This window comes from Seriola dumerili, unplaced genomic scaffold (genome assembly GCF_002260705.1).
Source record: "Seriola dumerili isolate Sdu_G_001 unplaced genomic scaffold, Sdu_1.0 BDQW01000110.1, whole genome shotgun sequence".
NCBI lineage: Eukaryota > Metazoa > Chordata > Actinopteri > Carangiformes > Carangidae > Seriola > Seriola dumerili.
The window spans coordinates 3,995,388-4,067,476 of record NW_019174365.1 but is presented as its reverse complement, the minus strand read 5'-3'; the positions used below and the strand labels follow the sequence as shown (position 1 = coordinate 4,067,476).

Here is a 72,089-nt window from a genome sequence, read left to right as displayed (position 1 = left end):
GATGAATGTGTGAGTGTGTGAACATACTACAGATAGGTTATAAACCTTTATACAGTGTGAATTAAAAGCCTCAAATGTATTAGTCCAATGATGAAGACTGAATTCTGAAATCTCTAGTTAATTTGAATTTATTTTTTCTTGATGAAACTCTAACCCAGTGTGTCATCAAACATCCAAAGTGATTAAAGATAATGGAGTCAAAACATCAAAAGTCTGTCCTAGTTTTGAGAGTTCATTACATTAAAATCCTTTTTACCTTCAAAACTCCACAAAAACACTTGAGGGTGCAGGAAGAGGTTATAGGTTTAGGTGTTTTTGAAGTGCTTCAAAGTGAGTTAGATGTCAGACGTGTGCGTGAGCTGCCTACTACATGATGCTCTTTGTAACCTGACAGTCAGAGTGACCTGCCGGTGAACTCACTGCCTCAAGTCACACTTTGGTTGTAGCTGAGTTACACTTAGGGTGTTTTGTAGTTCATGTTTTCTAAAGTAGACAGTTAACAATCGCTCAAAGCAAGTGTGTGCTTTTGAGTGATAATAGATTGTCCTGTAACTGGATGGTCACAGGTTCGATTTTCACAGCAACATTTTAGAACCCATCAACAGCAGAAACAGTAACCAGGAGCAGTAATTGCCCCTGAAGGAAGTACAGACACTCCATCATCACTGCTGTCACAACACAGCTGAGAGATTACCCAGAAATAAGGAGGAGTTACAGAAACTGTCTGTGTGTGTTGAGTGCTGTGTCCTTTCTACTTCTACACAAATACCAGAGCATCAGAAAGGGATTTAAGACAGTTTTAATCACTTTATTGTCAAGTGTTATGCAGGCAAAGCATTTTTTCTGCTTGAAGTTGTCCTTTTTTTTCTTTTTATTGACATAACACGTTTGTACAAACCAGTTTTAAAAATATCAATAAACTGAAGCCTTTGAGGCTAACCTGGCAAAAAACCCATTATCAAATGTCATGGAGACAAACAAACATCTTTAGAAAAAGATTTACAAATGAGATGTCACTACAAAATATCAAAGAAAAAAAAGTTGGTTGTCACACAAAATATTACCAAAAACATCTAAATTCGTTTGGTATCAACCTTTTGAACTTTAAACAATAGTAACTTTTTTGCTTTCTTCTTCTTTTGTTATTTATTTTTCTCCAAAAACATGTTATGGTGCAAAGAGAAGATAAAGAAATGAACAGCAATGGTCAGACGTAGAAAAAAAAAAAACAGAAGCACAAAGAGTAAAGAAGAGAGAGAAGCAGCACTACGGCAAAAAACTGAAACATGCTGTACACAACCTCAGAATCAACGCACACAAATACAAGTCCAGCAAAAGGCAAATATTACAAATCAAGGATAAATAATAAATTAGCCATACACAGTGGGGTCCTGTGTGTTAACATACTGGGGAGGGGAATTTTTTTTAAAACAATCGATAAATTCTATAAAATAAAAGTATCTTTTAATTTAAAAAGTATGTACGCACTGAACTAACACAGAGCAACACCACCAGAAAACATCTCAAATATCCACATAGCTAAATAGCCCGACCCGCACCCCCCTCCCCCCCACAGCTCTTATCACCGTTTCACTTTACTTGTCTGTGCTGTGGTCTGCTCTCCACGTTACCCCCTAATAATGCAGGAGAGCTCCCATCTCTCTCCATCCACCTCACTCTGAAGATCCCTCTGTACAACAGCTTGTGTTAAGGCAATTGCGGTACATCGGTCACAGAGCAGGGTTAGAGGTGGAGGGGTGGAGCGGGGGGAGGGGGACGTCACCACAGCGCAGAAAGCAAAATGCAACATCAGTGACAGTGCAGCCACCCGACAAAACCAGGTACCATCTGATGGTATCTGGGGTATCTGCAAAGCAACCGGCTTTGTTCAGATGACAGCACTGCTTTCAGATGGTTTCCCTAATCTTAGAGCGAACTGGCTTCTTTAATTAACAGAGCAAAACTTCCCCTAACAATGTAAACATGGTTTCACTAGGATTGTCATTATAGTATTGCTTTCACTACACAAACAAAGTTGTAGAAAGCTAGATTGTTTTTCTCTATAGAAACCTTTTTTCTAATGGCCACTGCACCTCAATAGGAATGCATTATTCATAAATCTTTTTATATGTGCTTTTTTCTACTCTTTTTTTTTCTTTAGAATCATCCCCTCTTCTTCAATAACAGTTTATCCGTTAACTGGTCTCAAAGGAATCAACACCTGAATCTGATCCGAGGACTAAACCTGAACCATGAATAAATCTCAAATTAGGTAGATCCTCTCCATGACAGCATGGGAATACAAATGCACACTCTTTCATACACGCACACACACGCACACCATCCCAAGACTGTCCCTGCCCTGTCACTGCTCTGCAACAGTCCTGTACCATGATTGACCCTCAGCACTGTCTGACAGGTATGAAACAGGAACACAACTTTGTGCATAGAGTTAGATTCTGTTGCGATTAGGAAAATGTCTCAATGTCGGATGGTTTTAGATTCAGCAGGTCCCCCTGTCTTGTGCTAATCTAGATACTACTTACATTCCTTTCCCCACCGCGCATGGAATTATTATAGACTCATTTTATAAAAGCCAAACTAATCTTTCATATGTTTAGGCTAAATTTTTGTTATTATATGTGTTAGTTATTTTTTGGATTGTAAAGTTTATATTTTTCGGTTTCTGTTCATCGCATGATCCCGTCTCTTTTGAGTCCCTTTTCATGAGAGAACAACATTTTTAAAATGATGTAAGATTAAAAGTAAAAAAGAAAAAGAAAAAAAAAATTAGCCACCCTACAGTCCCTGCAAAGACTCCCAAAAAAACAGGAAGTCAGCCTTCCGCAAAAAGAAACAGCAGTCAGCCGCCTATTCAAACTCCTCCTCTTCCTCCTCCTCTTCCTCCAGGTGATTAGAGGTGGTGGGTGTAGCAGGGTCAGAGTCACGCGAGAGGGTCGCCACAGCGACAATCTGTGGGGAGGCCCCCAGGCCTTCGGGGGCGTCTTCCTCCATGTCATCGGTGGTGATGATTGCCACCGCGGCCCCACCCTTCTTGTTCTGATGGGTCTTGATGTGCTTGGACAGGTGGTCGCTGCGCATAAATCGCTTGGAGCATTCAGGACACTCAAAACGCTTCTCTCCTAGAGGGTAAAGGACAAATAATTCGAGACAAAATCGGAGTCAGAAGAAATCATAATGATTGAAAAATATCAAGAAAAGACCTGTGGCTTTCTATAAATAATTGTCAAAAAAATTTGCTTTGGTTGTTGCGTTCTTGGAGCTTTGTTACAGAATGGCTTTGCTCAGCATTACAACTGTATACATCTGCACATGGGTAAGTTGTACATTACAGAAATCCAACACCTAAATATTTATCAGTTAAATGTTTTGGTCATTTTTCAAGCAAAGAATATGACAAAAATGCCAAATATTGTCTGGGTCCAGCTTCTCAAATGTCAATCTTTGTCATATAACATAGTTGGTAGGGTTATACCAACGTGACAAGGGTGAACCACGTCACCACCTACACCCCTCTACCTGTGTGTGTTCTCCGGTGTCTCTGCAGCTCATCGCTTCTGGTGAACCTCTTGCCACAAAAGATCCAGTTGCAGACGAAGGGCCTCTCGCCGGTGTGCCAGCGCAGGTGGGCCCTAAGGTGGGACGTCTTGCCGTACACCTTCCCACAGCCCTCCATGTGGCAGATGTGCTGCTTCTTCTTTGTGGGGTCCCCGCTGTTCCTACAACACACACATTCGGGTTAGGAATGAGCTGGAGGATGTTAAGCACTTTCAGTTCAGGTATATTATTTAGTTCAGACATAAAAGTATACCACAAATACTAAAAAAACATAAATCATAAATGTACATAAAACAACCTTGTTTTATACATCTGTCAAACCAGTTGTCCTACCATGATGGATTTGATTTCTCTATATAAACAATGTCCTCAAAACCAGCAGGTTCCTAAATGATTAGAGCTTTAACCCCAGTTATACTATTGTATCCATACATAGTGTGTTTCTCATGTTTGTACCTTCCCTCTCCATCCCTGCAGTTTGGACAAGAGCAGGCAACACGTCGAAGCCTCTTGCTGGGGGGTCCCTCCTGGTCTGAAGAACTTTGTACGGAGCCCAGCTGGTCTGGACTCATCGATGAGCCTGATGCCACATTGCCAACAGCGACTGTCAAGGGAGACGACTGAACTTTGACTCCATCCTGACCCTGTGGTTGACCTGAAAGGTGATTTTAATTGACATAATGTGTAAACTTATTAATCAAAAAACACAGCGTTGTATTGTCTGTGGGGTAGTCTGAAAAAAATACAAAATGGAAAGCTGAAAGAGTAAGATCAAAAACAGTCTTGAGAAGAGCAGCAGGATCCTGGTATAGTTCAACTTTCTATGGTAAATGTATGAAGTAGTCTACCACTAAACTGGAGGTTGGAAAGGGGGCTGAGGGGCAACTCAGTAGTTCTTCATGTTTTCTACATGACTAATAATCCTCCCTCCTCACCATACTGCTATGATTGTAATAAATGCAGAGTCATGGATTAGTCACAACACATTCACACGTGTCCTTACCCTGTAGACCAGTAATGGTGAGGGGAACACCCTGCACCTGAACCCCAGCAGTGCCCAGCCCTGCGATGCTGACCGTCTGTACCCCAGACCCCGGGTTGATCTGGGCTGCGCTCAGCGTCAGGGGAGCTCCACTCAGGGAGACCAGCCCTCCACTCCCCACTGTCGTCCCACCAGCCACCGGGGCCAGTGTTAGCTGCTGTGGCACAGCTGTCCCCAGGCCGCCCTGCAGGGAGACACCGCCAGGCAGCTGCAGCGTCTGCCAGGTGATCTGCCCAGAGGGGGACAGAGTCGGGGTACGAATAAGGACCTGGGCTGGGTTCTGGAAGGCCTGGATGGGCTGGAGGGTTTGTCCAGGGGCCAACTGGAGGGTCTGAATGTGCTGAGGTTGCTGCTGGCCCTGGGGCTGACCCTGACTCTGAGCCTGGGGCTGCAGCTGGATCTGCTGCACCAACTGGTGGCCCACCTGGCCCACGATCACCTGCTGTATGGTTCCTGTTGTATCTGTCTGGCTCTGCAGTCCGTTGGCCTGGGTCTGGCTTTGAGAATCCGCCTCACTGCTCTGCACTTGGGTGTCAGCTGGTCCACCCTCTGATCCAGTAGAAACCACTTGTGCTCCATCAGACAGACTGTCACCTTCGGCTACTGCTGTTGTCGAGCCACTTGATGCTGTAGGAGGAGCCGCCCCAGACACTGCTGTTGTCACCAGCTGGTTGCCATTGGCAACAGAGAATGTGCCATCTGCTGATTGGATAAGCTGGACAGCCCCGCCCCCTCCAACATTATTGATCACAGGCAGAGCCAGGGTCATGCCACCGAGGTTTATGGGTACTGTGGTCATAACAGGAGTCTGGGAGCCCTGCAGAGTCTGCAGCTGCAGCGGGAAAGACTGCGCAGGGCGGATCTGCAGCGGGACCGTTTGATTAGCTGTACTTGTCAGGATGGCCTGCTGGTTGGCTGGCTGAAGGATGGCCTGGGTCTGACTTGGGCTCGGGGTCTGGATGAGCTGAACCTGCTCAGGCAGAGCTCCGATGGAGGCCGTCTGAGCTGGGCTGATATGGATCTGCTGTCCATCTGCAGTCTGGAGGTGAGGGATGACCTGATACTGGACCCCGCCCCCGGCATTGGGCAGGTTCTGAACCTGGATGATCTGGAACTGCTGCTGTTGCTGCTGCTGATTGGCTGCAACACTGTTGGTCCCACCTACTGCCTTCACCTGCCCAACAGGAAAGGAGCAGTGATACAGTTAAGAGGACAAACACTAACGGACACCAAAAAAAATAATTTACTGAAACCCATCAAGTTTCAGTCCCCAACCTCCTTCACCTTGCGTCCACCAGGTGAGCTGTCATTAGCCAAGGTGGTGGCCACGGTCACTGCTACAGGCTGATTGGTGTTCTCCTTGGCCATAGTAGGTGCCGCTGTAATGATCTGCCAGCCGTTCCCTGTGAACTGAGCTGGGACCAGTTCCAACTGTTGGGGCACCAGGGCCTGACCCCCAGCTGTGTCCACCACTATCTGACCCTGGAGCTGACCTGCCTGCAGCTGGATCTGACCGGCCTGGACCTGGATCTGCTGGGCCCCTGCCTGGGCCTGGGCCCCCTCCACTCCCCCCTGCCCTCCGATCTTACTGCAGGTGGCTGCTAGCAGAGCCAAGGGAGAGGGCTGAGAGGAATCCTGGAGGAGACAAGGTAGGAAAGAGGGCGGAGGAGAGATGGAAAGGAGGGGCAGAGAGAGAGATGGTTAAACGGGAGTGACAAGGGAGGGAGGGAGAACAGGCGAGTCAGAGACGGAAACACACGTAGAGAGCTCATATACATACACAAACAAGAAAGTAAAACATGTAAGTAATAAAAAAGCCAAAGGGAAGGGATGAGCAAGTATCATTATACACACTCACATAATGAACAATTTGAAACGGTGAAGAAAAAGAGTAAAAGAGTGAGGGGTGGGGAAAACATGGTGCAGAAAAAAGAAACACGAAAAAGCTGAGAGAAAGAGAGAGAGCTGTCAGTGGAAGTGGGCGGTATTACAGGAAGCGAGTGGGTGGGCGTGTGAGAACCACATTTCTCTTTTCTCAGAACACTAGAAGAAAATGCCGCCTTCTCTCTCTCTCCTCCCTTTCAAAGGAACTAGGTCGCAGGCAAATTTTTAATGCTACACATCTCTCAACAGTGCACGAAAACAGCCTAATTTCTGTATCAACTTCAATAGCGTGGGAAATAACAGCAGAAATGCATGTCATACACGTTTTTCAACAAAAGACGCATTCAATAATAACTGCCTGGCTGAAAATCATCTCCAAGAAATATACAACCTCTAAAAAGCAGCTAAAAATAGAAATTCCACAGTTGTGGAGGCACATACCAACGCTGCGGGTCTTTAAAATAAATCCATATGCAGAATTAAATCATTTTGACCCTAATTCAAACAGACAATTCAAAAGTACAGTGGCTGAAGTGTGACAGCCATGTAAGCCTATTCATGAGCCTCTGGGTTGGCTCTCAGCAGGGCTGCACAGAAGCAGGAAGTTGAATTCACCAGAGAAACGCCCCCAGAGGTGTCTGGCTGGCTGGGAGGGGAGGGAGAACATTTTTGGCCTGCAGGCAAGGCAAAAGTATTGAACTATAATAAACTCTTATTTCTTTTTTGTACCTGTGATCCAGAACTTTTCCCCTTTTTAGATGCTTTCCCTCCTTCAGTTCCAGATGATTCCTTCTTCGAGTCTGTGGAAAGAGAGCAGAAATATTATAATATCATCACATGAGTATGTCTGAATGGTACAAAGTCCCAGGATAGGAAGGCACAATGTAAGCACTGTGTTCTGTGAATAAAATGTGATCATAAGGCAGATACAGCACAACAAAGGTGATCAATAAAGGCAGACAAACCAGTAACCTCATCATCAATATCAAAGGGGCTTGAAGCCTCATATCTATGAAACGGAAAGAGAGGGGTGGAGAGGGGGGAGGGTACCTACCACTCATAACGCATTAATATACCGAGAGGGAGAGGGTGTAGTTCACGGTAGAAGGCCGGCCGGGTACAGAGGCGGAGGACGGCCTATATGTTCGGCGCTGGGCCGTGGCGGATCTGCCCGTTTGACGAAACCACCCACCGGCCAGGAAGGGCGGTGCCAAGCGCAGGCACAATCAAGCAGCCTCAAATAACGGAAATAACGGAGAACACAGTGACCGTCCCCGGCCCGTCGGCCCCCTCGCAGCCCCGTCGTATGCCTCTTTTACCGGATAGACAGACCATAAACGAGCAAATTGGCGCTTGTCAGAATGATATCCACAGAGAAGTTGGCGGTGTGTGACCGTAGAGGCCCACCCACTTCCATTTAAGCATCAGGACAACACCCTCTCCGCTGCTCCTGCCTGTCGCCGCCGTTTCTCTCGCCGCACGACGCGGGGACGCCTCGTCGCCGTCCGTCGTGCACCGAAACCAAACCGTCACCAGTGTTTGTATTTTACGCGTATTCCCCTTTTTTTCGTGCACAATTGATTTTTTTTAACGGGGAGATACGGGGAGATAGCTGTGGCTTTTGTGGGCGGACGCGCTCCTCCCACATATTCAGATTGGACGACGGGGCTCAGCGTGCGAGGGTCGAGATGGGAGTTGTATTTTGGTGAGGCCTCGCCTTCTCGAGCTGGATTGGGCGGCCGGGACTACAAGTCCCATGATGCTCCGGCGTGTCGGTCGCGGTTGGAGCGGCTGTGTTGGTAGTCATGTTGGTGTGAGAGCGAGAGGGAAGGGCGGTGACTTCTGTGTTGTGGGGGGTTGGGCGAACGGGAAAGGGAGGCGTGTGTGTGCGTGCGTGCGTGCATGTGTGTTTGTTTCCACTTTCTGGTGTCACAGGATGACAGCCCTGTTTAAAAGAAGAACAACAAGTAGAAGTGTTATTTATTTAATTACCATAGAAAACAATTTGTAGCTATGAAAAAATTGTCATAACGCATCAATGTTGAAATACTTGTGTTTATTTGCCTTTATGGTGTATGGTATTTTCCCTCATCAGTCGTCCACTTGTTCCCGTATCTATAGTCAATTTTGAAGCTTACATGGCAGAAAACAGTACTTTACTGTGCTCAGGGAATTTACGGTACAAGGCTGAAACAGGCCATCCAAGGATTTAATACCCAACAAACTTAATTAGGTTATTTATCAAGTACAAATGCTCAACATAGTTTGAGCCTCTCAAATTTTACATATATTTCATAAACATATTTATTGATCAGTTGTTCATACTCTAAAATGTCAGAAAATAATGAAAAGTAGCCAAACAAGATTTCCTGTTGTCTTTCTTTTTTTCCTACCAAAAGTCCAAAACCCAAATGTTACTATAAGAGCTTTGAGCATTTTTGCTTAAAACAATTACTTAAACAACTGATGAGTTATCAAAACCTGTTGATCAACGAATTGATTTATTGACTAACAGTTTAAGCTCTCATACGTATCCCCAAAAAATTTGGTCCACAATCCAAAGATATTCACTTTTAATTCAAATATAGTCGATATAATTATATGTTAGTGTAAAAGCCATTGCAGATATATCAATAGTGAAAACAATTATCAGTTGCAGCCTTTCATTGGTACTTGACCAACCAATCCTATGATTTATAGATTAATCTATTATTAATATATATATCATATTAGTATGATACAAGTATCCCAGCCTTTGTATCTAAAATTGAGATGTAGTTGATGTGTATAAAATATAAAATACATAAAAATGTCATTGCTACTACTGTTCAATAAATGCATTTGGACATAGTTCAGGCCAGAGGGAAGAAGGGGATGAATTATGGGTATTTAGCAGGAGAGGAGCAACAGAGAACGTAACTGATAAAAAAGTTATTTGCTGCAGTGGCAGTAATCACACACAAGTTTCTTGTGTGTGTAACAGTCTGGAGCAGAAGTCATGTCTCCCACCCACATAGCAAAACTTTTTTCTATCTCCCAAAGGGAAATTATATATTAAATTCATTCCAGCAAACAAAACTAGGCTACATGTTGAGGTACAGTCGACGGCCTGTATGGTCTCTGGCAGGGGTCTCTCCACCCCAGTTTGTCTTCCTCAGAGAAACCCCTCCTGAGTCAGGAGTGACGTTAGCCAAGTGGAGTCACCACCCTGGTTCACAGAGCAGAAAACATCATTAGCAGACAGCCAACTGAGGATATGCCCCTGCTACACATGGGAAATATTTAGGATCCTAGGCTGTCAGCTAAGACAGTACTGTGTCACTAAGATGCATCCTGTCACATTAACACTAGGCAGGATGGTATTCAAAGTGGTTCAGTACTGATATACATCTTTGTCTTACCTCAAAATATGTGAAAGTTCAGTTCCAAATGTATAAGAATTTCGAGGCTCTTTAATATTCATAATTGATGTTGATTTTGATAAAAAAGAAGATATTAACATATGGATTTTTATTTGGCCTTATTGATCAGTGTTGTCATGCTGAGACATTTCTTAGACCTAATGAGTTTAAAACCTGACTTCCCCTCTTCCAAGGCCTAAAAAGAAATAACTGTATTGAACATGGCTGCTACACAGGCCTGATACACTTTATGCTCGTGTGGTTTCTCTTTCTTTTTGTTCATGGGAGCGCTTGTAGCTTAGTCGTGTTTTCACAGCTAAACTACACACAGACACGCACCTGTGGTGGCCCAGAAACATACATATACGCACACATGCACTGTAATTACTGCGGAAGCCAAGTGCCTTGTTCCCGCCTCTTGGGCCACTCGGCAGGGCGTTGCTAGGCAACGAGGTCTGGTCTGAAGAAGGGGTGTTGTCTGTGTGTGTGAGTATGCATGGTGGTGGTGATGGAAGGGGGTGTGGTAAAGAGAAGGCCTTGGTCTGTTATAGATAACTGCACCATGTATTGGAAGCTTAATTTCCCACATTCAGTGCTATTATATTTTGTATTTTTGTAGTGAGGAGTTTATTCACAACAGCATTATTCTTCAATAAAGTTGTATTCAACCTTTGGTGGTCATATTGGTAAGAAAAGTCTTTCAGGGGTTTTACAAATTTAAAATAAGATTAGGACTTACAAAAGCTGAAAAATTATAAACGGCTAGTAAATAAATATTTTGTGCAGAAAGTGAAAATGGACGTGATACTTGTTTTCCAGCTGCTGCCACTAGATGGCGCCATATACCAGTATGGGCTTCACAGTTACTGCCATAGACTGTATACACACACCTGCACCTATAGTATCCACAAATTGTAAAAGTGGCAATGCCCCAATGAAAAATACTCTCTTATAAGTAAAAGTTCTGCATTACTGTTAGGAGCAATAAAATGTACCTCAAGTTTCAAAGTAAAAGTACTCATCATGCAGAAGAATCATTTTATTATCCATTTTTTATTAGCCTATAAGATAGTTGGATTATTATAACTAATGCAGTAACATGTAAACAGAAACATGAAGCAAATTTTTTACCATCAAATATACTGTTAGGTAGACAAATATATAACAATACATTATATTTTATAAATTGATGGTTTATGTGAGTATTACTCACTCATAACTTCTGAAATACAGAAATGTATAAAGTTGCATAAAAAGGAAATACCCAGTTAAAGTAGAAGTTTATGAAAATTGTACATAAGTACAGTAAGGTACCTGTGCTCTCGTGCTACAGTACTAACTGATAAACCAAATTGCTTCCTTTCATTCAAAGTCATACCTCTGTGGCCTGTGCGGTTTTTGATTAGCCTACCATTGCAATTACATTAGAATTAAAGACTTGGAAGTTCATAGCTGCTCCACATTAATAAAATGAGAATATATTTACAGTCTACATTTCTTTCAACTTCAGTGCCACCCGTTGGCTTTAGGAATACATTCATGACAACACAAGCAAGCACAACACAACAACTACAACTTAGTGTTGAGACAAATCTGCATCTGCAAGTCAAAATTTGTGAATGTGCAGGAACAGATAAGGACAGAAAAAGTTTTGAGACCAAATTAAGCCTGAATTGTGAACTGAACTGTGTCACTAGATTTTAGCAAGCAGTTGGGGTTTACTTGCTATCTTTAAAGCAGTGCACTCTCAGTTTTGGCAGTTTGTATGTCTTACATGTGAACTCCAACTGAGAGCAGAGAAAACTGCCTTGGAAATCATGCTGATTCTCGTCATGTGCCTGGAATCAGCTAAAATATGAGATCAAATTTCAAACTGAACATGCAAATGAAGTGATGTATCTAGTTTATCTAATGTATCTAGAAGACTGACCAAAGATGACATTCGCTTTTTGTTAACAGATTTTCTTGTCAGCCAAAATTGAAGTGGAAAAAAACATTGTGTCCACATCAACCTGGCACTTCAGACATAATGCTTCCCCTCTGAATAAGGGTGGTGTTTGTGTGTGTACAGGAATGTATAGCGCATCTACGCATGAGTGTGTGTGAGTCAGCGCACGTTTACATGCAGTTGTGTTTTTTATGCGTGATATCCCCGTGTGCTTTCTGCACACACGTATGCGTAGGTGTGAATTTGTCACATGCGAGCTTGGCGTCAAGAAGTCTCCTTTTCCTAAAGGTTGGGTTGTAAAGACAAAGAGATTTATGACTTTTACCATTTGTGTGTGTGTGTGTGTGTGTGTGTGTGTGTGTGTGTGTGTGTGTGTATGTGTTCACAGACCTGGAGAACTTGTTCACAGGTCATAACAGACATGTTTTACATAACTCTGCTAATTAGATGGATATTCATAAAATAGATCAGTCTGTACAAATCCTTTTGTACCTGTAAATGTGAATGACAATAGCTGATATCACTCTGCTATGTGCCATCATAACTCCCTAATGTCTAGCATTACACCACACACACACACACACACACTTAATGTTGGATAATAGAGCAACTATAGCTGTAGGTGCAGTGCTTTAATCATAATATTACTGTCTCATAAATTGTAAGTGTGTATGAACACAGTAACCTGAGCAGATGTTGCCTCACTTTTTTAATGTTCTTATTCCTGGAAACATGACACATCACATTACACTGAACTGGACTTGCATGAATCTCTGTGGAAGCTGGCAGCGTTACACTTTAATGACAGTTCAGTGATTGATGCTTACTGGTGTCTGGATTGAGTGGAAAACAACCGGTGTGTCTCAGTATCTTGGTGGGCATTGTGCCCGTTCAAGGTGTGGGTGGGACATGCGTGTGACCTACAATGAGAAAAGTCTTTTTTTTCCCTCTGTGGCTGGATGACTTATCTTTTAGCTCACAAGCCGAAGCATGATTTCACAGTGTATCACTTGTTTTTGTTTTGAAAAGTCGGCTGACAAATGTTGCCTTTAACACTGTGATTTCCAACCTTTTTGGCTTGTGACCCTTTAAAAGGAAGTGACATCTACTTGAGTGTTCATTTCATTTTCAGAAACATGATTTTTAACTATAGATGAGAACAACATTATTACATACAGATATGCAAGAGACAAACACAAAACAATAAACGGTGACAAAAGGGTGGGGGGATTGTGGGGTTAGGGGGTTTAGGGGTGGAGTCGCTTTCAGCCCAATCCCACCACAGATGGCATGAGTTCGCAGTGCCTCCAACCCAGCAACCCTACAAAGGCTGAGAATGCACAGTGAAACACAATGACTAACAAGACTTATACTACATGCAGTAACAACTCATTTTATTTGAAACATCAGCAAACTACAAAACACACCTGCAAAAAATGGTTGTTCAAACTCACTAAGACTGAAAAAAAACAAATTGATAGGAAAAATATTCAGAAATGACCTGATTAGAGTTCAAGTGTTAGTGAGACTGCTATCCAGCTCCTGAAGAGCTGTAAGTGCTTTCAATAAATAAAATATAAATAATCTTTGAGCCAGCTCAAAAAAAGACATACTATAGGGCATAATATGATATTTATACTAAGCATATCCCTTAAGAAATGATTATCTCAGCCCAAGATATTTTGGACAGTACATAATTGTGGGGGGTTATAAATGACTTAAATAACATCTTAAGTTGATTAAATAATTATAATAAATAAAAAGACCGCAGCACTGGTTTCCCACTGTTTCCCACCAGGTCTCTTTCATTGTGATCTTATATTTGTGCAATGTTTATGATAGGTTTGTGAAATTTCTGTTGGAAATTTTAAGACTCCAATTTAGATGACAGGTGCATGTGTGTCTGTTGAAATAAGTGTGTGCATATGTGCGTATGTGTCTTACACGGGTGTGTCAACAGGAAGCAAATTTGACAGTTTCTGTCAGTGCCCAACACATTTGTCATATTCAGTTTAATTGTCTGGAATAATAATCCTTTAATGTTTGAAAAAAAAATTTTGTAATCCAAAGTGGGGTGTGTGTTTTGTGTGTGCACACATTTGCATGTATGAATGTGGGTGTGTGTGTTTGTGAGGGGTGTGCTAAGCTGAATGCAGAAGTGAAGTTTTTCCAAAGAAATTCTTTTGCAATTACCCACAACACCAGAGGGCAGAGCGGAATGTTAACCAAGGTTGTCATGGTAGCGACAAGAGAAACATCCAATCAGTGGACAGAAACGCATCCCCAAGGCTGAGCATCAACTCTGACTTAAAAGATGAAACTCCTGAAGACCTCCACTACTGACTTCTTTCACCCACTGTGATCATTTCAGGTGCACCAAAGCTTTACAACTTTTTAGATTTGGAAACCAAGCTCTCAGTCACCATCCAATATTCCTCTGATAGACAACCTGAAGCCAGGTGTGCTTTCACTCTGTCTTTGACAAAATATGTATGTAATATTGAGAGAGGATTTCCCCTTTAACTTGAATGGCAGGCAGTGAGATAAGTAATGAGTAAATCAGGGTTGTCTGTATTTTTAGTTTAAACTTAATTCTCAACTAAAACTATTTCAGTTTTCTGAGTTACACTGAATAAATATCAGATAACCATTTTAACACTTATCACAGCATATGCTTTCAACAGAAAAACAATATTTTAAAAGACCAGTTTTAATATCTGTATTTGATGAAATTATAATTTATTGCGCTTTGATAGCTGCCTTGATTATTGTCCTTACATCCAAGTAAAGGCATTTCAATATGGCATGATTTATATGCTGCACGACTTCAACCCTGATCTGTGTAATTGGTTGTTTAATGAGTACTCAATATCTTCATATTTCATATCTTCCACAGTATGAGTCTCCAGCTCCTGAGGTTCCACAGCAGGAGACTCCAGCTGTTGAGGTTCTGCAGCAGGAGTCTCAGGCTCTTGAGGTCCCACAGCAGGAGACTCCAGCTCCTGACGTTCTGTAGCAGCAGTCACCAGCCCCTGAGGTGCCGCAGGAGTCTCCAGCTCCTGACGTTCCGCAGCAGGAGACTCCAGCTGTTGAGGTTCTGCAGCAGGAGTAGTCTCCAGCTGTTGAGGTTCTGCAGCAGGAGTCTCCCATAAGGCCTCCAGTTGGAACTGAGGATCACGCACTGCTGCTCCCAGACTTTCAAGCTATACTATATCATACGGTAACTATAAATATATAATTTTAAAAATCATTCTAACTCATTTGGTAGGGGGGTCCACAACACAACTATAACGACTATGACAGTGTGATTGATATTGCTGGGCTCAGTTTCAGAGCAATTTGATGAAAGATAGAAACATTGACAGCCAATCAAAATGCATAGTTCACAGGCAGACGGAACTTGTGTTCTACTCTTCAGTAATAATGTTGCTGTGTACCTGAGCACCACCACTGTCTGCCGCTGCCTGCCAGCCCGCTGCACCTACCCGAGCTGCTTCAGCCCATCACCCAGACCTGCTGTCCGCCAAGGTAAGTGTGCCACCCGTCTGACAGTTTAACATGTCACATTCAACATGGTAGATGACACGGAGAGTCATCATTGAAAAAAAGCCACATTATAGTTATTGTTCTTGGTCTGGATGGCCCTTTAGGGTATGTTGGTGTTTGGGTCTCGACAACCGCTCATCCAAAAAACTTCACAGTCAACACTGCACTCCCTTGGGTTCTCAAACACAGCACTGAGTTTGAAGTCAATTGGATGAGTGGTTCAAAGGACAGCTAGAAAGACTGACAGGAAGACACACATTCCTTGGTTTATAGGTAAGATTTTATAGACCAAACCATGAATCTGTTAAGAAAATATTTGACAGATTCATCAATGATAAAATGCTTGTTAGTTACTACTTGTTAAGACTCAGAATTGCAGCAAATATTTAATCACTGACATACTTATCAATGACAATGCTGACGATCAACAGATAACATCTAAAATGCGTAGCTGACTTACATCCTGTCTAAACTGTTGGGTTGTTGTCAGTATGTTTTTTTCCACTTTTCACTAGAGTGCATGCAAACACACATGTCGGACCGCAGTGTAAATACTAACAAACAGTTTACTGTTCTGCCTACAACTCCAACAACAGTGAAGCCAAGACCTGAATGTAGTTACCAGTCCTACGACTCAGAGGACACCTTCAAAGACTGAGTCTGAATGACCAGAATGTGCAGAATGTGCACGCTGGCAACAACTGCAAGTATTTACTACATGCTCTCAAACTACTACAGGCACGGCGCCGCTCATCTGTGCCGCTGTGATCATGTGCATATTTTACATGTGTGTGTTCATATACGGCGGTTCACGTACCCTCCCATGTCCTCTCCTCTCCTGCAAATGCACAGGTGACACTGGAGACATTACAGACACACCAAGAGAGGGGAAAAAGTCAACCTGCGGTCAGCCTCCAGAACTATATGACCCCAGAGGTTCAAAGGTCAAAACAAAGAGCTCCTGAGGACAGGAGATGAGATGCTCAAAGATGTGATATCATTATGGTAGAGATAGGAGCAAAACCTTGAACTGAGAGTGAACTCTGAGTTGACCTGTGACCCCATGAACCATGCATTATGCTCAAGTTTTAAAAGTAATTTAGGATATATAATGACTGATTCTGTTGTTGGCAAATGAGGCAGCAAAATGTTTATTTACACTTAGATTCATGATTAACACGGGAGGTTGAGGTTACAAAAACTAATTTCAATCAGCCAGCTGTACTTGGCAGAGAAAAACAAGATTCCTAGTGTTGTATTTTATGGTTCAAGATACTGAAACCTTCCCTCTTTGTTTATGAGAGGCGCTTGTGCACACAAGTTATTGAGAAATGCACTGAAAACCAAATGTGATCGCCATTATCTCGGTTGTTTCACCGTTGCAGCTTCACAGCCCAAATGCAGCTGAACTCAAAGATGCAGAATTAAGCAGAATTGAAAGACTATTAAAGAGGACGGGACCCATGCTGTGCTTTCAGACAGTGAGCAAGCATGTGTTTAAACAGTCTCTTTGAAGCTAAATGTGAAATGATTAAGTCCGCTTAGAAGTCTGTGCGGCTCTTCAGTGTGTGTTTGTGTGTGCGTGCACGGAGCTCTTTGAAGATGGTACTCTTGCATGAGTTCAGGAAGACCTTTACAGCAGCGCTAAGTGGAGGGTGAAGCACGCCATAAAGATCCAAGATAAGTGTGCAAATTTGTGTGTGTGCATGTGTGTAGTTCATTGCAGGACCTGACATGACTTGCGGGCCTGGTTGAGCTGACGCCAACCACTTGTTTCTGACTGTCTGTGTATGTCCTGAATGACAGCCCAGAGGCAGCGCATGTGTGTGTGGTTAGGTGGGAAAAGAAACGTTTCATGTTTGACGGGAACCATCAATAAAACAGCAACCATGAAATCACCTCAAAACCACCTGAACCTGGTCTGAGAAAAGTGTGTAGGAATGTGTGTAAGAGTGTGTGTGGTGTGTGTTTGTGAGAGAGAGAGCGCGAGAGAGAGCAAAATAGAGACTGATGGCGAGCCGAGGGATGTGTATTGACCTGTGTTCTTTTCATTTGTCTGTTTCTCCATCCACTCTGGCCTGATTGATGACCATGAAGAGCAGAATTAGTGTGTGTGCAGAGGTGGTTAGTGTGTAAATATGTGATTGGCATCAGTATAAGAGTAAATGTACAGATGATCTAACTGATTTATGCTCGTGTCACAAACTGCAGACATTTTCAGACAAATCTGGGCGTGTTTTGCATTTCTTTGTGGAATAAATTAACAATTTGTTGCACGACAATTAGCATGAAAAAGCAAGCAGCTTTTTTCCAGTCAATTTAACATCAAGCCATCTCTCAGTGCTTTTCTTAACCCCCTCTCTTCTTCTGCTCCCCCAGCCCCTGAATTTTATGGCAGGCATTGTCGTGAGGTGAAATGCAATGAGTGGGAGGAGCTCTGGTTAACCAGTGTGTGTGTGTGTGTGTGTGTGTGTGTGTGTGTGTGTGTGTGTGTGTGTGTGTGTGTGTGTGTGTGTGTGTGAGAGAGAGAGAGAGAGAGTGTTTGTATGTATCTGCATGCATATGTAATGTGTGTGGCTTATTTCATGGGGTTGTGTTGAAAAGTTTTTTGGTCCATATAGAATAAGTCATGGTAACCCATACACACGGACACATATATCACACTAAAAAAAGATAAAGCAAAAAAAAAAAAAAAGTATATTTTCTGAAAGAAACCTATGTGGACTCCTTTCTGCTGAAAAACTGCCAAGGAATAAGTTATTTTTTGAGCTGCAATAGTATACAGTATTTTATACTACTATTCAATATATTGTATTATATGTAATAGTTACATTTGAAGCACTTGTGTCAACTGAACAGTGTAGGGATTGAAGCGTTAGTGATGAAACAGTTGAAATGTCAGTTATATTTTGTCAATCATGAAGTGGAAAGCGCTAAAAAGACTGATATTGTTGCTCTTGAACTGTCATTCGAAATGGCAATTTGAAATGAAATGTAAGCACTGAAAGTAGCTGAAGTGAAATCTGTGAAAGCAGTTAATTTTAGTTGAAGTGGAAGCGCTGGAGATAATTATGTTAATTGTGGGTTAAAGGCAGGCACCGACAGCAGCTGGTACACTATGTTAGTAAGAGCAGTCACACTGTAAAAGCAACAGCTGTGGGGATTTCCAGAGGGCTGCTTTCTCTGTTTACATTCAGGTAGATGGTAGACAAATGTTTGGGATGATTTCAGTTTTTTGGAAAACCATGGAAGGCTTCTTTTCCCAGTCTATGTTGTTCTTGCCAGAATCCCCTTTTCCCAAATCTCTCCAACAAAGGTGATGAGTAAAATGTTATTATGATCAATAACCATAAGACAAAAATATTAGAATAAAACTCTGGTTGACAAATACTGGCTTTCCCCTTTAAAAATCACACTTAGACGCACAAACACACACTTGAATCCACACACAGCTGCTGCCAGGGCCGATTGAGAAGAGACCCCACATCTACTCAATCACTACTTGCCTCAGATAGAGAGATGGACTGCTGGCCAATAAGACACATAAGCACACACACGCACGCACACACCTCAAAGATGACCTAGACCCCCCATGCTGAGGTAGCAGTGATCAAGTGCATCAAGTTCATCCATCAATGCTGAAAGTGAAAAATGACGTCTGGAAGTGTATGATTATGCTCCTGGGCTTCCACGCATCAATCACCGGACACACGCACACACACACACACACACACACACACACACACTCGACCACACATTAAACACAGAGAAGACGCAGAACTTGAAAAATGAACAAGAGTAAATTAATCTCCTTGTCTGAGAAGTGTGTGTCCGAAGAATACTATGTGTTGTTTGTGTGTGGGACAAGATGTGGGCTTGTCGTGTGTGTGTGTGTGTGTGTGTGTGTGTGTGTGTGTGTGTGTGTGTGTCGGTGAAGAGCAGAAAGAGGGATGAACAGTGATATTGGTGACGAGAACAGAGATCACGGTCAGAGCAGGATTTAATCAAGGAAAGAGAGTGAGAGCAAGTTTGTGTGTGTGAGAGGGAGAGTAGTGAGGTTTATCTTAGTGCTCTTCAGGGGCTGATACCGAGGAACATCAGTGGCTTCAGCTGAAGAAAAAAAAAATCTTAGAGAAGCTTTAAAAAAGCTTAGAGAAATCAAAACGTGTGTGACGCGTAGAATCAGACTTCCTGTTCTTATCTTCATCCCCTGCTCCTCACCTTCTTCTCTCCCTCTCATCACTGTTCTTCATTGGTGTGTCAAACATGGCGCTATGGGAGTGTGTATAATTCAGAAATGGTGGTGTGTGTGTGTGTGTATATATATATATATATATATATATATATATATATATGTGTGTGTGTGTTGGATGTGTCTTAATTTGTGTGTCAGAGCCAGCTGTGGGAAAATAGGCCATAATAACAGACTTGAAATGCTGCATCCGCTCTTCTTTATCATGTTAACTATTACAGCAGTTGCCAGACGCTAGGCTACATAAAGAGTCCTCCTAAATAATGGCTCCTCTGTGTATCTGTGTAGTATAGGAAATAGGGGAAACAGCTGCCCTGGCTTGATAAATGTCCCATTTGTTTATTTCATACAGAAATCGAGGTTTGTAGATTTACAGGAGTTTTGTGTTGGGCTATTTCTTGTTCAGGCACAGTGACTTTCTGGAGTCTTTGCTCTGTCTTGTCACACAAGAAGTTTGGGCGTTCACTACAAGTGATTCATTTTTTTGTGGCTCATTGTAAAATGCATAATGCACGCTTTGAGATTTTAGGTGTATTTTTCTTACCATGGAATCAGTGGTTTCCATCCCCTTCTGTTGGACATAAAAACTCAGTTACCTGAAACTTGCTTGAGTTGTTTAACCTGTCTCCCTTCACATCAAGTCTGCATTCATATTGGTCGGTGATACATTATGATTGCCCTGTAATGCAGTTTTAGTGCAGAATGATTATAAAAGCCTGAATTACCTCACATACAACAATAATACACCTTCATAGAATTTTAAATGTTTCAGCAGTCTGTTGATTGAATTTCAAAAAACTTCAGCTTTCTAAAACACAACAACATGGTTTACACTAGTAAGCTGTGATGTAAAATATAGGCCTAAATGACCTGTAGTAAATTACCTCAAATATAATGAGCTTTAAATGTGTTTTTGTGGATCACAAGCACCACAATAATACATAAATAAAACACAAGAAAGCAGGTAGAGGGGGGGTTGAGATGAGTAGAAACAGGAGGAGGGAAATAAATTTGTGTGTTCAGAAAATTTGTGTTGTTCTGTGAACCAATCTGTCAACTCTCATCATGTGAAAAATTTAATTTATAGGGGGTGACAGAGTGAATGTCCCAGTGACAGGAGGTGAGGAACACAGCACTGAGACACACCTTAGCACCTTAGCAGATCCCCATATTTTAATGTCAGATGGCACAAATAGATTGATGTAATGCCACAGGCTGCTGTTACAGAGATAATGTCACATTCACTGCCTTACACAAAGACCTTCATTGTTAAATATGACCTAAATGTGTCTATATTTTTAATAAAAGTAGAATATTTCTCATGTGAAGACCTCATGTCAGCTGTGGTTTTATGAGAAGACAAGATAACACATGGTCTAAGAGGCAGCTATGCTAAGTAAACAGGTTGCAGCATGAGTGGATAAAAGCAATTGATCGACAATCAACACACACATGCTTCCTTTGAAACTTCTGAGACAGAGCTACCTCACAAATGTCAACGGCATTTGAAGCAATCAATGAAGACCGCTCGTACAGAGGCAGCTAATTAATATCTTGGCGCGCAGGATGGCCCCGCGACATAAATCTGCAACTTTATTGTCAGTAGTTAACAGAGACAAGACGAAAGTTGATGGAGGAGCAGAGAAACTCATAACGCAAGCAGCTTCAGTGAGGATGCTTGTTAAAAAGATACCACTTTGCAGCACAATGTGTTTGTGTTTGTGTGTGTGTAGGTGTGTGTGTGTGTGCGTGTGCGTGTGCGTGTGCGTGTGTGTGTGTGTGTGTGTGTGTGTGTGTGTGTGTGTGTGTGTGTAGGTGTGTGTGTGTGTGTGAGTGAGTGAGTGAGTGAAGCAGAATAAGAGCTTCTCATCCGCTCCAGTTACTAATCACGGTCTCATTCTCTCTCACCCTGCATAATTCTCCCCCTCGCCATTATAAATCTTTCTTCTCTCCCCACCTCTTCCTCTCTTTCTGAGGGTAGAGACAGCAGATGTGTTGGCAGGTTAAATGACCTCTGTGATGTATGACTTAACAAACCCCAGGCATCCATCAACCCTAACCTAAGTGTGTGCGTGTGTTTGTGTGTGTGTGTGGAACAAAGAGAGAAAGAGATGCTACTCATAAAGTGCAATTTCAATTCACCTTCAGCCCAGACTTGTGCCTCACAAACACACAGCAGAGGCCTCTCCTCTCCTCTTCTCTCCTCTCCTATGAATCAATCTTTCTCCACCTCTTTTCCCCTCATTTCATGAATGAGTGTGTCTCCTGGCGTATGTAGATGTGCTGTATACATGAATGTGAATGAAGCGCTTCTATAGTGTAATTACACTGGCCAGGATTCCCTCAGCCTGCTGCGTAGACAGATTGACTAGAGAAGCCCTTTCTGACCCAGGAAAACCTCCATAGAGTTAGAGTTGTTTGGCTGAAGAATGTTTCTGCATGCAGCAACATAAGAGACCACTCATGTGTTCTGCTTTGTTTTACTATTACTCTGCTGCACATATATGATTGTGCTCTTAAAGATGTCTATCTTCAATTTGATTTGAGAGAATAATACTTGTACCACGCTTGTGCTTAAGAGACATAACAGACAACCAAAGAGGCAGAGATAGACAAAGAAAGTGAGTTTGTGTGTGTGTGTGTGTGTGTGTGTGTGTGTGTGTGTGTGTGTGTGTGTGTGTGTGTGTGCGCGTGTGTGTGCTAGCTTGACAAAAAGAGCAGTTACTTATTGATCCTTTATCTAAGTGCAAATGAAAGGGGATCTTGTGAAATCGCTTATGTGAATGTTTCCATCACATCAACCTGAACACGTTTTCCTGACTCTGCTGCCACAGTCGTCCATCAGCCCCGCGCTGACAGACGGCGGACGTGCCCTCTCCACGCAGTAATTACAGGAAGGCGAGGAGGAGCTGCTCCAGGCACATCCTGGCACACAGCTCACCTGGATGACTTTTTCCCACTCCTGTAAAACAAGTTCAGTTTGTTTTTGCTGGGTTGAGTTTAGAGGGCATCAAAGACAAATTCAGGTCAATCAATCAGAGGGAGTCTAATGTAGAGTGAATGTGAACTTTTTATACTCAGGATAGATTTGATGATTTTTACAGTTTTGTATCAGTCCACAACATATGATAAAATCAGCTAATAACACAGAGAGAAAATGGCTCATGTTCTTATTTAACAATTACAATTGGACCTTTATGTAGTAATTGTTACTTTGTACTCAGTGGAAGCCATATTTTAGTTAAATATGAATTTGAAGTGTATATATATATATATATATATATATATATATATAAGTATATAAATATGAAGTTTAGATCATATGAAGCTGCTGGACAGAGTTTATTCTGGAGGTGAGTGTAGACAGGTTTCTACCCAATACAGCTTCTATTCTCCATCAATGTACAAATTTTGTATTTTACAGAAAGCTTTCATGTCTTCATACTCAAATCATATATTTTGGGTATAAATCTCTAGGGAAACAAAAATTTGCGAGGGTAAAGATCAAAGTTGTTGACACAATATTCGTCCAACAATAAAACGAATGGACAGATGGCTTTTTAGTGGAACCTTTCCCCACAGAATTTAAAATGGATCATGACTCCAATCAGTCATTTAGTCATCAATGATCAGGCGCTTGTTTGTGTTTTTTGATATTTTGTATGTATTTTTTGTTGGGTTTTATGTATTTTAAAGACCCATCTAGAAATGGGCATTGCAAACTAGCTTAAGCTATAGGTTGTGGTGTGTGGCACTGATTCATGTGATATATTTGTCCCTCGAAAAAATAAGTATTAAATACAGACATAAAAAAAATGACAGAGGCAAAAGATTTATTCACTCATTTACAAAATCACTACTGAAGCTTTAGGAGTGTCAAGCTAATGAGAAGAAGTAACTCTAACATGAATCCTTATACTAAACCACTCGTCATTGTCACAAACGCACCAAACAACTTTGCTGAATTTGCAACCTATTTGCTTTTTTCTTTCTTTTTCACAAATTGATTGGCTAACCCCCTGGTTGTAATGAATATTTTTTGTGTCATGTTTAGCAGCTTGTCTTTTGACTCTGTGATTCTCCCGCTAATTGTCTCAGCAGGGCAGCTGACCAAGATGGCTGCCCTGCCCTCTGGATCACTGTGACTATGCCCTACCAACAATAGAAGAGAGGAGGAAAACAGCAAGGAGAAATAAAGTACTTCACCCACCCCTCTCCCAGAGAAGTGCTAGATCTTTATTTCACTCTTTTCTTTTCGCTTTTTCTGTCTCAGTGCCCACAAAGTGATTGGAAAGCACACGACAATCTTTTTTTGTTGACGTTCGATGGCGCGTAATAATGTGGTCATTATCATCGCTAAAGGAACAGGTTGGGGCTCAGACAGGGTTTCATTGGGGGCCTTTAAAGCACACACACACACACACACACACACACACACACATAAACGCAGTGTGGGAAAAGAATGCTTCTAAAAGAGGGACAGCTGTTTGGGTGGCTCGTGAGGATGGCGATCAGGTTAAAGGGATGATGGCCTACTGTAAACTCCACCTGTGCATTCGGCCACGCCTGAGGCTGTGGGGGAAAACAGTGTGGGAGCCTGTGCTTTTTGTCCGGTCTACTGGGAGGTGTGCATTTGTGATGGGGGCTTCCCAAAATGAGACAAAAATAGATCCGTAATAGATCACATTAAGATGGGATTTTATCATTGTGAATTTTAAAACTCTTTTCAAAACCCCCAAACTCAAATTTACCAATAGGGTAATAACTACAGTGGACAGTACTGGGCTACAAGGGTGAGAGTAGGTTTGTTTCAGGCTCATAGTTTGTCTGTTCGCATGTTAAAAACCACAACTAGGCCTATTATAAAATATTAAACATATTCACATACACACAGATAGACTTACAACTGCAAATACTCAGATATGTAGGAAATAAAAGTAAACCTGAGTTTGTGCAAGAGAAGAAGGAAGCTAAAATTGTTGTCCATTTAAACCAGCTTTGTTTGTTTGTTTGTTTTTGCTTATTTTCATTATATATTGTTAATAGCTTATAAGAAGTAAATGTATGTTTTGCTAGGTGTCTGTCTGTCCATCTACCATTAATATTTATATTGAAATCAATATTAATTTGCAACTTAATACATTTAATTATATGATTTAAAGGTTTATTAATCACACCAAACTGTACAATTTCCTCTAGCATCATGTTTTGCTAAGGTAGTTAGCTTTAGGAGGAAATTCTTTTACCAGCATAACTCAGTTTAGCTAGTGACTATCTTATTTAGTTATGTGGCATAAAAAACTGAGTCAACAAGAGTATTTTTCATTTCCAATAGGCCTACATACAAGCTACATACAGCTTTAGCTAAGCTAAGGCTAGCCATGGGATATAGGTTTTATTTGCCATTGTCATTACCCGTTTTATGTTGGTGCCCAATCCATGTCGTGCATGTGAAAGGGGGTCAACACTATGCCTAATCCAACCCCTAACCCTAACTGTAACCACTAGCCACATTTTTACACACGCGTAGAGCAAATAGGGTTTCCGACATGGACTGGGCAACTACAGACATTAGTCTCTCGTTTTAGCTGTGTAGTTGGCTAGCTGTCTAGAAAAGTGGGGTTGGCGGTTTTTAATGTCCATGGATTAAGATCAAAAAAATCATAACCTAATAAGACATATTTTACTGAAATACAAACTTCCTGGCGGGAGTGGGAAAAACTATCCCAGTGTACAGTTTATTGCAACTGTTTTTCAGACATTAGAAGTAACTCCATGCACCTTGCTTTAGCCACTAAAAGTAATGTAGAATAATGCACATGGCCTACATACTCTTCCCCATCTTTATGAATTTTGAAAAATATGTCTTTTAATCAAACAAAAAGAACTACTATGAAATTTGAGCTCTCTGATGGAGTGAACTGTTTGTCTTTGCACAGCATCACTAAAATTAATCTTGCGCACTATCAATCACATGGTGTAAATGGTCTGCGTTAGTGTGTGTGTGTGTGTGTGTGTGTGTGTGTGTGTGTGTGCGCGCGCGCGCGCGTGCGGGGGAGGGGTTGAGAGGATAAGGAATGTGATTAACTTTTTCGTCTGTGTGTGTCTAGCTGACTTCATTCTGGCTGCTCATAGAACAAGAGAGATGAAGAAAGGACAGGGAAGTAGTTAATACCAAACAAATGAAGGAAATTGATTAAATCTTGCTGTTTTATTACATTTGAAATTAAAATGAAATGTTCCCTCTGTGGTTTTGCTCATAGGCTATATTAAGATTGTTCTGGGTTATTTCAAGGGTGTGCGTCATCATGTTGGCAAACTATCAATGGTTTAAAAATAGGATTACCTCTTCACATTCAGGTTATGAAAGCTTTTCCTCCAAGTGTAAATAGTCTGAACTTGGTTGTGTATTTGAATGGTTTACAAAGCTGGGAAACGCACAGGAAGAGGTGTTTTTTTTTTTTTTTTTAAAGACAACATTTGTTTTCAGTTGAATGAGATGAAATTGTGGAGGCAGTGGTGGTGTCCTCCCTTTTCCTCCCCCAGGGCTGACTGGATACGCCCCAGGGACAGGATGGGATGGACCGGGCCAGCCTCTCATTCATTAGCCTCTCCCTTTGCATGGCTTCACAACTTCAGCAAAACAACAGGCTGTATATCTGAAACAAAGCTTTTCTGTCTTACCTATCAGGCCAGGTTGTTTTAAATTTTCAAAACCTTAAAGTGTTTCAAGACCTTTACTTAAAAATACATTGAAACTCTTTTGTCTAACCTGTCTACAACAAGGTGTCCCTCTATTTGTAAATTGCTGTAACTAGTGAGTTTTTAAATGTAATATAATGGTTTAATTGCTGGCATCATATTTGCACACACATTCAAATTCATTTTATTTCATTTTACGACCTGGGTCTTTGAGGTCCCATTTAACGCTGTAAATGAGTAAATAAATTGTGACAGGCATAAAAAACCCCTAGCATTAACAAATAAATAGTTGCTGATAAAACTGCAAACTTATTTATTAACCAAAATGAAATACACCTGCTCAGAAAACAGTTCAGTGTGTGGCCGATTTTTGTCGTTTTTATTGATTTATTTTTTGATTAACCAGCACTGCTATGAGTTTCTTTCCTTGAAATGCGCCCCTCGCGAAACTTCACTTTATAAAATTTACGACGACCTCGAGCGCAAATGTTCAGAGACAGTCCGAGCTGGCTTCTGATTGGTCCTCAGGCTCTCAGCGGTACTTCAAAGCCATGAAGAGGCTACAACTACTACAGCAATCGGAGAGGAAACACACACTCATCACAGACAGTCACCGCGGCCACGCGGGCACACACACACATACACACATACACACACCTCAGCCGAAGATACAGCACAGCACAGAGCATGGCTGCTACACTGCTAGGGGTAAGTTTACATTACTTTCTTCTTCTTTTTTTTTGCTGAAACATCTTTTAATGAGAAACTGCTAAATTATTCGTTTACTATAGTTGTAATGTCCTTTACAGGTCTCACTGTGTAGCAGTTAACTTAATGCTTTGAGGAATTTTACCTCTTGTATTGTCCCTGTAATAACCAATAACATTCATATAGTGATACAATAATAAACTAACAGTATCCATGTCTGCGGCTTAGAGTCTTTCTGTCATTCTTTAATCCGATAGCAGTAGTTTCATCAGTTTTCTTTCCTCTGTTGTTTTCATAGATCCCGTCAGTTAGTGACTGCTGATACAGGGCTTATGGTTTAAGTAAAAGGAAGATTTAAGAAAAAAAAAACACTTTCGTGGTTAATAGTCATTAATAAATCTTTGAGGTCCAAAGTTTCGCACAGTGTATGATGATATCTAATATTTTGTGTGAGTTTACGCACACCATGTTTAGCGAGCACTCCGGAGTGACAGGTCTACATGTTTGTGTTCCCCACAGGAGGAGCCGCGGTTGGGCAGCACCCCGCTGGCCATGCTGGCCGCCACCTGCAGCAGAATCGGCGAGCCCAGCCCCTCGTGTTCCCCTGCTCTCTCTGATGGAGCCCCGGGACTCGTCAAGGGCTTTCACCCTTGGAGAGGGGGCGCCCCGGGCGCCAGTGGCTTGGGAGTCTGTCTCACCTCGCTCGGGGTGCCCTCTGGGACCTCCAGGGGCACCGGACTGACGGAGACCTCCAGCGCTTTCTCGGTGACCTCTGTCAACTCTCCTTTTGGAAATGATCTTTCGATGTATCACACCGCTGCGTCATCAGACAGCAATGGTTCAGATCCTACACACGCACAGCGGTCTGTGTTTCTGACCAAATTCCCCTCCTCGGTGGATGGCATTGCGGGGATATATCCCAGGATGCACGCGCATCCCTATGAGTCATGGTTCAAACCCGTGGGAGATGTCGGTAACGCGTCTTCTTCTTGGTGGGACATGGGCACCAGCTGGGTGGACACACAAACCCCGGGCGGGTTACCCTCTCCCCTGAGCGGCTACAGCACTGACTACAGCTCCGCATTCAGCCCCGGTACTTCCCAGCACCTGCTCCCCGCCGCACAGCACCTGTTTGACGGCTTCAGGCCACCTGTTCCGGCTCCCTACACAGAGTCTACGACCACGGGGGCACCTGCGCTAACAGGAACCCCCGTCGTCTCTCTGACTGCATCTTCCCGCTCCTCCTCACGGCGTTACTCCGGCAGAGCCACATGTGACTGCCCAAACTGCCAGGAGGCGGAGAGCCTTGGCCAGGGGGGCACGAGCCCGCGTCGGAGGGGCCTGCACAACTGTCACATTCCGGGTTGTGGTAAAGTCTACGGCAAGACCTCTCACCTGAAGGCCCACCTGCGCTGGCACACCGGTGAGAGGCCATTTGTCTGCAACTGGCTCTTCTGCGGGAAACGCTTCACGCGCTCCGACGAGCTTCAGCGGCATTTGCGCACACACACCGGGGAGAAGCGATTCGAGTGCGCGATTTGCCACAAACGGTTCATGCGCTCGGACCACCTCAGCAAGCACGTGAGGACGCACAGCGCGGAGGGCTCAGAGGACAACCTGGAACCGGGACTCGGTAAAGGGAACAGCGACACGGACAACAGCCTGCCCGGTAGTCCGAGCCAGTCTCCTGGGCTGCTTGTGCGCGAGACTGTCCAAACCAGCGAGGGACAGAGAGCGGTGGAATAATTTACAGAGATCAATATGAACAACACGTGGACATTTGATTACACTGCACCTGCCTGTATGGAGAGTGATTTCCTGGACGCTCCAAAACTGAAATGGCACTTTATCATGAACTTTAGCGGTGGATGAACACTGTGTCCTGTCCTGAATTATGTTATTTGTATCCCTCAAAAATAAATTTTTACTCTACAGTTGATCACACTTGATTTATTTGAAGATATCCTTTGCGCCTTATTTATTCTACAAACATTTACAATTTTTTATTTAGTTAAACAAGTAGTCTGTTATTCAATTGTTTTGTTTTTTCTTGACATCATTGCACTCTTTTCATTATTTAAGGTTAAGCCATTACCGTTACAAGTTATCTAAAATATATTTCGTTGAAACAAATTGTTATAATTGATCTCTGCTTGCTAATCATGATTATAACTTGCATCAAACAGGATCATTTTGGTACATTTTTCTTTTCTCGTTGGGCCTGCCAGGCATGTGATTTAGCCAAAGCATTTTTTTGTGTAGGCTATTTTTTGTAGGCTATATTATAGTTTGAGTCTTTTTTTCTGAGAATTACAAATACAAAACAGTGTAGGCTTTAACCAATATCAAATGTCAATCTAGACTATTCTAAACCAGGCAAAGCATTAATTACTAACACTAACATTAATCATACTATGAACTTTTCTGTCAGGCACCTGAAGTTTATTTATTCAGCCTCTTCAGCCAACAAAAAGGGCTGTTAGGATTTGATGAATTGATTTTTGGTCTTGGTCTAGGTCAAGACCTAGACAGTATTAGAACAGACATGGGCTATTAAATCTGGTAAACTACACCTTGAAGTAACAATTCTGTTGAGTTGTTGACTTGACTTGTAAAAAAATTAAATTTACCTGATCAAGATATTTAAATTATTTTTTAGGTCTGTCCTGCACTGGCAATACTTTATTTATGAGTTGTCAACTGCTGCAAATATTTACATTGATCAGAAACACTTATCTCAGTTGCCTTAGCAAGCATCTCCACCTAGTGTTCAGTTGATACAGTTATCTGTTTTCTAGACCACATGGGTTCCGGATGCTAAAGCTTAAAGCAGAAGTTGGTCACACTTTGAACTTTTGTGTATTTTGTTGCAACGCAAATATAAGGAAAAAAAATTTCCAGATCTATACAAAACCTTAAATTCATCTTAATTGAAAACACTGACAGTGTATTCATTGAAAATACAGACTAGCTTGCAAATGAGACAGCAGTCTTGCTTTTCTTAGTATGTTAGTGATTTTCTTAGTATTTGTCATATGTTTCACCAGACTAAAACGGCAAAACACAATTCAAACTCTTTGATTAAAAATAATAATAATTTAATGCAACTGTAGACCTGTTGGTATGGAAAAGCTACAGAACTCAAGAAATGATTTTTAAAAAATCTTGCACATATTTATTGTGATGAAATCATACATGCTACACAACTAGTCACATTAATTGACAACAAAACTACACATAAAAGTGCTGTTGTTACACCGAACCGCGTGCCCGGTAAAATGAGATGATTGTTACCTTATTGCTGAATTATTCTCCAGGTTAAGGATATAGACCAGTCTTCATTAACATAAACAGTAATACCCATTACTCAAGTAGCCATATCATAAAATTGTATAATTAACATATCAATAAAAGAGAAAATAATAAAATCACAATAAATAATCATTAGTGTTCCTGACTTACAGAAAAATAGAGCAGCTACTGCTGTAAACAACATTTGCGTTAAATACAAAAAAAAAAAAAAAAAGAATAGGGTTGGGCAAGCAAAAGTCACAAGATGCCATGCAACTGGCACTCTGGATCTAGTGCATGAGGAGTATAAGGAGATTAAGTCCACCTCCAGTCTCTGTAGCTTTACAGCCGATTCATTCATGCATTCATTCTTTTCCAGGAGTTGCTCTCAGAGTCTAAACATATCAGTTTATCTAGAGTTCTGGATAGTAATGGCTCTGGGATGATCAGCAGATGCATGCACACACAGCTCAGTCTCTGATATAGAGGTCATATGTTCAGGCGATTGATGATTAAGTTGCCATTAATTATCAGTGTGTCTGTATTTTACATATGGATTTTCAGTCCATTGTTATTCCAGTGTTGCGGTTTTGTTACATTAGCTTCAAATAGATGCCCTCTAATGCCCAACAAATAGCAAACTAATCATCTCAGACCCATCATTACAGCTCTGTTGCCCCAGAGACCCCAGTTTTCAGTAGTATAATGCAAAACAATTGTTCTAGTGCAAGTCTAACCAGATTATTAACAACTGACAATCATATGAAACTATATACTTATGAAAACAAAATGCAACAAATAACACTAAAACCAGATACTCCACAAATGATTGAAAATCTAATCAATGTAAGAAGAAATAAAGAGTCACTGGTGTGCTTCATGAATTAAATCCCAACACAAGACAGCTGAGGTCAGTAATGTGTAGACAGTATTATTTGAGAGCAAATATCGTACCTCTAGCTGGCCACGAGGGGGCAGACTAAGACAGGGAGACAGTACAGTTGGCGTGTCACACAGTCACATGAACCTAAAACATGTAGTGTTTTTACTATAAAATTATAAATAGAAAGCCTAGATAGAGCACAAATGCATCTACCTGCACCACACACACATAATCGCACACACACACACACACACACACACACACACACTCACACACGCACACATGTGTCCATAAGTTAGAGCAGTAATTGCTGCATGGCTAAAAAGCGAGGAATGATCACCCTTTGAGAGGCAGGGGACTTGTGCTCTTTGTCTCATCTCAATTTCCACTGGCCACATTAGTCACACAGTCTACGAGCGTCTGGTCAGTTCATTTTACAAATGTGATTCCATGGAGGTTTCCATAGTTTAGTTAACCTCTCTCAGTCTCCACATACAGCTGGTTGAAGTTTCATGAAAGTTAAGAGACAGAAAAGAAGCTTTTAGTCCAACTCTTCTTCCTTATGTCTTCTACTGCCTTGCTTCTGACCATGACCTCTGGTCTCTGGCTAGTACTGCCAGGGGTCACCAAGGGGCATCTTGGGAACTTGAATGTGCATCTCCACGGGGCGGTCAGGTGTATGATCCCTCCTGTAGGTAACTGTCTTCTCATTGGTTGTAGGAATGTATGACAGGTCCTGGGTCGGGTGACAGACATATGGAGTCAGTAATACACAAACATACACACCCTTGTCTTACTATATTTGACATAGTGCATTCCCTGGCCCTGTGACCACACCTTGACCATCACAACCAAATGCCTAACCACCTGAGCCTAACCCTAACTGTAAAACTAAATCAGCTCTGAAGTCTATTCAAACTTTTGGGACCCCACAAATATAGTGGGCTCTCAGTTTTTGAATACTGTGCATTGACAATATTAAGACCTTACATTTTCTGTAAAAAAAAAAAAAAAAAAGTTGGCCAAGCCAGAATTATGCAATTGATGTCATTTGGATAATTTTTTCAGACTTGGCTGTCTTCACAAGCTGTGTAGTTATCCTGGTGACTACTAAATTGAATTTGACGTAAAATCAGCCCCTTTAATATTATGGGGATTTCATAAATGTTCAACCGAAGAAGTGGATGGCAATGATTTGTTACATTATGTAATCCTTGAGGAAGTAGATACAGCTTTTCAACACTTGCAAAACTCCCAGATACGGTAAAATACACACCACATTTCCCCTAAAAGTGTAATGTCACAGTGGAAACATGGTGACCAATCTATAATCTGTAGTGTCATTAAGATGAACAAAGAATGAGGGCTTTCCAAACGATTGTAAACAACTCAGACCAGTTACATATCTCCCCCTTGCTCATATTTCCATCTTTTCCTTCTTCTCAAAGGCGCTATACATCACTGTAAGGTCACAAATCTGGACGCTGTACATGGTGAGCTGGGAGTTGAGAGGAAATGTAAAATACAGCTGTACCTCTAGCAGCAGTCTCAAATTTCTCACTCCTGGTTTGAGCAAACAGTTCACATTAACAAAAGTATCCTAAGGATTTAAGGGCTCCCTAAAGCTTCTTTGGGCTCCAGGGACACTTCAGCCTCCCCTCAATTAAACCCCTGCAGTGCTGATCCACCACCAGCCTACTTGACTTCTGAGAACTAACCTTTACAGTGCAGTGATAAACTCCATCCTCGGCAGTGCCCCCTGGTGACCAGCCTTTTTTCTGTAGAACCAACCTTGACATGGCGACCATCACCAGCCCACACAGCACTGTCAGGGCACATACACCGAGGAACGTTCCCACAAGCCTGCTACTGCTGGCACACTCTGTGGACACACACAGGAACACACACACACACACACACATGAGGTTTCACTGTGGAGAACTGGAACACTTTAAATAGGTCATAATGGAATCTGAACACACACTCAAACACACACTAAAATGTGCAAAAGAAATATAATTTTATAGTTGCAGGTGCAGACATCCCTACTGACCCACACAAAACCAACACACACTCAAATGATTTTTTTTGCATTTCTATATTTGTATAATGCATTCCCTATCCTGTAACACAAACCTCAACCTTAACAAACTACCTGCTTGACCCCAGGTCTTATCCTAAACCCAATCCTAACTTTAATCTTAAAACCCAAGTTTTAATCCTCAACCAACCCTTTGAAGACAGTGAAGGACAGACTGAACTGTCCTCAGTTTCCTCACTTTCAATGTCTAAAACTTAGAAGACGTGCAAGAGCAGCAGTGGTACAAGAAGTATTCAGATCCTTGACTTTGGTAAAAGTACCAAGACATTGATGTAAAAATACTCCATTACAAGTCCTGCATTCAAAATCCTACTTAAGTAAATGCACAGAAGTATTTACAGCAAATTGTACTTTAATCATCGAAAGTAAAACTACTTTTTACATATTAAAAGGTGACCTGTTATAGATATATTGCTATATATACACTGTTGCTCATAAAGTTGGAATAAAATATTTTTTACCTCTTTCCATGAAATGATTGTGACAATGTGATTTATTCTTCCAAAGTGAGTACTGATGCATTTAAATTGGAATAAACAGAGGATTGTGTCTGAAAACAAAATTATTCCAACTTTATGGTTATGGTCACTTTATATATATATATATATATATAAATATATATATATATACTGTATATATGACATATTACATTGTTAATAGTGATGCAACGATGCATAAGCAGCATATACTGTCGTAGCTGGACACAGTAGAGCTTGTTTAACTACTTTATAGGTCACTGGTTCACATCCTAGGGGTCAGGCCCCCTCCTAAGGGTCAGAAAGTAAATCTGAGGGGTCATGAAAAGATGAATGTGGTATAAAAAGAAGAATAAACAAAATTCTACTGCATTTGTAATCATTTTTCTGACATGCCTGTTTGGTTTGTGTAAGGAAATCTGTGGCACCTAACTTTTCATCTTTAACAATGAGTTTAATTTCAGAGGCTTATTATGTTTTTTATCTTATGTTTTTTACATCTTGTACCTCACAATTGCACTTCAGTTCAGTATTTGAGTAAATACACTTAGTTACTTTCCACACAACACACACACACGCAGCTCGGTTAGTGGCTGCTGTGCCAGTGGTGCTGTACTGAATAGTTAGGAGGCTGTGTATCTGCTGGGGAGCATGTGTGGATGACGGGTTCATCGCTCAACACAAAGAGCCCAAAGACCGCTCTGACATTTTGTAACAGGGTTACCATGGAGACCTGGCTCCTGCTGCACCCAGGAGGGGTAGGCGTGAGCAGGAAGAGAGTGTCCCGTTGGGTTGAGGGGGGCTGTGGGGACAGGGCAGGAGAAGGGGGGTTGGGGGGGGGCGGCTGCACAATGAGCAGTGCTGTTCCAAAAATTGGGAAGGCGGGGATGAACTGTTACACTTGGATGTGCAATTATGTGTGTGTGTGTAACCCAGGGCATGTGTGAACTACTGGGTTTTAAATTGTGTGTGTATTTGTGTGTGTGTGTGTGTGTGTGTGTGTGTGTGTGTGTGTGTGTGTGTGTGTGTGTGGCTGTGAAAATCAAAATGAAATTGACCTGGGAACTGAAGGGAAATGTAAAATACAGCTGTAACACTGACAGCAGACTTGCTGACTCAAATACACCAGGGTGCTGTGGTGCAGCAATGGTAGCAACGGAAGTGACCTCGAATGAAAGCATGTGTGTGTGTGTGTGTGTGTGTGTGTGTGTGTGTATGTGTGTGTTGACATTATACCTGGTCTTGTGCTAATGTGAAGCTGGGTCTGACCAGACTGTGAGCTGGTTTGAAAGCGATAGCGACAGCTGTCATTACTGATGTACATACACTGAATCCACATCTCCCCTGCTTGACCTAAAAATGGAAGAAAAGACAAGAGAGAGACAGATGGAGAGAGAGAGAGTGAGCGAGAGTGAGATGATTTACAGTCTAGAAAGACTCAGGGACAATCTTAACCCAAGAGCTCAACAGCTCTTCATTTCCCAACTAAGCTGCACTAATCAATATTTTTATATATATATATATATAAACATATAAACATGGCACCCAGGTGAACACGCTAATTTTTGCCCCTTTTCTGTGCTGTAACATCTTTCAGAGCACAAACACTGTAAAAAGACCTGTCACCTGACCATCACGGAGCTGTTAAACCAGAAACCAGATTGTCACTGCACTACACCTTGCGCTCAAAGAGTTTGAAAAACACACAATCACTCTCTCTGCAACTGCATGTGATGGCATTGCTCCCTGCAGTTGTGTGTCTGTGTCCTCTCAGTCTGAAAAGAAAGGCAAACTCCTCTGGCAGTGTGAAAAGAGTCAATTGCCTTTTTAGCTGGTTTACCCGTATTTGAAACACATGCTTATATGTGCTAATTATCGTATAGAATGAGTATTAGAGACTGGTGAACATAGTGGAGCATTTAGTTGCTGTGTGCCAGTCGTTTCTCAGGAGTTGGTGGAGACCAAATTAGAGCACCTGGTGATTGGTTACTCTGTAGGTTCTTAGTTAAAACTTTTTTTATCAGGGTTAAGCTCGGATGAAGCCCAAGGTTTGAATTAAACACATATACAATCCATGATATTATGTCATATTATAAGTAAATTCATCTCTCCTGATATCCACAAAAAACATGAATGGTGCAAAGCCTATGTGAAATTTGTGCTCAGTGCAGATTCTATTGGCTAAACTGAGTTTACCTGATACATCATCCATGTAGCCCACCAATGGTGCGCAGGTGCTGTTGCAGTGTCCTGCCTCTTTTTGTGTGAGCCCGTGAGACAGGTGGCAGTCCACACACTTCCTAAAAGAAAGAGACAAAACCGTGTGTCAGCTTCAACTACAAATCGGTCTGTAGGAGCTTCCAATCATGCTTTGTGGTAGCGAAACAGAAAGTGACAAGTACCAGTATGATTGGCAGGTGCTTTGGCAAGCAGGGCATCTCTCACAGAAGTCTCCAGAGTATCGGGGGTCATCACACACACACTTGCCACACACACATCTTCCCCGTCCGCTGCATAACAAGCCGCTGGCTGACTGGCAGGTCCTTTTGGAGACGGGACAAGCGCAGCTATCTCCCGTCCAGCCATCCTCACACACACATTCACCTGACACACACTCACCCCGTCCTGAGATGGACAAACAGTGACAGGAGGAAAAGTGTTACAGAGGTGAATGAAAACTTGTGGACTATGTATGTTTTGCATCAAAATTGCTCATATTATAACTTTTTAATTTCTTGTCATATCTCTTTGAGCTAAATGTACGTAATACTTTTAATTTTTAAAGTGTGTCCCCCTTACCCCCACACAGCAGTCCCCCTTCATACGGGCAGGAGAAGTCATCTCTCTGGCAGTATTTCCCGTACACTGTCCCAAGCCTGCTCTGGTCACACACACACTTTCCACACTCACACACGCCCCGACCACTGCAGTCCACATCAGACCCATCGGCTCTGCATTTCCAGTTTGAATCTCTGTTTGAGTCGTTAATCAGTCCATGATCTTGCCTCTGTTGCTGATTGGCACCGTCCTGGGTCCCTGTACATGGTGATTGGCTGTCGTCATGACAGCGCCTTGTTGATCCACAACGGCAGCGACATTTAGAGTGAATCCTAATGACAGTGGATTCGTTGTATCCCACAGGACGAACCATCACTCGTACATCTTCATCTTCACCATCATCAGGACAGGAGTGCAGGCCAATGGTGATATTGAAGTAAACCTGCATGAAAAGACAAAGATGTTGAAAACAGCTACTGAATGATTCTAAATGGTAAACAGTAAAGCTGCTTATCATCAGCATGTTAGCATTGTTATTGTTATTGACATTAACATTGAGCTCAAAGCAGCTCTGTGCCTGTGTAGCCTCACAGAACTGCTAACATGGCTGTAGATAAGTAGATCTAATTTGACAATATTAAAGGTAATACAAGACTGCAATCACCCGGTCCTGACATAGAGTAAAAATAAATTTGTTGCAGTTAAAATACATGATAACCTTGAAAGCCCATTTCCATTAGAAAGGGGAGTGACAGATCTTCACATAAGGCGAGACAAGTAAAAAACATACCAGAAGAACAGATTAATGACTGACTATTTAACAAGCATTTCTGCTTGTTAAATAGTCAGTTAAAGTAGACTGAAGAAAATTTTTCCCCTTGAAACTCCTGGTGTTAATCTAAAAAGAATGACATTAAATGAGCTACTTCTCATTGCATCATTATGACAATTTCTGATAAGGCTTAAATAGTTGGATAAGGACCCGGGGGCTAGCTTAATTTGATGATTATTCTGTTGATGTGGTTTATGTGGAACATTGTGCATGCCAAAGCTGTGAATCAACAATCAGGCTGTTTGCTTGATTTTTATCACCATTCTGGTAAGCATGGGTACTTTCCATAATTCACTTTAATCCACCCGTGGATTAAATGGATGAACTTCACTTACTTTGTACAATAGGACTAACTGCAGAGTAGTGTTTAAGCAGCTTTGTGTTTGAAAAAGTTAAGAGCCCCAAAAGGTTAAGGAGGAGAGGAGTCTCATAGGCAGTTTAGGGGATGAACAGAAAGAAAATTTCCAAATAGAGTCAAAACACTCCAATTAGTACCAAATGAGCTCCTGTGTGGTGCCAAGAAGTATATATATATATATATATATATATAAAAGCTCTTTGTAGTGGTGCAGACTATAGGACTTTTGTTTTTGCAGATAAATGGTTCAGGTATGATGGCAGTGGATGTCCAGTGACCTATTTCTAAATATGAATGTCCTAATTGTTTGCATAAAAGTTCTGATGTAAGGAAAAATAGGTATTTTAGGATGACATCACATGGAAATGTTTTCCTGTTAAATACAGCCTATAATCCTCTCAGCTCGGATTATTTACAAAATCTTTTCTGTCACGTAAAGCTCTCAGTGATGTCTTGTGTGTGTTTGTATGTGTCACAGTAATCCAATCCAACCAATAAATGTCCACTGATATCGCTAGGATCTTAAATCAAAGATTTATGGATAAATCTGAGAAACATTTAGCCAAATTCTTCATCATGCGTGTGCATTCTGATACTTCTGCATATGGAAATTATGTTTGTGTGTTTACCGTCTGGTCGGGCTGAACCCCTGAGCAGCTCTGGTCCTTTGCTGTGGAACCGTCAGGACAGACAGGTGACACAGACACCCAGTACCTGCTGACTGCCTTGTCCTCCACTGACACCACCACCGCCACCTCTGACAACAAACTCTGGGTGGAGAGAGGGAGGAAAGAGATGAAAAAGCAACATCAAATTTACTACATGGTATCAAGAAATTCTTTAAAGCCAACGTTACTGGTGAGCAAGGGATAATATAGAGCGAGAACAGGTTGCAAGAACAGTTGCAATTTAAATTTTAATGAACATAATCTGTGAGAGTGAAAAGTAATGAAGCAAGAGAAAGAGAGACAGAAAGAGAACTGTGATTAATTAAAGTTGTCACATGTCCCCAGAAAGCCCTCATTGTCGTCCTGTCTTTCTTTCTGACATACAGGGGGGTTTATGGGAACAAGGAGGTGGGGCCAAAAATAGCATCTTTGTATTCATTCATGATTAGGACACATGGTTTCCGCGGGGATCTGATAGCTATTATAATGCCAGCTTCTGTTCAGGCTCTGCTGCTTGTGTATGCATGTGTGTGTGTGTGTGTGTGTATGTGTGCGTGGCTGTGCACCCGGATCTGTGGATTCGGCAGATTCTCGAAGCAAACAATGGAGCGCTGTGCCTGAGGCAAGATTATAGCCTAGACTGCTGCCAACTGAACAAACGCTGAACACACACACACATACACACACACACATGCACACAAACACGCACACACACATGCCCATGCACAGAAGGCCTTACCCCTCTGTAACCTCATGTTCTCGTTTGTGTTTTTCTGTATCATTAGGCCTTCAGCAACCAAAAACATCTCCCATCATCTGTTTTACCAACTTCAGGATTTTAGAGTAAGTCTTGTTACAAGTGTCATTCAAACCTAAATTTGCTAGATACCAACAAGCTGCAGGCACCTTCAGAAACATACTGTAGTATCACTGATTCACAACCCTTTCCTGCAAACAGGAATGTGCTCTTGGTCAGCTTGCATGATCAAACAAGGCCAAAAGAAAACCAAGCTCATGTTGACTCAGCAGATCAGCGGACTAATTCCTCAAAAACTTTTGAACCCGGACTGCGTGGGCTCATGTATTCAGCTCATGCTGTGCTTCTGTACTCCTCTTGCCAACCTTTTACTTGACCCTGTCGTCTTAAGGACTGATAATATACTGTGAGAAACAAAGGGATCTAAAAGCAAGAAAGACCTTATTCTCCAAAGCAGGGCCGGCCCAAGCCTTTGTGGGGCCTTAAGCACAATTAAATTTTGGTAGGTTTGGTCTCAACGTTGGTAGGGCTGCAACAACTCCGCCACCCCTCCAAAACAAAGGGACTGACTTTTTAATGCCATCAACCAAATGGTTTATTTACATATAAGATCTGAATTTACATTCAGAAATGCCTATACGCAAATGTTATATATGTACAGATGTTGAATCTCCATATATTAAATGTATGTACATATGAAGCAATATCATTAATGTATATACAAGTCCAGGTACAAGTCTAAGTACAAGTCACCGTAAAGGTAATAAAAACGTCAAAGTATAGAAGGGCTTAAAATGTCGTTGTATAGTAAGGTATAAAAAGTGATAAAAACGTCATAGTATAGTTAGGCATAAAACATCATGAAGATGTCATACTATAGCAAGGCATAAAACATCATAGTATAGTAAGGCACGAAAAGTCATAAAATTGTCATAGTATAGTAAGACATAAAAAGTCAAAAAAATGTCATAGTATATTAAGGCATATAACATGGTAGTATGGTAATGCATAAAAGGTCATAAAAACGTCATAGTATAGTAAGGAATAAAAATGGCAAAAAATCTCGAAGTAAATTATGACACAAAATGGGCAAAAAACATCATAGTATAGTAAGCCATAAAATGTCATAAAAATGTAATAGTATAGTAAGGCATAAAAGGTCATTAAAAAGTCATAACATATTATGGCATAAAACATCATAGTATAGTAAGGCATAAAAAGTCAAAAAAATGTCATAGTATATTAAGGCATATAACATCGTAGTATAGTAATGCATAAAATGTCATAAAAACGTGATAGTATAGTAAGGCATAAAACGTCATAAAAATGTCATAGTATAGTAAGGCATAAAAGGTCACAGTATAGTAAGGCATAAAATGTCATAAAAATGTCATAGTATAAAAAGGCATAAAACGTCATAAAAACGTCATAGTATAGTAAGGCATAAAGCGTCATAGTATAGTAAGGCATAAAATGTCATAAAAATGTCATAGTATAAAAAGGCATAAAACGTCATAAAAACGTCATAGTATAGTAAGGCATAAAACTTCATGAAAACGTCATAGTATATTAAGGCATAAAAATAGCAAATTATCTCATAGTATATTAAGGCATAAAATGGGCAAAAAACATCTTGGCATAGTAAGCCGTAAAATGTCCAAAAAAAAGGCATTGTATAGTAAGGCACAAATAGTCATAAAAACGTCATAGTAAAGTAAGGCATAAAACGTCATAGTATAGTAAGGCATAAAATGTCATAAAAATGTCATAGTATAAAAAGGCATAGAAAGTCATAAAAACTTCATAGTATAGTAAGGCACAAAACGTCACAGTATAGTAAGGCATAAAGTGTCATAAAAACGTGATAGTATAGTAAGCCATAAAAAGTTACAAAAACGTCATAGTATAGTAAGGCATAAAACGTCATAGCATAGTAAGGCATAAAATGTCATAAAAATGTCATAGTATAAAAAGGCATAGAAAGTCATTAAAATGTCATAGTATAGTAAGGCATAAAATGTCATAAAAATGTCATAGTATGAAAAGGCATAAAAAGTCATAAAAACGTCATAGTATAGTAAGGCATAAAACGTCATATAAAGATCATAGTATAGTAAGGGATAACATATCATAAAAATGTCATAGTATAAAAAGGCATAGAAAGTCATAAAAACTTCATAGTATAGTAAGGCATAAAATGTCACAGTATAATAAGGCATAAAATGTCATAAAAACGTGATAGTATAAGTAAGGCATAAAATGTCAGAAAAATGTCATAGAATAAAAAGGCATAGAAAGTCATTAAAATGTCATAGTATAGTAAGGCATAAAATGTCACAGTAAAAAAAGGCATAAAATGTCATAAAAACAACATAGTATATTAAGGCATAAAATGGGCAAAAAAAAGGCATAAAACGTCATCGTATAGTAAGGCATAAAATGTCAGAAAAATGTCATAGAATAAAAAGGCATAGAAAGACATTAAAATGTCATAGTATAGTAAGGCCAAAAACATCATAGTATAGTAAGGCCAAAAACATCATAGTATAGTAAGGCCAAAAACATCATAGTATAGTAAGGCCAAAAACATCATAGTATAGTAAGGCCAAAAACATCATAGTATAGTAAGGCCAAAAACATCATAGTATAGTAAGGCCAAAAACATCATAGTATAGTAAGGCCAAAAACATCATAGTATAGTAAGGCCAAAAACATCATAGTATAGTAAGGCCAAAAACATCATAGTATAGTAAGGCCAAAAACATCATAGTATAGTAAGGCCAAAAACATCATAGTATAGTAAGGCCAAAAACATCATAGTATAGTAAGGCCAAAAACATCATAGTATAGTAAGGCCAAAAACATCATAGTATAGTAAGGCCAAAAACATCATAGTATAGTAAGGCCAAAAACATCATAGTATAGTAAGGCCAAAAACATCATAGTATAGTAAGGCCAAAAACATCATAGTATAGTAAGGCCAAAAACATCATAGTATAGTAAGGCCAAAAACATCATAGTATAGTAAGGCCAAAAACATCATAGTATAGTAAGGCCAAAAACATCATAGTATAGTAAGGCCAAAAACATCATAGTATAGTAAGGCCAAAAACATCATAGTATAGTAAGGCCAAAAACATCATAGTATAGTAAGGCCAAAAACATCATAGTATAGTAAGGCCAAAAACATCATAGTATAGTAAGGCCAAAAACATCATAGTATAGTAAGGCCAAAAACATCATAGTATAGTAAGGCCAAAAACATCATAGTATAGTAAGGCCAAAAACATCATAGTATAGTAAGGCCAAAAACATCATAGTATAGTAAGGCCAAAAACATCATAGTATAGTAAGGCCAAAAACATCATAGTATAGTAAGGCCAAAAACATCATAGTATAGTAAGGCCAAAAACATCATAGTATAGTAAGGCCAAAAACATCATAGTATAGTAAGGCCAAAAACATCATAGTATAGTAAGGCCAAAAACATCATAGTATAGTAAGGCCAAAAACATCATAGTATAGTAAGGCCAAAAACATCATAGTATAGTAAGGCCAAAAACATCATAGTATAGTAAGGCCAAAAACATCATAGTATAGTAAGGCCAAAAACATCATAGTATAGTAAGGCCAAAAACATCATAGTATAGTAAGGCCAAAAACATCATAGTATAGTAAGGCCAAAAACATCATAGTATAGTAAGGCCAAAAACATCATAGTATAGTAAGGCCAAAAACATCATAGTATAGTAAGGCCAAAAACATCATAGTATAGTAAGGCCAAAAACATCATAGTATAGTAAGGCCAAAAACATCATAGTATAGTAAGGCCAAAAACATCATAGTATAGTAAGGCCAAAAACATCATAGTATAGTAAGGCCAAAAACATCATAGTATAGTAAGGCCAAAAACATCATAGTATAGTAAGGCCAAAAACATCATAGTATAGTAAGGCCAAAAACATCATAGTATAGTAAGGCCAAAAACATCATAGTATAGTAAGGCCAAAAACATCATAGTATAGTAAGGCCAAAAACATCATAGTATAGTAAGGCCAAAAACATCATAGTATAGTAAGGCCAAAAACATCATAGTATAGTAAGGCCAAAAACATCATAGTATAGTAAGGCCAAAAACATCATAGTATAGTAAGGCCAAAAACATCATAGTATAGTAAGGCCAAAAACATCATAGTATAGTAAGGCCAAAAACATCATAGTATAGTAAGGCCAAAAACATCATAGTATAGTAAGGCCAAAAACATCATAGTATAGTAAGGCCAAAAACATCATAGTATAGTAAGGCCAAAAACATCATAGTATAGTAAGGCCAAAAACATCATAGTATAGTAAGGCCAAAAACATCATAGTATAGTAAGGCCAAAAACATCATAGTATAGTAAGGCCAAAAACATCATAGTATAGTAAGGCCAAAAACATCATAGTATAGTAAGGCCAAAAACATCATAGTATAGTAAGGCCAAAAACATCATAGTATAGTAAGGCCAAAAACATCATAGTATAGTAAGGCCAAAAACATCATAGTATAGTAAGGCCAAAAACATCATAGTATAGTAAGGCCAAAAACATCATAGTATAGTAAGGCCAAAAACATCATAGTATAGTAAGGCCAAAAACATCATAGTATAGTAAGGCCAAAAACATCATAGTATAGTAAGGCCAAAAACATCATAGTATAGTAAGGCCAAAAACATCATAGTATAGTAAGGCCAAAAACATCATAGTATAGTAAGGCCAAAAACATCATAGTATAGTAAGGCCAAAAACATCATAGTATAGTAAGGCCAAAAACATCATAGTATAGTAAGGCCAAAAACATCATAGTATAGTAAGGCCAAAAACATCATAGTATAGTAAGGCCAAAAACATCATAGTATAGTAAGGCCAAAAACATCATAGTATAGTAAGGCCAAAAACATCATAGTATAGTAAGGCCAAAAACATCATAGTATAGTAAGGCCAAAAACATCATAGTATAGTAAGGCCAAAAACATCATAGTATAGTAAGGCCAAAAACATCATAGTATAGTAAGGCCAAAAACATCATAGTATAGTAAGGCCAAAAACATCATAGTATAGTAAGGCCAAAAACATCATAGTATAGTAAGGCCAAAAACATCATAGTATAGTAAGGCCAAAAACATCATAGTATAGTAAGGCCAAAAACATCATAGTATAGTAAGGCCAAAAACATCATAGTATAGTAAGGCCAAAAACATCATAGTATAGTAAGGCCAAAAACATCATAGTATAGTAAGGCCAAAAACATCATAGTATAGTAAGGCCAAAAACATCATAGTATAGTAAGGCCAAAAACATCATAGTATAGTAAGGCCAAAAACATCATAGTATAGTAAGGCCAAAAACATCATAGTATAGTAAGGCCAAAAACATCATAGTATAGTAAGGCCAAAAACATCATAGTATAGTAAGGCCAAAAACATCATAGTATAGTAAGGCCAAAAACATCATAGTATAGTAAGGCCAAAAACATCATAGTATAGTAAGGCCAAAAACATCATAGTATAGTAAGGCCAAAAACATCATAGTATAGTAAGGCCAAAAACATCATAGTATAGTAAGGCCAAAAACATCATAGTATAGTAAGGCCAAAAACATCATAGTATAGTAAGGCCAAAAACATCATAGTATAGTAAGGCCAAAAACATCATAGTATAGTAAGGCCAAAAACATCATAGTATAGTAAGGCCAAAAACATCATAGTATAGTAAGGCCAAAAACATCATAGTATAGTAAGGCCAAAAACATCATAGTATAGTAAGGCCAAAAACATCATAGTATAGTAAGGCCAAAAACATCATAGTATAGTAAGGCCAAAAACATCATAGTATAGTAAGGCCAAAAACATCATAGTATAGTAAGGCCAAAAACATCATAGTATAGTAAGGCCAAAAACATCATAGTATAGTAAGGCCAAAAACATCATAGTATAGTAAGGCCAAAAACATCATAGTATAGTAAGGCCAAAAACATCATAGTATAGTAAGGCCAAAAACATCATAGTATAGTAAGGCCAAAAACATCATAGTATAGTAAGGCCAAAAACATCATAGTATAGTAAGGCCAAAAACATCATAGTATAGTAAGGCCAAAAACATCATAGTATAGTAAGGCCAAAAACATCATAGTATAGTAAGGCCAAAAACATCATAGTATAGTAAGGCCAAAAACATCATAGTATAGTAAGGCCAAAAACATCATAGTATAGTAAGGCCAAAAACATCATAGTATAGTAAGGCCAAAAACATCATAGTATAGTAAGGCCAAAAACATCATAGTATAGTAAGGCCAAAAACATCATAGTATAGTAAGGCCAAAAACATCATAGTATAGTAAGGCCAAAAACATCATAGTATAGTAAGGCCAAAAACATCATAGTATAGTAAGGCCAAAAACATCATAGTATAGTAAGGCCAAAAACATCATAGTATAGTAAGGCCAAAAACATCATAGTATAGTAAGGCCAAAAACATCATAGTATAGTAAGGCCAAAAACATCATAGTATAGTAAGGCCAAAAACATCATAGTATAGTAAGGCCAAAAACATCATAGTATAGTAAGGCATAAAACGTCATAAAAACATCTTACAATAGTAAGGCATAAAACGTCATAGTATAGTAAGGCATAAAAAGTTACAAAAACGTCATAGTATAGTAAGGCATAAAATGTTGTAAAAATGTCATAGTATAGTAAGGCATAAAACGTCATATAAACGTCATAGTATAGTAAAGCATGAAAAGTCATAAAAATGTCATAGTATAGTAAGGCATAAAAAGTCAAAAAAATATCATAGTATATTAAGGCATATAACATCGTAGTATAGTAAGGCATAAAATGTTGTAAAAAAGTCATCGTATAGTAAGGCATAAAACATCATAGTATAGTAAGGCATAAAATGTCATAAAAATGTCATAGTATAAAATGGCATAGAGAGTCATAAAAACATCATAGTATAGTAAGGCATAAAACATCATAGTATAGTAAGGCATAAAATGTCATAAAAATGTCATAGTATAAAATGGCATAGAGAGTCATAAAAACATCATAGTATAGTAAGGCATAAAACATCATAGTATAGTAAGGCATAAAATGTCATAAAAATGTCATAGTATAAAATGGCATAGAGAGTCATAAAAACATCATAGTATAGTAAGGCATAAAACATCATAGTATAGTAAGGCATAAAATGTCATAAAAATGTCATAGTATAAAATGGCATAGAGAGTCATAAAAACATCATAGTATAGTAAGGCATAAAACATCATAGTATAGTAAGGCATAAAATGTCATAAAAATGTCATAGTATAAAATGGCATAGAGAGTCATAAAAACATCATAGTATAGTAAGGCATAAAACATCATAGTATAGTAAGGCATAAAATGTCATAAAAATGTCATAGTATAAAATGGCATAGAGAGTCATAAAAACATCATAGTATAGTAAGGCATAAAACATCATAGTATAGTAAGGCATAAAATGTCATAAAAATGTCATAGTATAAAATGGCATAGAGAGTCATAAAAACATCATAGTATAGTAAGGCATAAAACATCATAGTATAGTAAGGCATAAAATGTCATAAAAATGTCATAGTATAAAATGGCATAGAGAGTCATAAAAACATCATAGTATAGTAAGGCATAAAACATCATAGTATAGTAAGGCATAAAATGTCATAAAAATGTCATAGTATAAAATGGCATAGAGAGTCATAAAAACATCATAGTATAGTAAGGCATAAAACATCATAGTATAGTAAGGCATAAAATGTCATAAAAATGTCATAGTATAAAATGGCATAGAGAGTCATAAAAACATCATAGTATAGTAAGGCATAAAACATCATAGTATAGTAAGGCATAAAATGTCATAAAAATGTCATAGTATAAAATGGCATAGAGAGTCATAAAAACATCATAGTATAGTAAGGCATAAAACATCATAGTATAGTTAGGCATAAAACGTCATAAAAACGTCATGGTATAGTAAGGCATAAAAATAGCAAAATATCTCATAGTATATTAAGGCATAAAATGGGCAAAAAACATCTTAGTATAGTAAGCCGTAAAATGTCCAAAAAAAAGTTATAGTATAGTAAGGGACAAATAGTCATAGTATAATATGGCATAAAAAGTCATGAAAACATCAAAGTAAAGTAAGACATAGGTAAGGCAGTATAGTAAGGCATAAAACGTCATATAAACGTCATAGTATAGTAAGGCATGAAAAGTCATAAAAATGTCATTGTATAGTAAGGCATAAAACGTCATAGTATAGTAACGCATAAAATGTCATAAAAACGTCTTAGTATAGTTAGGCATAAAACTTCATAAAAACGTCATAGTATAGTAAGGCATAAAACGTCATAGTATAGTAAGGCATGAAAAGTCGAAAAAATGTCATAGTATATTAAGGCATATAACATCGTAGTATAGTAATGCATAAAATGTCATAAAAACGTGATAGTATAGTAAGGCATAAAAATGGCAAAAAATTTCATAGTTAATTAAGACACAAAATGGGCAAAAAACGTCATAGTATATTAAGGCATATAACATTGTAGTATAGTAAGCCATAAAATGTCATAAAAATGTAATAGTATAGAAAGGCATAAAAGTTCATAAAAAAGTCATAGTATATTATGGCATAAAACGTCATAAAAACGTCATAATATAGTAAGGCATAAAAAGTCATAAAAACGTTATAGTATAGTAAGGTATAAAACTTCAAAAAAACATCATAACATATTAAGGCATAGAACGTCATAAAATACTCATACTATATTAAGGCATCATGAGCCATAACAATGTCATAGTATAATAAGGCATAAAACGTCAAAGTATAGTAAGAGTCAAAAAAAAAAAAGTATCTTTTTGTATATCCTTTTGGTCGAAAAGGGAAGCTGAATTCGAAACCACAACCTTTTGACTTCGAGGAATCAGTAACTACTTAACTACGATGTCATACCATAAAAGCCACCATAAGAGTGATAACAACGTAAGGTATAAAATCACATAGTACAGTAAAGCATCAAAAGTCATAGTAAGAGTAAAAAAAATATAAAAAGTATCTTAATGTGCACAATTTTAGTCACAGGGGTAAGCTGGATTTGAACTCACAACCTTATGATTCCTAGGCAGCAGTTCTAACCACTTGACCATGAAGTCATCCCTAAGAAATTTACTGTAAAGGTCAAAATAATGTCATAGTATAGTGAGGCTTGAAAAGTCATAGTATAGTAAGGTATAAAATGTTATTGTATGGTAAGGCACAAAAAGTTATAAAAACGTCATAGTATAGTAAGGCATATAACATCATAGTATAATAAGCCATAAAATGTCATAAAAACGTCATAGTAAAATAAGTCATAAAACGTCAAAAAATGTCATACTATAGCAAGGCATTAAACGTCATGAAAACATCATAGTATAGTAAGGCATAAAAGTTCATTAAAACGTCATAGTATAGTAAGGCATAAAAAGTCATAAAAATGTCATAGTATAGTAAGGCATAAAACTTCATAAAAACGTCATAGTATAGTAAGGCATAAAATGTCGTAGTATAGAAAGGCATAAAACGTCATAAAAATGTCATAGTATAGTAAGGCATAAAACGTCATAGTATAGAAAGGCATTAAACGTCATAAAAACGTCATATTATAGTAAGGCACGAAAAGTCATAAAATTGTCAAAGTATAGTAAGGCATAAAACGTCATAGTATAGAAAGGCATTAAACGTCATAAAAACATCATATTATAGTAAGGCACGAAAAGTCATAAAATTGTCATACTGTAGCAAGGTATAAAACATCATAAAAACGTCATAGTATAGTAAGGCTTAAATCGCATAAAAACGTCATGGTACAGTAAGGCATAAAAATAGCAAAATATCTCATAGTAGTATTATAATAGTATTATTATACTATTAAGGCATAAAATGGGCAAAAACCGTCATAGTATGCGTAGTAAGCAATTAAATGTCATAAAAACGTCATAGTAAAATAAGGCATAAAAAGTCATAAAAATGTCATAGTATAGTAAGGCATAAAACTTCATAAAAACGTCATAGTATAGTAAGGCATAAAATGTCATAGTAGTAGTCTTTACCTTGTACGCGTCCACCACCAGCTCTATTAGATTTGGAGCTTGGAAGAGGCCTAACCTTCCCAGGTAGGAACCAGGCAGTAAGTGCACCAACTCCTAGGGAAGGGAAGGAAGTGATGGTAATGAAATACTTTCATGCTTTTAAATTAATTCCTAGATAATATTGGAAAAAACACTACACTAGCACCACAAGTCAGACAAGTCAGTACCATTACTATTCATATAAAAACATTTGATCTCAGAGAAAACTCTTGCTTCCCTCAAATCTTTGTGGGGCAATGTACAGTATATTTTCGCCGTTACAAAGTTGTACTATCTGTTGTTAAGTACATGTGTGGGAGACATTACCTCGTACCACTGGTACTGCTGTTTCTCCACAGCAAAGATGGAGTAGATATGGTTTTCAAGCAGCTTATCAGACAACTGACCCACACTGGGATGGTCCTGAGAGAGAGAAACCAACAAACTAAATTACAAAATGTAAGTGCCAAACCACGTTTAAGAAGACTGTTCTTATGGACAGTTATTTTGTATATCATCTTAAAGCATTGATCTGTTATTGTCAGGTTAAAAGTCTGCAAAACTTTTTCACCTCCAGCCTCTGTAGAAATGTACACAGTCCATTATTGTGTGACCATGTGAGCTTTAAGATGCACTGTACGTCCAGCTGAAGCTTCCTCGCTGATTGTGATTTCTGAATTCAGTGTGGCTTTTCTGGCCCTGACTGCTCAGCACCTACAAATATCTTCCTCCTCTCACCATCCTGGTGCTCCCTGTGTAGACGTTGTTCTCCAGGTGACAAAGGCCATCGTGTGGCGTCACAATCCCGGCCAGCCGGCTGTCCAAGGCGAGGTGAGATGGCTGGTCAGTCATCAGGAGCAGCAGACGCTTGGCATCTGGTCGCCAACCCACTGCCCTCTAAAAGAGAGACAAAAAGAAAATCAAGATGCCATATTATGCTTAGCTGTAAATCTAAAAAACCCAAGTTATTGCCCAACTTCACAAATGACATCATTTTTATTCTCATACAGCAGCTACACTCACACAAGCTAATGTGGAAAATATTGTTTGTGTGTGCTTCATATTTTAGAAGTTTACAACATGTGGTAAGAAACTGCACATTCAGACATGTTACTCATCTGAATTATATTAGTGCCCTTGGTGATCAGCTCTTTCTATAATGCCCAATTATGACAAAAGCAGCAGAAATTCTTCCATCAGCCACAGAATCTCCCTGTTTATGTCTGTGACTTGTCATAGACACTGTGAGAAAAATGGGTTTGTGTGTGCACGTGTGTGTATTTAAGGAAACTCAGTGAGCTTATAAGTAGGCCTGACATAATGTAGAGTCTATTTCTAGACTCATGACCACCACGGTGTTTCCCTGCAGACTGGTTACTCAGGGCCCCCCTTGCATGGTGTGAATCACAGCCCTCCCGCAGACATAGTATAAGCAACCGTGACTCTATGTGTGTTCATCTGCCATACCCCAGCAATGGTGTCATTAAATAGTGGGGATCCAGTGGCACCATCCAGTGCTGAGTCAGGCTGCCTCCATTCTCCTAGAATAAATGCTTCATTTAACAGCATGAGACTTACCTCCAAATTTGGGCTTAACTAACATTTCTGTGAATGTATTCAATAAACTCTGTTTGGCAAATCCCTTTCTCTTTGTTTCACACATGTAGCCTGAGTTCCCGGCATCTGTGTATACACACCTGGCAGACAGCAGCTTGCAGCATAGCATCCAGCCCTCCCTCAGGTGTGTCCATGTTTCCGGAGATGCGCTGGCGTTTGATCACCCGCGTGAACTCGCTCATGTTTCCCGTCATGCTTAGGACGTGGTGGAAGCCGTGGGCTGGACGACAGCGGATCTCATAATCACTGGTGAGAGGCAGAGACAGTCATAGAACAGAAAAAGATTTTAATTGCAACATTCAGGAATGCAGAGCTCCAAAACAACCACCAGAATAAACAAATGCCAAAAGCCTGTCTGTTGTTTCAGTCTCCCAGCACAGCTCATCATCAAAACAATGTTGCCACCAGCAACTGATGAGTCTCTCCCTGAGTCACACAAAATTAGGAGCACATAATGGGAGCAGTTTGCTTGGATATTTTTTTTTTTAAATAATCACCACACCAATCTTTTTGTCTCATTAAAAGAAAAAAAAGTTAGCTGACAAATATGACAAACCAGGCTTTTTATCCTATTCACAGCAGGAACATTAACTAAATGAGCTCTACCCACTTTTTTTCAGCTATCAATAACCAAACCGGTAAATTCTGAGCCTTACCTGCAGGGGTTGTTGATCTTTGAGGGATGGACGTTGATGTAAGGGGAGACAGGTTTGTCCACGAACGAGCCGAAACCCAGCCAAAGGTCTGAGGAGTGCTGTGTCATACGTAGAGACAGAGCTACACCCACTGTCTTCAACTGGACCACAGACAGCATATATGGGTGAAGAATGGTACACAGCGGGACAAGAACAAAGGACAAAAACAAAATCAGATATGACACAAGAGAAGAAAACAAAAACTGTATTCATGTTTGAGAGATTCCTCATTTAAAGAAGAGACGTCAGCTCTGATATTTCTGCAATTTATTCGATATAAAATGAAAATTACTCATCTCATATGCGCCAACGATCTAATACTGAGTCATTATCTGTGTTTAGGAGTACAGGTTCTTTAAATAATGCACTTTGTCCTTATGAAAAAAATTGAAATACTTCAGCACTGACTCACTGAAAGGAACAGTGATGGCTGAGTGTTTTAACACGTACATGATCCAGGTTTTCCTGCATAGAAGCCGATACATCCACCAGGTAGTACAGATCCACAGGGTAACGCTCCAGCTGCTTCACAGCCACTATGACGCTGGCTTCTGCACCTAGGAACACACACACACACTGAACAGTTAACTTTAAGTTTTATCTCTGCAGCTTTAAGAAAATGTGGTGCAAATTAGAGATCCAGTCATATTTGAGGCAAAAACATAAATTTGTCAGTCGTCCTCACCTGGTCTGAGGGTGATACTGATGTCTCCTGGGGACACTTGTGTGTTGCTAATGGTGGCATTGACCTCCACCTTGATCTCTGTCTGCTCCATGAACTCCGGTCCACAGCCTCTTCTGAGCAGGTTCACAGACAGGTCGCAGCGCTGGCCAGGCCACAACCCATCCTGAAAGTCCTATAAAAGGTCACACAAGGTCAAGAGGGGGAAACAGCAATATCTCTTTTAGTATATTTTATTTCCACTTTTTCAATTTTGTATTTACAAAATCATGCAAATGATAGAAAGCAACAAAGAGAAATCAGCAAGCCAGACATGGAGCAAAATAGCAGGCAGACAGTTGTGAAGATGCCTCACATAATGCGTCTTTTGAGATGTTATCACAGTAATCGTGTCTCAGGAGTGAGAACCAGTAACAAGAAAACAAAGTAGGTCAAGTTGAATGCCACATTGTCCCATGTACTCTCATAAGTCAGGGCCACTGATGCTGAGAAATATGTGACCATCTAAATCTGTCAAATCTCCTCTGTGTTTTTGGGTTTATTCAGATTTAAATGTCTCCATTTGTAAAATAATAACATCTGGTTGAACCACTATTTGAAGCAGGGTAAACATCCCTGTACTGTTCCAGTAATGAATATATTCTTTCACCCACTGGTTTGACTGTGTGATCTTTGGTGTCTGTACCGAGTGCTAAACCACTGGTTCGTTTCACACAAGAAAACATTGGAAATCGAAACTGGTTTCACATTTACTCACTTTGGTTTCATTTTTCATTTCTGTCATTTCTATGATGTTTGCATTGATTTGCAACGATCAAAGAGCCATTATAGTTTTATTATGTGAAGTTACTCATCAGTTAAAAATATCAGGATGAATTGTCCTGTTTGTGTTTACTCATCCATGTCCTCATCTGCTCTCTGTGTATCTGATCACTGAGGAGAGGGAAGTTAAATCCAAGTGGGAGATCTGACAGACAGAGATGGCTTCGGATCGTCCACTTAGCTCTTTCTTATTTAGCACAGTAGTATATTAATTGATCAGCACTGTGTTGAATGAATCTTGATACATTGTAGATAACCTCTCCACTGCCCAATAGTCAGCAGCTCAAACAACACAGCACAAAAATGTCATGCTTTGCAGCTTTAGAGTGGATTATCGACCTTTGGCACTTCAGTCTGAGAGAAACACTCACAAATACACTGGAATTGACCAGAAACATAAAAGTAGACCATTAAATCTGTGTATTTACAAAGTGTCATGGGCCTGATTGGTATGAGTCCATTTAAAGAGTGTGACATGACCAACAAGATCACACAGATAAGGACTAAAAATAGCACAGGAGCAAAGCAGCCACAGTAAGAGCTGAACATGTAGCTGAATATGCGACCACAGGCTGAACCTGAAAGCTCGAATGACTTCGGTGTATTTATGGCTGCGCCCTTGGCTATAATTTGTCCTGCATCTACTCCGAATTTCAGAAAGTTTCACAGAGACTTCCTGGGACTTCCCTCACACAGTTTGCCCTCTTCTCCTGGCATTAAATGAAAGTGTCAGGATGTGAACGTGCACATTGATAAGCTCTGTACTTGCTTGAGAAACAGAGTGGATGGCCCTGTTAGTTTGTTTGTGTGAGTGTGTGTAGGAGGTTAGAGAGGTGGAGAGGTTTGAATGCTTTCACACACAAGTGAGCAGGGCCCCGTTTAATGATGTCAGATAAGGTTAGGGTTCACAGGGTGGGAAAGCACCTGAAGTCTGTAAACACACACATGTTGATAGTCTGGTTTAGCCACAGGTTAGCTGTGTGTGTGTGTGTGTGTGTGTGTGTGTGTGTGTGTGTGTGTGTGTGTGTGTCTGGTGTGGGTGTCTGGGAGGGTTTACAGCTTCTCAAGGCTAATTCAGGATGGGCTCTTTACGAGACAGTCTGACACCCAGAAAGCAAAGACAGATACAGACAAACACAGGCGGAAATATTCACACACACACACACACACACACACACACACACACACACACACACACACACACACACACACACAGACGCCCTCACACAGGTCATAGGGCTGGGCACTGAGCTCTAACATACACATTATATTCCCATCTGCGGACGCCGTGAAAGCTTTGATGTGTGTCATCTGTTGAACGCTGCTGGCTGCATTTTTCTCTCACTCTGCCAGACACACAAACACACACTTTTTATACACTTCCCTACCTCCTTGAAGCACCAGGCGCACTGTGGTCCACGACTGAGACACTCTGTGCAAGAAGTGATACTGGTAGACCGACACGCACTGTCACCTGCGGACGGGGGAAGGAGGAAGAGCAGAGAGGAGAAGAGAAGAAAGAAATGTGTCATTAGCATATGAAAGAATGTGTGTGTCAACACTCATTAACCATGCAGCAGAGGCCCCTGTGGATATTAAGAGATCTCATAAACACTTTTGATGATCGAAGCACCACTTAGCATCTCATAGGAGGCTATTCAGAACAGTCATGTAGTGGGAAAACGTCTGGGAGTGTGGGAACAGGTGCTTGAGTTGTTGGAGTGGTGCAATGGATCATTTCCCACACCCACACGCACTCATGCAGGCACACACACAGAGGGCATCTAATTATGAGTCAATCAGTGAAGGCTACATACGAACGCATGTAGGCTATTAACGAAGTGGCAAAATCTGCCACAAATCTGTCATGGTGCAAGATGCTTTTCCACAACATTAGCAAGATTGAGATGTAGACTGAAAATTTTTACGAGGTGACAAAGGGCACAAAATGGACCTGAGGCTTAAAGTAGTGGGATGAATGATTCATTGAAGTGAATTATCTGCTGAAATCCAATTTTCCAGAGCCACTTCAGTGAGATACAGAGCTGGAATGTAGGACAGAGAAAGGCTGCAGGTCCTAGCATCACTAACAAGCAGCTGTGACCCAATTAGCACTGCTGGCCTCTGGCAAACTCCTGAATAGGTGAAGCATTTAACTTCTATTTATAACTAATCAATACATGCTGAAACAAGAGGTTGATGTTGACTAGACTGCAGAGGGTTCAGCGGCTTCCCTTTAAACATAATTTGTGTCTTACTGTTTAATAAGACAACTTATACGCCTTGTGTTCAAATGTTCACACTCTCCCTAAAACATGTGATATTGTGTGGAAATAAAATCTTAAAATGCTCTTAAAAAGGCTCCTTTTAAGCATTAGGAGCAACCATCGACTCCCTGCAGAGAGCACAGATGATGCGGGATGGGAGCTGATGTTGCGCAGTGATGGCTTGACATGATACAAGACGCAGGCTAATTGCTGGGATATGATGTAATTGGCCCTAATGAGCCTCCACTCACCGGCACTGGAGGCTTCTGCGCAGACAGCGACCACCACGCAGCAGAGCAGGACACACAGAGGGACGCTGCTGTATGTGCGGAGCCAGGAAGTCATATTATCCTATCCACACCGGGAGGGTGACCGGAGCGAAGCAGCGAGGAGGCACAGGAGCAGAGGCTGTAGGCTTCAGCTACTGGAGATGAACGGGGGGAGACCTGGTACCGTGCGTCCGCCGCCGCACGAACAATAGCCGGGAGTGCCGTACCGAGCCGCGGGGCATTGTCGTTCACCCAATAACCTTCTAATCCCGGAGAGGTATTCACATCCCCGGGTCAAATCAGCTTACAAGCGCGCTCCCCCGTGGACCAGGAGAGGAGGTGAAGCAGTCGGTAGAGTGCAGCGTCAACAGCGGCTGCGGCGCGAGCCCCTCCATCTATTTCCATCCAGCCGCAGGTGAGCGACGTGTCCCCGCGTGCTTCCACGATGGACCTAGTCTCACAGCTGATGGTGAAGTCTCATTCCGGGACAGAGCGCAGCTGAGCTACACACATACACACACACGCACACATATGAGTAGCCTACACCAACCAGCGCTGCGTTCAGCCGGTGCGCGCCAACATGCTGACTGAACGTCCCACACCAAAAGCAGGAGAGTGACCGTGTTTTAACCGCTGTACTGACTCAGGCAGGCGGTGCCATGGCAACGACGCTGTATCAGAGAGGGAGCGAACGTGTGAGTTAAAGAGGGAGGGAAGAGAGACAAATAAGGAGAGAGAGAGGAAGAGAGACATAAAGAAGTGCTTACTACGAGGAGTTGTGGTGGGGTGCATTCCAAGTGAACCATGGCCTTGAATTGAACACTGATGTTTATATTGCTTCTTCAGGGAGCCGTTTAACAGCACTGAGGGCTCCTGTGTGTGTGTGTGTGTGTGTGTGTGTGTGTGTGTGCGTGTGTGTGTGTGTGTGTGTGTGTAGGGGGGGGGTCCAAAACAGCGTGTGGATGGATGATGGGGTAAAGGAGAAGAGGGGGTTGGACCTCTTGCAGAGGGGTTCACAAGCTGGTGCTAAAGGAGGATGAGGAGGAGGGGGATTTGGGTCCATTGTGCACAGATTCCAATGACATGGAGTAACCTCGCCTCGCCGGCTGCTCCGCTGAGCAGGAGCCAAAGACTTACTAAACAACTCAACATTTTAAGCCGGAGGAAAAAAGAGACAAAGCAAGGACAAAAGGCACAATAGTCTACCATCTTTGGCATGATTGGGCGCTTGTCTCTTCGGTAGAGGTCTTACCAGATAAAACAGACATGTTTTGCTTGGCACGTAGCCTAAACAGTGATTGTGAGAGTGCCAACAGTCAGAACCACTGCACAGCGGTAAGCTCACCCAGTACACACACATTCACACAAATCCCTTATCTACTCTGTTTGACCTCATCAGGACCCTGGAGCCAGGCCAGCTACGCCTCTCCTCTCATTCATTCACATAATTTGTCTAAAGGGAATTTTTTGGGGGGGCGAGGGGGGTTGGCGGTGCCAACACCTCCCCATCCATGCCCTTTTAGCAGTCACTCTCAATTATGGTAATGAAGCAAACACACACCACACTGTTTTCTAAGTGTGTGAAACATCTCCAAAATCCAGATTCCATAGACCCTCTCCACCCAGGCCAAGTCTCGCCTCTAGGGGCTGAGGAGAGCAGGAGGGGAGTTGGGGGGTCTGGAGTACAAAATATGGATCTGTTCCCTGCTGAGTAAACTTGATAACGAACTCCAGTGTAAACACTCCCTCAGGCTTGTCAAAACTGGTCAACATCAGCATCTCAATGACAGTTGTCATACTCGTAAAGCTGACACAAAACACTCTTCTTCTCTTATCATTCCTCCACCCACCTTTCTAACCTCCCTGCCCTTGACCCTCTTTTCTCTTTCTCTCCCAACAGTGTGTTTGTGTTAGCAGTCTGCTGGGCTTTCCATCACGCTGGTCTGGTCGCATCATTCTCCAACCACACACACACACACACACCATCCTAGTTAATGTCCCCTACTGAACTATCACTTTCCCTCAAACACCTTCCCAACTTTCCTTCTGAACACTCAAAGTCGACTCATCTCGCTGAAATTTCTCCCACATTCTCCTTTCATTCACTCATTCTTTGTCTAAGCTGATGTGAGGACAAAGTAGGGGTCAAAGGTGAGATGGGACCCAAACGGGGATTCCCATGAACAAAACCAAAGCAGCCACCACAGATGCACAAAGTAGTAAGACATTTGGAGAAATCTGGTACCGGGGAAATTTTTCCTTTCTTTGTCTGAATGTCTGCGTTTTGTCTCATTTAGTGTAGGCTGGAGCCAAACAGTCGCACAATTATAAAACCTTTAGCATTTACTCGCTTTAAAGAATACATTTCATCATATTTCTGTTATAAACACAGCAATCTGAATTCCCCTCTCATACGTTTGGCATTTAGTGAACTGAATTCCCCCTTATCAGAGTATTATCACAACCCTACACCTACTTGACAATTTTTTATACATACCACACATTTCCATACACACCGACACACACACACACACACACAGACTGTATAGTCTTTTTTGTTTTCAAATCGAGTGGAGGTTAATGTTAAATTTCCGTTTCTGTCAAAAGTGCACATCACGAATCAAGAACTAGGCAGTAGTGATTTATATATGGCTTTTGCTATTATTCAGCGTCTCCCCACAGACAGTTACATTTCACTTTGTGACAACATGAAAGTCTAAAAATAGTACAGAGGAAGCTTTCTGTGTTCCTGTTCTTGCACATGTGAGTATTTATGTTTTTCAAAGAGTCAAAGAACCCCCTCCATGGAAACTCAACGTAGAACTGAAATTTCTGAGGTGATAATAAGAAACAGTTGTCAGACACATTATCTGGTCAGAGCCTTCGTGTTTCTATTGTCACCACTTCACTATTTTGAATGTCACCAAGGGAACAATCCTATAGTTGTTGTGTGAAATAGATCTCAGTTGTTTGACTGGTGCTAATCCGGTTTTGATCCTCATTCTACAAATAATGCTGTCATAAACTGTATGTGAACACTCTGTGTTTTACAGATGTGGTCTATTTTTTCATTAAGGAAAATGTCACCTTGAGATAAACAGCAATTTTACGTGATCTCCAAAGTATTTCAAAGACTAAAGTCAACAATGCTTTAGTCGGTCTTTCAGTGCTTTCCAAAAGCTGTGGCTCTCAGCCCCAAGTCTTACCGAGTTTGGCACAAACTTTTCTCAAACAGGAGTAAGCAAATAGTACATTTACTGAGGTTGGTGTATGCGGGATTGACTAAAAAATAAACTAGAGTGCTCACATCCGTCACAATGAAAGAACATGTCCGCCAGTGCAACCATGTGATTACATGACGTGTATGTTGGACAGCAATGAAGATCGAGCATAAGCTTTGTCAGGCTTTAGACAGGACAAAACTTATTTGTTGGATCAATTCGTTGTTGGCTTGTTACTCACTCACCCCTCCACAAACTTGACTTCCTTATGTTTAGCTATGGCTTTTATGTTTTGGTGGAGAAATCAACAACAGTGGATTCTCAGTTTCTCAGCACAAGTGAGATTTGTGCTACTTACTTTTGTTGTGCGGCTGCTCGATTTATTTGTCTTTTGGGAAATAAATGTGCATCTGCTCTTCATGAATAATGTATTTCTTGACCGTCAGTGCAGAATGGTGAGTCTACAGAAAAACATTAACACGGAGAACGAATGTAGAAAATAGTACAAAGTGCTGCTTTAGCAAAGAGGTCTTGAAGATATAATGAGGTTCTTTGTAACTACAGTACATAGACAATGAAAGCATTGATTACTACCACATTTATGCTAAGCTGTTTATCGACCTTAAAATGTGACAGCTTAACAGAAATGTTTGATAATTAACAACAATTCATTGTGATTCTATGTTGCCTCTTTGATTGCAGCCAGAAAATCTTCAATATTCACTGATACTAAAACTTATAAGACCACTGGACACTGACCCAGGTAATGAAAAGCTTTCAGTTATTATAGCACCAGTAGTGGCTTTGAGAGCATCAGAACCACAATAAATATCCCCCTACAGTAAGATGCGATTTCTTTTTGAGCAGCATCTCAAAATATCTACATAAAATGTCACAGATACTTTGATAAAATCACAATAAAAAACCCCTCTTTTCTCAGTTGTGCTGTTTCCACAAGTGTTTTTTCATACAGAGACCACAATACCCATAAACCCTGTTACTTACTCTTGCAGTATGGTTGATGTTTTACCTATGAATTTCATTTCTACCACTCTCTGACATTATGAGGTACTTGGAAACTGGAAGTGGTGCACTCACAGACCATTGTTTTGTGTATGGCAGTATAACTTTAAAGTGTTTGAATTGAGATGTACAGTATATCTTAGAGTGGGAACAAAACAGGTTTAATTTATTTCCTGTCTGGTTTCATGGTTGGAATGATAGCACATAGTTGGATTTGAAAAAACATGCGTTTGCTACCTCCTGCACATAACCAAGGAAACTCCGTGGTTCTTACCATGACAATGACATTTACTTACATTTACATCAGTGGCCATGTGGTCAATGCATACACGCACAGACACTTGCAGCCACCTACGCCTCAGTCAACCACTAGCATGACTATCAGCGCACATCAGATACTTCTAGACCACACTGACCCATGTTTTTCTGCTTTTTACTGCCTTATAGTCCTGAGGAAATTCAACTGCAGTGATTACAAAACAAATTCTCCAGAATGAGTCAGTTCTTTTTAGGATCTGGCATCAACAACATTTCCCGACCTCACTAATCTGCAACTCCTTTAATATGGATGAGGTGACAGAAGACCTATAGCCAGAGTTTTCAAGTCGAAAAGAGTCTGCACTTACTTTAAACCGCTCACGGCCTTACTCTCTCTGATGGTATACCCTGAGCTGGAGAAAGGTCAGGGAGGATGTTCACGTCTCCCCCAACATACAACCACCTGTTATGTGACTGAAGTATCATTCTTATGTAATGTGATTCATGACAAATGAGCCATTCTCGTGAGCTTCCTTTGGCTACACAGACAATGTTGATTATTAGGAACAATTGACTATTTGATGACAATAAGAAAAATATAGAATATCACCAAACTTACTATTTAAAAATACTTGAGGTACCAAGATAATATACAAAGTAAAAAAAAAGGAAGAAAGAAAATAAGAAAGAAAGAAAGAAACAGAATCTCCCTTTTGAGGGACTATTTGTACGTTTTCTCTGCAACAGAACGTGGTTTCTTGCAGGGAACAGATTGTGGTGATTGTCACTTGACAAGGTTATAATACGCAAGGTTATAATATGCCCTCTGAGCACCACCATGCCTTCAGGGCAGATTGAAGGCTGCAGTGTGCTAACTTCAGTAGCAGAAAAGACATGATGGAGACCAGAGTTAACATGGGCGTTGCTTTCCACCGCTGCAGACAACTCTTGGCGAGTAAAGGAATGAAGTTTGATGCTTAACTTGCAATGTCTCTTCTAGACTGGAAAGTAAACAGCTGTTAATTTTAATGTTGGCTATGTAGTGATAGCAAAACTTACAAATAGCGCGTTTAAACACTGTTATCCTGCATACTCTAAGTGAAACCATGAAGGATGAACACCTGTTAGTGCAATCCTGTGGGCACAAACACACACTCATCTTTATCTTGAAACGTGAAAGTGAAATGCAATAAGACTGCCCCTGGGGTGGCTTAGTTATCTATTCCCATCATCATGCCCATTTCCGCTTATCAGGGAGTCTTGGAGAGTCCCTGATTCTCTCACCCACATCCTGGGTGCCAGCAGCTGTGCACTCTCCAACTGTAATTCTCTGAAGGCCAACAGGGCTGCTCTCTGGCTCGGTGCCAGCCTCACCATGAAAAAGAAAGGGAAAGAGGGAGGGAGACAGGTCTCTGGTCTCAAGGACTTTCAGCCACAGTGTCTATATTTGAGGGAATAACACATTTCGGAGTGCTGGGTTGGTGCAGGGAGGAGTAACAACGATAGGCCATCCTGTGGTTGCATTTGCAGTCCAGTCCACACATACACACCCACACCCACCACCAGTTCCTCTGAATCTCCACCTGGGTTGGATTTACCGGACACAACTGTTTGGCTGTGTGCTGTAATGTGACCCAGCAAGGAAATTGACTCTGATTTCCAGGTATTACACCCAGTTTCTGTTTCACTCCAGACAAAGCCCCACTGCAGCAAAGCAGGTGACTGATGGTGCCTCAGTGTTGACGTTGTCTCGGTTCCCAGTCAGGGTTAGGGGGTCACAGGTTGTATTCCCAGGCTGGATCTAACAGATTAGCAGTGCAAAAATACACCAGCATGGGCTAATTTCGACAACTTGCAAAATGATGTAAAAAGTGTAAAAAAAAAAAAAAAAATCCAGTCCTGTTTGACATTTTATTTGAATTAATTAAAGGGACAGAAAGGACGCTTTATATCTCACTAAAGCTTCTACTGTTCTGGGATACCCCTACATTTCCTGTCAGGCAAAGGTCAGGACAAAAGAGTCTAACCACCATGTTGCAGGCAGTATTATATGGCTAGAGATCATGTTCTACCTTAGAGGCAGCAATTTGACCTACAAAAGAAGAAACAAAGACAAACACTTACAGAGCAGTGACAGCCAAGGAGTAAAACAAAGGAACATTTCTGTGGCTTTAAAGTGGTATTGGACAAAGGATCTCTGCTCGCTGCCACTGAAGCCAAAAATTATCTACAATGAAGCAATCTTGTCCGATGAACAGATATCAAAGGTAATAGTATGAAAGCAATATCACTGTCAGGGAAAATCTATGGGAAACTCCCTCAAATTTTAAACTCCCTCAGTTTTCTGCTTCACTTCCCAGCAGTTTTCCTCCTTCCCTCCCAGCAAGTGAAATCACACTGTAAACAGCTGACACAATGGACAGTCAGTTCTGTAAACAATAAAGCAGTATGAAAAAAGATAAGGTACTTATAGAGTTTCACATTTTGAGCGAATTAGTAAATAAGTTGCTGAGTTTTTAACGATGCAGCTAATTAAAAAAAAAAAGATCAGGTCAGGCTGCATAGTTGGCAGCGAGCTGCAAGTTCGCAAGTTAAGAGTGTCTCAAACGCAGCCTAAGCCTGCTCAGAGCGCGTAGTGGTTTACTTTGGTTTAGTTGGTATTCTTCATGAACTGATGATGAATTGATCATATGGTGATATTCTTTGTGGTGATATTATGCTTCACCCGGAGCCTTTCATTTACACTCATTTGGAGTTGTCTCAGATTTTAATTTGGTAATTGATCGGAACACATTGTAAACACTGATGGTTATCACCTTGGCCATGACTTTAAAGATACTATCTATGTCATTTTAACATTAGTAAACTACAGCACTGAAACCACTCATAACATAATTGGACGTTCATAACATAATTGGTACCAAATGAGCTTTGCTGCTGATTTGACCCAGTGACCAACTGTGGCACTGCAACAAAAGCTCAAGAAACTGCAGTTTAAGAAAACACATGCATACTGACATAACATGACTGACAACATATTTGCTTACTTTAATATGTTGCCAAAAACTAACTGCCAGTCGTGTAAGTGGAAATACTCACTTGAGTACTGACTGGCACGTTTGGTCCTCAGAGCTTTCTGTAGTTGTGTGGACTCGTTACTACAAACCCATATACTTGACTTGACTATACTTGGTACCAGCTCTCACACAGACTCGCTGCTCTCAACCCGTATTATTCTGTACACCAAACTGCAGCTTGTACACCAAAGAATGCCGAAGAGACTACTGCTACTATTGTGATACATTTAACCAATAAGTGAATTAAAATATGAATTAGTATAGTTTAGTTTATTTACTTTAAAAGGACACATGTAGCATCAACACAATTATCACAATATATTCAGTAAAAACACTTGTTGATTTCATAATTGATCTGTTTTACGTGGCCTTATGTTTTCAAAGGATGATAACGCATATTGTTTTATTTCCACTTGATACGAGCATCTGTGGCCTGAATCGTGTGCAACACCAAATAATGGAGAACTTGAAATACTCCACACATTTAGTGGACTCGTGTATACTGGAGTATACTAAGGGAGAAAAAAACACTAGTTCACTAGTGTGGTGGAAGCAAAGAGAAAAAACTTTCATGGTGAAATCATTGTGTGAACAACTGTCATAAGGACGAAAGCGTGCATCATCTAGTGGTCTCATACTACATCTGTGCTTGAAGGCATTGAGAAAGAAAAAAAATCTTTGATCACAGAAGTGTAACAGGAGTCAACATCATGTGTGAGATTAAAAGATTGAACTGATCAAGCATTCAGGTAAGAGGGGTGGATCTGATGACTCAGACTACTGGGTGTATAGTATATAGGGAGTACTGGGAGTGGTGTAAATAGGTTTTTTTGTTACTCTGTATCCACTGTACGTGCTGGGGCCTGAAACACTTACTTATTCACTCTGGGAAACCAGCAACTTGAGGAAGGTATTACATCACCTCTACAACTGTGTGTGGGTGAGTGTGTGTGTCAAGCATAAATGCATGTCCAAGCAGGCTGGATGGTGTTAGGTTATGTGTGTTTCTGTGTGTCCCTCCCCCTTCCTGTGCGTCATCCATGAATATGTCATCCTTAAACGGAAGTACTCATGATGCAGCAGTTCTCTGATTTCCCTCAGACCTACAAATACCAAAGAAGTCTGTGAGAGAGGAAGAGAGGGAGGACTGTTTTTATGAAAACAAACTGCTGCGAGTATTGGTATGAATATCAACCTTTGATGTTTCGCAGTACACTTGGGGGAGTCAGCTAATGTGTGTATATTGACACAGCCCCTCCTTCACTCCTATAAACACATACACACAAACACGCACAGCTGCTGGACTTTGGACTGACGTGCTTTGGGAAAGCAGGGAGTTTCTGTGTCATTCAGTGGGCTGCTCCTGTGGTCAGGGCTTGGCCGGCAGAGAGGTGGAGAATGAAAACATCGAGGCAAACTTTTCACCTTCAGAACACACTCAAGACAAAGTCAGCCTTCCATCTGTCTCATACTGTACAAATGTGATCCCAGTTTTGTCTTATTTGGCTTCATTTGCACACAAGTCACGGTGAGTGTGTAAATAAATCATCTAGATACCAATTTAACAATATAAAACGACTTCATTTCAACTCCTGCAATTTCCTGCAGCTCCCATTATAAGTAAAAGTGTTATCATCTAAATGGAGTTGTATTAAAAGTACAATTTGAAAAAAAGTAGGTATGTAAAAATAACACAATAAATACAGTCCTGCATTTCATCTCTTAAAACAACATATACATTGTTTTAAGATAAGTTTTCCCTCCACTACATCCTCATCTTAAAGCTGCTGTTTATCAATAGAGTTTTCCTATTGTGGATATTGACAGGATCTCACTGTGTGACAGGGCCCTCTTGTGGTGCACCATTGTAAACAGATAAACAGTAATTAAGGAGAAATAGGGCAAAAATATCCTGGGTCTCACAGTCTGGTCTTGTTTCAGTGCTGACGGATGAAAAAAGGTTTGAGAAGAAAACTGGAACAGGGAGAGGTGGAGGTGCATTTTTTCCTCAGATGAAAATGTGATTATAGTTTTTCTGACTTTTACAGATGCAGGTTAAAGGTCAGAGTGCAGGATTTTTGCAGCTTACAGAGATTCAGTATCTTGAACCTAATTTATTTAAAAGATAGTTCATGTACCTGCTTACATGATCATACATTACACACTAGTGAGAAAATGTTTCAAGGTCTCCACCGTCTGTAGTCGAGCTGAATCAGGTTGGCTCACACTCTGCTTACTAAGTCATTCATCCGTCTATCCATTAGAGGCCAAGAGGGACATGGGCTGGCTGGTGTTTAAATGTACAACCTCCTTACAGAGGATGGAGAGAGAGAGGTCCAATTTCACTGTGACTGAAGGAAAAAGAGGCCACTGACTCTGCACTGGGACTCTCACACACACTCTTCGAATGTACTTTCAATTGTGCATCTTTGTGTTACTGTGTGTGTGTGTGTGTGTGTGTGTGTGTGTGTGTGTGTGTGTGTATGTTGTGAAGTGTTTAATAGTTAATAAGAGCCTTGTTTATTTGGCAGGGCTGCTGCCCACACAGCAGATGATGCTGAAATGCTGAGAGATACAACTTAGGAAATACAGGAAATAGTTTGGATATTTTGTCAACACAAAATGCAGCATATGGCAACCAACACTCATTCTTTGAGAATTTGGAACAACTTAGAGCATTTTGGTGTTGTTTCTAAAACTGTGTATCTATCCCTGGTTTTACATTTTAACAGAATGGAAGAGGACTTTTCCCAACGCATCATAATTTAAAATCACATGGAGATATTGCACAGATGGACTTTCAAAACAGAGCTCATACAGACACCACGGGTTGGCTAAAAGAATATCTAACTACAGCACATACGCAAACACACGCAGACACCAAGAAAATGAATCCTCCTAATCAACTGGCCTCTTGATCAATATGTCTCCCCCAGGAATCTCTGTGAAAGTAATAGCACATTGCAGCTGTCTGGCTTTCCATTCACTTTCATTACTCATTACACATGCTCATGTACACACACGCACGCACACACACGCGCGCACACACAATACAAAACTAATAAAAAAAATAATTTTAAGATTTCTACATGCACTAATGTATTCTCCAGGCACCTGGATTGAAACAGTGATGAAAAAAACAGTGGAAGTAAATTCAGTAAATTCAGTTGAAGTTTTGAGTATGTTTAGCACATTACTTGTTGAGGATTAAGGATTTGATTAGAAGTTGAAAAACAGTATCTATGCAAACATGAATGTGAAGAGGTGTTGGAACTGAGCTGCAGAACTCCAATAAAAGTGACAGTTTGTGGGAATATTTCACTTTTATTCAAGTGGCCATAAAGGTGAAATATTATTCATGTCATTCTGTTGAGTTGGCATCCTGGTAAATGTAGGAAATCATTCACTGAAGTGAAACTAGACAGGACAAGCTGAGGGACGGTGTGTGTATAAAAAAGAAAACTTACTTCATCACCAAATATAATCTGTGAGAGTGTAAATTAGCGACTGAGATGGCTTCAATGTCAAAGCAGAGGTGAGGAGAGGACTGCTGAGGTCTGGTAAGATCACCTCTTTGCAGTCTTCAGCCCCGACTGACACTGCCTCAAGTCTGTAAACACAATTTGAAACGTGAAATTGGTGGAGTTCACCTTCAAGACCGTCATAGCTTTTAAGATTTAGATAAGAGCTTTACTACTTCCTACTCATTTCGAAAGCATTCAGAGAATGTTGCCAAAATACTTTAATTGGTTTATCTTTACAAATGTATCTCACTTCCTTTTTGTCAGTGACCCTCCACTTACTGCGCTGTCTGTACTGAAACACAGAGTGCCGTTAGAAGAGTATCGACCACAGCAGAAAGCCCACAAAGTGCAGCTGCATCATTAAGGCTCCACCTTTGACTTTTTAACACATATTTGACTGTTAACAAGCAGGTTTTCTCTTCAACTAATGACCTTAGTAAGTGGACAGAACAATGATGAAAGACACTGCATTGATTTCGGCTATAATGACCACATCCATGCCTCTGTGTACTGTGAGCTGCTGTGTCTAAGTGTTTGTGCATCCACAGGCAATACACACAATATGGTATATATACCATATATCAAAGAAAACAAGACCCAGAATGTGGATGTTTGGGCATAAATCATTTCAGTCTCCATGCTCTCTGGAACTAGCTCTGGGGACTAACCTCACAGAACATTAATACCACTCTCTATCAATCTTCTCATCTAACTTTTGGCAAGAAAGTGTTCAAAACCTAAACAAAATTATTCCTTTAATTAGTAAGCCTTAGAAACACTTGTAGGTGGACTTTTGAACTTTGGAGAGAGTCAGACTAGCTGTGTCCCCCTGCTTCCAGTTTTTATGGTAAGCTAACCACCTCTTGACAACAGCTCCATCGACACACAGACATAAGACAAACTTCTCTGGTTCTTTGTAACAAACTGAAAATGTGTATTTCTCAAAATGGAGAACAATTATGTTTGACAAACAACTCTGTGCTAAGCTTTCCTGTATCATCTAATTTCCTGTATTGTCTTTATTTATTTATTTATTTATTTCTGTATATCCTTTTTAACTTTTTCTTCTGCCACGTTTCTAGTGTTATTTTGCTCAAAATATCCTTCTGCTAACCTCCCTCTCTGCTTCTGTTTCTGTCTTGTTCCGGCCTCTTTTTCTTTCTGTATCATTCTGCCAAGTCTTCGGTCACTAACAGGAAACAAGCAGCAAAAGTTCTTAAGTTTTGGCAACAACAAAAATCCCATTTGTTTACCCACTTTTTCTTACTCAGGCACTGTGTGTGTGTGTGTGTGTGTGTGTGTGTGTGTGTGTGTGTGTGCGCGCACTTTGTGTCCTGAGTTCAAGGGCATTCCCCCACCAGTCTCCTGGCACTGATTACAGCAACATGTGAAAAGATGGTTGGAAGAATTGTATATTTTCACACTGTATGCTCATTGCACACAAACACACATGCAGAAAGAAAGAGAAAAGGCTTTTGTTATTCCTTCTTTTTGTTTGTTTCGCAACACAAAATGACTGCTCTGCTTCATGCGACGACAGGTGATGAAACCTCACGTCACATCACATTCAAAACGGAGGGAAGAAATGCTCGACTTCTCCTGCTTTTATTCTCCTCAGCACACATGGAAACAGACACACACATGCACTGACAGCGGGTGCCATCACCTTTTCTTACAAGCAAGTCGGCCCTTTGTGTTAACCTTTCTTTCAGCAAAGGCACTGATTAAACAAGTCAGCCGTGTGACCTTTAACCTTCTGTTACCAACAACGTTTCATCGCACGTTTAGCAAGTTTGGCGTCCTGTCAGGAGCTGACAGGGGGGAGTGTTCGGTACAGCTCTGAGTCGAGAGGTGAAAGAACAGCAGGGTGGAGATTCAAGCTGGGGTGTGTGCTATCACTGTGTATAGCTTAAAGAAGAAGAGTCAGAGGAAGAGCAAAATACAGAGAGACTGATAGAGAATGAAGGGCCTGCTTGCTGTGAGTCCCAGAGGGTGAATTGATTTTAGAATTGGTTGTCTTTGTCAGAACACACCAGTAAGACTCTATTGACTGATTGCATAATCTCTCTTCATCTCCTCCTCTCTCCCTCCTCTTTCATCCCTAAGCTCCTCTCTCCTTCATTCCTCCGTTGTAGCCATTGCCCGCCGTATATGCCCAACACGCGACTACATTTTTTTCTCAGTGGCTCTGACCCAGTACCGTGGAGGCCCCCCTAGATGGGTAGATCAAGCCAATCAACATCTCCCCATGTCGGTCATGTCAGTGAGTGATTTGACTGGCACAGGTGCTGCATAAATAGTTTAATCAATCAATCATGCTGCTAAAGTACGATATGATGTACGACATAATGGCGCCCCCCAAAATGCGAATACAACTCTGCCAAAAGAAAGATTCAGAAACAAAGACAGAGGGCTGCAGTCCCGCTTCAGGCATGTGTCATTCACTGCAATTAAAGGAACTGATATAGACATTGTTTAGTAATTCACAGGTGGATTTTCGCCACTTCTAACTGCTAACTGCTTCCACAGCCTTCAAACGCACAGTTACTGTGTTTTCATTTAGTGCAAGTGAAGGAGCTAAAGAGAAGGTGTGTGTGTGTGTGTGTGTGTGTGTGTGTGTGTGTGTGTGTGTGTGTGTGTGCATGTGTGTGTGTGCGTGCAAGTGTTGGGGAGGGAGACATTGTTTTCAAAACCATTAAAGACATTTCTCTCTCACACACACCAAACACACACACAAACAATCAGACAGGAAAAAAAAAACTTTACAGCTTTAGGGAAATAACGGAACGCCATGTTTTGAAACATTTTATTTTCCTTGTCGTATCTTTTGACAAGTTTTGATTTTTGACAATCAAGTTGTAGATTATATTTTGGATCCATTTTTGTCACTATAGATATGTGACGTTTATCATCAGACAGTCGCAGTGATGCCACTTTTTGTGTGGCTCCTGTTCTGCCACTTGTTGATCTGGGAGCATTGCAATTGATTTAGTATCAAACTGGAATCTGTTTTTGCTGTTTGTCACATTTGGCCACGTTGCTCATTTATTCTATTGGGGTATTTACAGGATGTTATCATGGGCAGTTGAGAGCATAATAAAAGCCCTCCAGTCATTCTGGCAGTTCCACCTAAATGACATGGGAAACCTTTTTTCTATATAAATATATATAGTTATATATAGTTTATAGTTTTATTCCACAGTTCTCAGCTCCAGGCAAAGTAAGGAGGGTCCCCAAAGAAAACCTTGCCTAAGGCTCCCCCTTGTCTAAAGCCGGCCCTGGCTGTATCCATGTCCTCGGCCGTCCTTCCATTCCTCCACCAGGGTTTCTTCATTACTTTTCTATTCTCCCATCCCTTTTCTTCCTTTTCCTTCCAACCCAACTGTACTCCATACACACACACATGCTGATACACACCATCCTCTCAGGTTCCTTTACTTTCCCCAAGTCATCAGTAGGAGGTGAAATAAAAACCTCTCCTGTCTTACTCTCACTTACTGCCCAAAGAAAGGATGCAAATATTTTTTTTCTGTTTTTTTAGTGTGTAACAGGAAATAAGCAATGAATAATCCACACTGTTGTTTGACAAAGAAGCAGTTACGGTGCGTGTGTGTGTGTGTGTGCGTGTGTGTGTGTGTGCGTGGCAACATCTGGAGCTGAGGACTGCAATGGATGACCAGTTTACCATTTCCCCTCCAACCATTTTGGAGTGGAACCAAAAGCAGCGTGGCCACACACCATCTGGAGCCTTTGGATGGACAGAACTTGAACTCAAACACATGTGTGTGTGTGTGTGTGGAAGGGGGGGGGGGGTTGTGTGTGTGTGTGTGTGCATGTGCGTGTGTGTGTGTGTGTGCATGTGCGTGTGTGTGTGTGCGTGTGCGTGCATGTGTTTTCTTGTGCTGTACTGATAATGCACCTCAGATACCAGTTAATAATGCCTGGAAAACCCTCACTGTGATGGTGAGTGTGTGTGTGTGTGTGTGTGTGTGTGTGTGTGTGTGTGTGTGTGTGTGTGTGTGTGTGTGTGTGGATTTGATACTGTGAGTTAATGATGTGTGTGTAACACGGTCCTCTCACATGACTGACTGAAGTGGCACGCTGCTGTTCATGTTTTTTTTTGTATCTCAAAACTGTGTGCATGTGTGTTTATGTTTGTACACAAATGTGTGGAAATGTGCCAAGTTCAGTTAAATATACTGAATTCTTTTTTTGAAAGTCACAGGCAGTAATTACTCCAGCAATTAGTCCAGCTCTGTGAAGTAACCCCAGGGTGTCTGTTAATCCACCGCATCCTGCACCACATCCCATTCCACCATCCCCACCTCCACCATCATGGCAGAGCACCTGCACCTCACAACTGTGGTCAAAGGTGACTCTAGAGTCTGAAATATCAGGATGACGATAGCAAAAACGGACTGTTTTCCTGTTGTGAGGGTCGAGGACATTTCCAGCAGAATCACAGAGATTATACGGGACCATCCAAGGTTAGATCACATTGTGGTCCACGTGGGATTGAACGACTTCCCAAATCAACAGTCAGAACTCCTCAAACTGGACTTTGTCCACCTGTTGGATTTCCTGGAGTCACAGAAATGCCACATTTTCATTTCTGGATCTAATTTCTGAACCTACATATGAACAGAGATAAGAATCCTTCAACATTAACTGATATCATTCTCATATCCTCATTCAAATAATCCACACAAATAATCTAATAGTGGTGTCCTCCAACTAGATATGAGTGACCATTACCCAATTATGTTTACCAGAAATGTCCATTTGCCCAAAACCAAGTTCTGTATAGTTGTAAAAAGGAATTCAAAAAATTGTAATCTTGACTCATTCTTATCTCACTTTCAACACAGGTAACCTATCTCACACAGGCAGCAGTGTATAAAAGTGGGTGATGTTAAATCTGAGTTTCCTCCACAGGGTTCCTAGCTCCGGTATTATTTACTATCTGTATTAATCTGTATCTGTATTAATAATAGATATAATTTTCATTTTAATGCAGATGATACTGTTTTTTATTCAGTAATTTTATACAGTTCAGCAACTTCCATCCAGTCAGTCATTGATACAGTCAGTCTACAACTCTCATCTATTTTCCTAGAGGATGATCATAGGTTTTGTATATATAAAATTAATCTCCAAAATAACTAGAAATTATATTTGTCATATGAATACGGTAGGGTAAGTAAGAACTCAATTATAGTACTTGCATTACTTGTGAGAGAAAGAATATTGTGCTGTACGA

The 72,089-nt window shown here is 40.5% G+C and overlaps 3 protein-coding genes across 5 annotated transcripts; 1 reads left to right on the top strand and 2 right to left on the bottom strand.

Moving 5' to 3' along the window:
- Window positions 1–787: 787 nt before the first annotated feature.
- On the bottom strand, window positions 788–8,127 carry sp4 (Sp4 transcription factor). Of its 3 annotated transcripts, none has more exons than XM_022747365.1 (7): window positions 7,560–8,127; window positions 7,235–7,305; window positions 5,897–6,256; window positions 4,583–5,795; window positions 4,036–4,234; window positions 3,541–3,740; window positions 788–3,143 (listed from the first exon to the last, which is right to left on the bottom strand). In XM_022747365.1, the coding sequence occupies exons 1-7, from the start codon at window positions 7,564–7,566 to the stop codon at window positions 2,872–2,874; spliced, it is 2,322 nt and encodes a 773-aa protein (XP_022603086.1). In that variant the 5' UTR covers window positions 7,567–8,127; the 3' UTR covers window positions 788–2,871. The 3 variants fall into 3 exon arrangements, with proteins under 3 accessions (XP_022603086.1, XP_022603087.1, XP_022603088.1); XM_022747366.1 differs by having other exon boundaries at window positions 5,906–6,256; XM_022747367.1 differs by having other exon boundaries at window positions 4,583–5,789; window positions 5,906–6,256.
- An 18,914-nt stretch (window positions 8,128–27,041) lies between these two features.
- On the top strand, window positions 27,042–28,882 carry LOC111223399 (transcription factor Sp8-like). Its single transcript, XM_022747524.1, has 2 exons — window positions 27,042–27,062; window positions 27,582–28,882. Exons 1-2 carry the CDS (start codon window positions 27,042–27,044, stop codon window positions 28,806–28,808), a joined length of 1,248 nt encoding a protein of 415 aa, XP_022603245.1. The 3' UTR covers window positions 28,809–28,882.
- A 1,350-nt stretch (window positions 28,883–30,232) lies between these two features.
- On the bottom strand, window positions 30,233–56,314 carry itgb8 (integrin subunit beta 8). Its single transcript, XM_022747271.1, has 16 exons — window positions 55,709–56,314; window positions 54,579–54,664; window positions 52,372–52,543; window positions 52,137–52,243; window positions 51,648–51,787; window positions 51,072–51,237; window positions 50,113–50,271; window positions 49,702–49,797; window positions 49,357–49,449; window positions 38,411–38,551; window positions 36,613–37,033; window positions 36,216–36,438; window positions 36,010–36,113; window positions 35,050–35,166; window positions 32,955–33,118; window positions 30,233–31,972 (listed from the first exon to the last, which is right to left on the bottom strand). Exons 1-16 carry the CDS (start codon window positions 55,800–55,802, stop codon window positions 31,844–31,846), a joined length of 2,412 nt encoding a protein of 803 aa, XP_022602992.1. The 5' UTR covers window positions 55,803–56,314; the 3' UTR covers window positions 30,233–31,843.
- Window positions 56,315–72,089: the final 15,775 nt, after the last annotated feature.

Excerpts from the sequence above, each read along its gene's own strand:
- sp4 (XM_022747365.1), bottom strand. Across the intron at positions 4,235-4,582 it reads CACCATTACTGGTCTACAGG|GTCAACCACAGGGTCAGGAT; the intron begins GTAAGGACACGT and ends ATCACCTTTCAG. Across the intron at positions 3,144-3,540 it reads ACACCGGAGAACACACACAG|GAGAGAAGCGTTTTGAGTGT; the intron begins GTAGAGGGGTGT and ends TTTACCCTCTAG.
- LOC111223399 (XM_022747524.1), top strand. The coding sequence starts at position 27,042 with ATGGCTGCTACACTGCTAGGG. Across the intron at positions 27,063-27,581 it reads TGGCTGCTACACTGCTAGGG|GAGGAGCCGCGGTTGGGCAG; the intron begins GTAAGTTTACAT and ends TGTTCCCCACAG.
- itgb8 (XM_022747271.1), bottom strand. The coding sequence starts at position 55,802 with ATGACTTCCTGGCTCCGCACATACAGCAGCGTCCCTCTGTGTGTCCTG. Across the intron at positions 50,272-51,071 it reads TGCAAGCTGCTGTCTGCCAG|AGGGCAGTGGGTTGGCGACC; the intron begins GTGTGTATACAC and ends TCTCTCTTTTAG. Across the intron at positions 36,439-36,612 it reads AGGGGGACTGCTGTGTGGGG|GACGGGGTGAGTGTGTGTCA; the intron begins GTAAGGGGGACA and ends TGTCCATCTCAG.